This window comes from Semicossyphus pulcher, unplaced genomic scaffold (genome assembly GCF_022749685.1).
Source record: "Semicossyphus pulcher isolate SPU_LCO1_2020_fin unplaced genomic scaffold, fSemPul1.0.p SCAF_5, whole genome shotgun sequence".
Taxonomy (NCBI): Eukaryota; Metazoa; Chordata; class Actinopteri; order Labriformes; family Labridae; genus Semicossyphus; species Semicossyphus pulcher.
This window is the reverse complement of record NW_027211726.1, coordinates 4,014,755-4,066,166: the sequence shown is the minus strand read 5'-3', so window position 1 is coordinate 4,066,166 and position 51,412 is coordinate 4,014,755. Positions and strand designations below refer to the sequence as shown.

The 51,412-nt window shown below is 43.5% G+C and overlaps 2 protein-coding genes across 2 annotated transcripts in view; both read right to left on the bottom strand.

Moving 5' to 3' along the window:
* znf865 (zinc finger protein 865) overlaps window positions 1-12,246 on the bottom strand; it is a 12,674-nt gene extending 428 nt beyond the window's left edge. The window contains exons 1-3 of the mRNA XM_069681989.1: window positions 11,875-12,246; window positions 10,796-10,894; window positions 1-5,448 (exon numbers count right to left, since the gene is read on the bottom strand). The exon at window positions 1-5,448 is cut by the window's left edge and continues 428 nt beyond it. Coding sequence (XP_069538090.1) covers window positions 856-4,992 — 4,137 coding nt within the window. The 5' untranslated portion in view covers window positions 4,993-5,448; window positions 10,796-10,894; window positions 11,875-12,246 and the 3' untranslated portion in view covers window positions 1-855. The remainder of the gene's footprint in view (window positions 5,449-10,795; window positions 10,895-11,874) is intronic.
* Window positions 12,247-16,082: 3,836 nt separating this feature from the next.
* On the bottom strand, window positions 16,083-39,718 carry shisa7b (shisa family member 7). The gene is made up of 7 exons (XM_069681764.1): window positions 39,141-39,718; window positions 36,850-37,089; window positions 36,617-36,733; window positions 36,241-36,386; window positions 28,850-29,092; window positions 21,460-21,838; window positions 16,083-20,457 (listed from the first exon to the last, which is right to left on the bottom strand). Exons 1-7 carry the CDS (start codon window positions 39,545-39,547, stop codon window positions 20,028-20,030), a joined length of 1,962 nt encoding a protein of 653 aa, XP_069537865.1. The 5' UTR covers window positions 39,548-39,718; the 3' UTR covers window positions 16,083-20,027.
* Between the last annotated feature and the right edge of the window lie 11,694 nt (window positions 39,719-51,412).

Here is a 51,412-nt window from a genome sequence, read left to right as displayed (position 1 = left end):
TACGAATTGTACAGTACACTCCGGTTATTTCTGTTGTCCTTTTAAAATCCTGAACACATTAACAGTTTGAGTCGTGTTTTCTCTCCATTCACGCCTCCTTTAAAAAATGACAAAAGTAGTGTACATTAAAAACAAGGTCACCAACACTTTTCTATTTTGTCTCAACTCCTTTTCTCTTTTTCGGTCACCTAAGCACATCAATGAGTACTGCTTCGTTGTGACAGATATGACTTGCGCTTACTTTTGTAAGCGTCATCTTCGTGGGTTTTTAGACTGTCAGGTCAGGATTTAATTTACTTTGAGGGCAGATCTCAAGATAAAAAGTGAGAGATTCTCCACTGGGGTAACAAATAAACACATACAGAGCAAGAGACACGGACTATACGGTTTAACTGTGGATAATGTGAAACAAATTGAAAAAATAAACTGGTACTAAAAGGTACCTCACTTCTACTATAGGCATCAAATCCATATGTATGCGCAAACACTGCTAAAGGGAAAATTTAAAATAAAAAAATATGATGGAAAGGACACTGGATTAATGTTTCTTCAAACAGGTGCTACTAACACTCTCAGGTGGTCTAGATTCCCTTCGCTTAGGAGAGATAGATATCGAGGGTGGTTCTGATTTTAGGCCTTTTAAAGTCCACGCTAATTCATCGACCCCCTCTGCTGTATAAGGTTAGGATTGTATACAGATCCATCCAGGAGCAGTGTGGGGATATTACGGTAGTTACACTAAACCCTCCCCGTCTCCCGTCTTTTTCTGTTAAAAACTTGCTAGCTCTCGCTTGCTTCTTGGATTATTTAAAAAAAATAAACATAAAAACAATCTATTCTAGAAAAATGTTTTTTTTACTGACTGAACTCAGTCAGAACTGTTGATCGCTCAGGCTGGACCAGAACTGGAACCGTTAGCTGGATCGGTGAATGATCACTATCTGACTGAGACAACGGAGATTTCATCTTCAGCAGTTCCCAGTTCCCGCTGCTGGCCGTTAACCCCCGGCAGGAGAACCGGTGCCGGGCCAGCAGTCCGGGGTTCCAGAAACGGTGTCGGCATTTGTGGCACTGGAATGCAGCTTGTTTCAGATGCTGGCCTCTGTGTTTCAAGGCTTTGTGTAGTGAGCTTGTGCGCTTTCCACACACCTGGCACCGCAGACGGGCGTGGCGCCCAGAGTTTCTCGGTGGGTGCCTGATGGCGTAGTGGACCAGCAGAGAGCCCTGTTTGGCGTATGTGGCGCTCGGGCAGATAGGGCAAGGGAAGCGCTTGAGGGGAACGTCCATTGAGGTGAGTCCGGTGACTCTAACAGCACCGCCAGACCACGACTTCACCTTCATCACGCCGCCCTTCATCCTCAGCTGGGCCAAGAGTTTTTTTTTGTTGAGCTGCGCCTGCAGTTTGCCCCTCCTCTTCCTCAGAATCAACAGCTTCTTGCGGGTGTCTTTACTCAGAGGGACACCGACCAGCTTTCCGTCTCTCATGATGCTGTGGATCACGACTCGCCTTTTTTTCTTTCTGTGCTTTCTTGGTTGTCCCTGCTGCTTTTGGAAGTTTTTTGGGCGGTAGGGAAAAGGGTGCTGCAACTGCTGTTGTTGTTGTGGCTGTTGTTGTGGTGGTGGTGGTGGGGGTGGTGGTGGCTGCTGCCCGGGGGCTCCTTGCTGCATGTGAGTCGCCGCGGTGTAGTTTGAACCTGATCCAGAATCATAGAAGAGCGGTGAGTATCCGGAGGGTTGGGACTGGTTGACGCGCTGGCCGCTGCGGTCGATGCCGTGCTGAGATAGCTTGTGGCGCACTAAGCTGTTTGAGTAGGCGAAAGCTTTCCCACACACTTCACAACGAAAGGACTTCTCCAGCCCTACACCGCCACCGTGCACCGTCTGTTGATGTGCCGTCAGGTGGAAGTAGTGGCGGAAAGATTTCCAGCACACCGTGCAGGTATAAAGCCTCTGAGAGGGGGTGCCATGTGTTGGAGACTTCTCTCCTTGAGAGCACGAGGAGAAGTAGTCAGAGTTTGCAGAGTTGGGGACTTGACTGATGGCGGCAGCAGCGGCGGCGGCGGCAGCAGCAGCACCTTTAACTCTCCTCCCCTGGTTGTCGATCTCTCCTTTCCTGTGCAGCTTTCCGTGTCTCACGAGACTCTGTGCATAGGCGAACATCTTCCCGCACAGATTGCACTTGTAGTTCTTTTGACCAGAGTGCACGGTCAGATGCTTGGTGAGGTGGAAAGGCTCGCGGAACATTTTGCCACAGACGTCGCAGGCGTGAGGCTTCTCCCCCGTGTGGACGCGGTTGTGGCGCCGCAAGGTTTCAGCCCTTCTGAAGCGTTTACAACAAATCTGGCAGCTGTACGGCCTCTCTGAACCGTCGCCCGGCGGTGCAGGGCTCCTTCTCCTCCTCACAATGGTATTTGGGTCCCTTTTTTCTCTCGGCTTTCTCGGCCTCCTGGGTTTCGTGTGGGGCTGGCTGGGATGGGTCAAAGGCATGGTGGAACCGTTGAGGCTGGACGTGGATGACGGTCCACCCAGGTTACCAAACCCCAACCCCCCCAGCAGGCCTCCGATGATGTCCCTCCTCTCTCCTTCCCGGCTTTCTGTGTTTAAATCACAGGAGGCAGCGGCTGCAGCAGCGATGGCTGACATCGCACTGCTGGTGACCTCATCCTCCGAATCATCCAACAAGGAGGAGAGGGGGAGGTGTGGCTGCGGTTGTGGCTGCGGCTGAGGTTGGTGGTGGTGGTGCTGCTGCTGCTGCTGCTGCTGGCTCTGTGGGTGTGGATGAAGAGTTGGAGCTAAAGGGGCCTTCCGAAGAGTCTGGTTGGTCATTTCACTGGCGAGCGTGCTCTCTGAGGAGTACAAAGAAGAGGTTTGTGAGCGTCTGTAGTCGTCGACCCCGCTGCTGTAGGGCGACTGGTTCTGGTAGCGATTTCTGGAATAATCTGTTGCATATTTGTCATTTGCCATCGCTGCACCATCATTCGAAATTCCTACCCTGTCTCCACTGCTTCCCATTTTACTGCTGCTCGGATTGGATGAGCTGCTCCCTCCGGTGTTTGTCCGGTTTTTTGAACTGCGAGGAGGTTTCCCGCAGGCACCTGAAGCAGCATGGTTGAGGAGGGAGGTGCTCTCACGGAAGCAACGCCCGCAGGCCGGGCATCGGAAAGGCTTTTCGTCGTGAATCTTCTCATGTCTCGTAAGTGACTCTCGACGGTTGAAGGACTTTTGGCAGATGTTGCAGACAAAAGGCCGGTTTTCTGAGTGGGTGACGCTGTGTTGGATGAGGTGACCTCTCTTTTTGAATCTCTTCCCACACTCGCCACAGCAGAATATCCTCTCAGGGCTCGGAGAGTTACAGTCCGACTTCCTGCTTTGGCTTTCTGGTGTCAGGCCGTGGCTGCGTAGATGCCTTCTGAGGCTGGAGAGGTGAGTGAAAGTTTTACCACACTCACCACAGTGGTAAAGGGGTTCAGGTTCGGGCTGGCCAGATGAGCTATTACTGTGACTGTCTCGGGATTTAGACAACGGTTGATTACCATTGGCTACAAGCACAGAGGTGGAGTTAGAGGAAGGGGCAGACGAGGAGGAGGAGACGGTGGAGGATGACTGCTGGGAGGATGACGAGAGGAGGGAGGAATGCGGTGGCTCGCTTCCGATGCCACTTATCCCAACACCCCCGGATCCTCCTCCCACGAGGCCCGATGAGGAGCTCTGACTGTGCCCACTTGAGCTGCTGTTATGGCAGTTACTAACACTGCTGCTGCCGTGGCTGCTGTGACTGTGGCTGCTACTGTCCGCTTTCCTCTGGGGAAGGTATCCTGCCATTGCTTTTTTTCTCCTGCTGCCTCCAGCTGAAGACGACGTAGAGGAGCTGTCTCCCCCCTTAGCTGAGTCGTCTTTAGAGAGGGACAGGTGCAAGGGGAGGGGGAGGGGCAGGCCGGCCTCTTGCTGCATTAGCGATGCTATCTGGTTAGAGGATAGCACTGGAATGCCTTGGAAATCAAAGCCACCCAGTGGGGGCGGCTGGGGGGCCGGGTGGAGAGGGTGTGGGTGGTGAGTGTGGCTGTGTGGATGAGATAAGGCATGAGGGGTCAACTGTTGTTGCTGCTGCTGAGGCTGTGGAGCTGTGTGGCTGTGGCTGTGGGATGAGTGGAGGGCCGGGGGAGGGGCCAGGGCCGAGTTTGACTCAGTGGCCCCCTGCCCCAGACCCAAGCCCAGGTGATTGTGAGTGCCCTGCTGGACGAGGAACTGCTCCAGGCTGCTGTTGGTGGGGACGCCGGACAGGAAGTACTGGTTGGCAGCGAGCATGCAGCTGAACTGCTGGTGGAGGCTGCGGGGGTCAGACTGGCTGACTAAAGGGACTGCAGTGCTGCCAGAGGGGTTGTTGGAGGCCGACACAGACGTGGAGGGAGAGGGCGAGGAAGAGGTGGGGCCAGGGGAGGGCTGGGGGACAGAGAGACCTGGATGCAGGGGGGGAGGAGGTGCAGGTGTCACAACCCCTCCGATGACCCCTGCACCTCCTCCGCTGCTGCTCCCGCCAAAGTCAAATCGTCCCATCCCAGAGTGGAGCTGCTCCTGAGCGAGCGCAGCCTCTGCCGGGTGGAAAGGCCGCAGGAACTGTGGGTACCCCGACGACGAGGTCCCACTGCTGCTACTCATCTTGCTGGACTTCCTGGAGCTGTGAGACGACGAAGACGACTGGCTCTGGTGGGAGATGGAAGGGGGAGGGGCGCCCATTTTGGCGAACAACGAGGAGGAGTCGGCGAAGGCATTACTCCGTGAGCTCTGGAGGGATCCGAGTCCGAGGCCCGAGAGGAGGCTTCCAGATGTGTCAGCGGAGGGCTGGTGCTGCTGCTGGAGCTGCTGCTGATGCTGCAGCTGGACCTGCTGTTGGTGGCTCAGCTGTCGCTCTAGTCCAAGGCCTTTAAACTGGTGGGCTTGGTGACCACTTAGCATCTCTAGAATGTCCATGGGGTACTTGCTGAATTGGAACATCTCCCAATGCAGCTGGGACAAAGTGTCACGAAGCCACAACTGCCACGTGCACTAAGTCTGTAGATGCTGGAAAACAGCAGTGAGCACAAGGTGTGCAGAGGTAGTCCTTCTGGGATTTCTACCCCAAATACTTCCAACAAGCCGCTGTAATCCACCAAAAGCCGATGCTTGTTTCTCTTACATAAATGTATCACTGATACTTTTACTCTCCATTCAAGAGGGAAGCCTTCAAGTGCTTCTGTGGGATGTTATAAAAAAAGGATCATAAATAGGCAATAAACTAAACTATACTAAAAAACAGAGTCTGTAGTGTTTCTTTAAAGTGTTCCATAACCATGTGTTGACTTTTTAAATCAGGTCAGCGGTCCCATGAAGTGGAGTGCGTCCGTTATTTCAGTGGAGGAGGAACCATCGCTTCACCGCCCTTCTGTCCCTGCATGGAGTTCTTCGGACAGCCTGGAGAACGAGGGAGAGAAATAAACACATCGGTTAATGAGTCAAGAGACTGAACACAAAGCGGATAAGACTTGAAGACTTGAAATAGCTATATATTGTTATTACGTACGCAAGGTAGTATGTATGTTTCCCATTTGGACTCCTTTGCCAGACCATGAAATAGTTGCATTTACCCCTTCAGTCTGCACTCGTACGTTCACAGTCAAGCATCTCTGCCTTATAGAGGAAGTAAACTAAAGAGCGCTTCCTGTACAAATATTGTTTTCACTTCAGATATTGAATTAAAAAAGTACAGTATTGGGGCACAGGCTTAGCTCTGCGGTTAAATAGCGTGTCCCATGTAAAGAAGCCCCAGTCCTCAATGCGGCGGCCCCGGGCCCGACTCTCACCCTCGGCCTCTTGCCGCCTGTCATCCCCACTCTCTCCTCCCCTGTTTCCCCACACTGTCCACTGTCCTGCTTCTCTGAATGAAGGCATAAAAGACCAAAATTAGATATAAAATAATGTATTTTCCTCCCAAATATTTTTCACTCTTTTTAATAAATAAGTACAAAAACTGATTATGAAAAGTCAAATATAACTTGATAAAAATAACAAAACAAAAGCAGAAATTGTGGTTTCCTTACAGACAAGATATTTATTTTACTTTTCTCATAACTTTGCATGACTCACTTCATATTTGGTTATTGGATGTTGTGAAAATTCAAAGATATTTTCTTGTCATCGTATTTGTTCACAGATGTCTGGATGTGGTGCAGTTATTAGACACTTGATGGATTTATCTTAACAATTTCTGAATTCTTTGTTTCGGTCAACAAAATAAGGTCAATAGTCTGGAAACACAGCTAGTTTTCCATCGTCTTTTCTTTTTTACAAACGTATTCAGATCTGTAAATTACATTTTAATCAGGGATGCATGATATTATCGGCACGTTATCTGTATGGGCCGATATCGGCTTAAAAATGAACTATCAGACATATAATTAACCGATAAAATAATGGGCTGCTGCATACTTGATCAAATGCCCGACCTCGGCGCAATGTCCCCAGCGCGAAGAAGACCTGCGCGGCGCAGCGTGATGACGTCACGTGTGTCTACCTGCAGCATGAGAGAGTTAGAAGCCAAAATGTCCGTGGTGTGGAAGTTTTTCAAAGTGTCCGAAATAGATAGAAAACTGCTGTTTGCAATGACTGCTCAGCTTCGGTGATGCGAGGAGGAGCCAAGGCAAAGTCTTTCAACACTACAAACTTGATTAACCATCTCAAGACCCGTCACCCCGACCGTTGTAACAAATGTGATGAGAGTATCACCATTATACTGTACGCTAATTCCAATACAGAAGAGAGTTGATGATCTCTGCAATTAGGTGTGCAGGAAAAAAATATCGGTATCGGTAATCGGCTAAATGAGTTGTAAAATATCGGCATATCAGCAAAAAATCTAATATCGTGCATCCCTAATTTTAATAAACATCTTAGTGATAAAAGAACCTAAAATGTTGTAGTCTGGTTGAGACTCGGAGTTTGTGGGACGTGTTGTTTCTCTTGTTTTGAAGCGACTGTGTATTAAATTGTTAGAGTTTTATTCTAGAGGGGAGAGTTTTACGTATCTACCCTTCCAAACACATTCCCCCAAAGAAAAGTGTAACCGTGGCCAAAAATACATGACCAATGCCCGGCTGTAGTCGAGAGGAAACTGTGTCACCACCTTCCCTCTTCATACTGAATACACACTCACGGGTCCGAGCAGCTGTTGCACAATTATCTTGGTACAACTGTGGAAATCCTGGAAAGCCCTCAGCAGTTCATTGTTTGTTCAATACGGTAAAATAATATTCTCTGGCTGGATCTTTTAATAAGCCAGCTTGAACCCGATGAACCCAACAGCTGCAGGATACTTATCTTTAAATCTTTTGGCTGAGGAACCAGAGTTAGTTATTGTATTTTGGTGTATTTTGGTGGCAGGTTGAAAGAGAGAGGGCAGTTTTATTCACCAAAACCAACATGAAAGACAAAAGACGCAACTTTCATCCACTTGTTTACATTTATGAAACTTGAATTTTTAAGCAAAACAATGAATTATATCGTTATTTTGTCTTTTAATGAGCGTGAAGGTAAAAATACGAGTCTAAAAATACAGGTTAAAGGCACGAGCGACTGTGGGCAGCAGAGAGCCTAGAGAGAGGAGAGAGGGAGAGCGGCGGCTCAAAACGCCACACGACTCCTGCCCAGCTCCTGCTGGATAACATGGCTGCCCGTCGCCTCCTACACACACACACACACACACACACACACACACACACACACACACACACACACACACACACACACACACACACACACACACCTAAATGCCAGATTAAAAAAAAGGTGGTCTGGTGGATGTGCGAAAGAAAACAGGGTCTGCTGCTGACAATCAGCATTCGAGCTTAGTTATCCTGTTCTGTAAAAGACGTTTTCATTTAACTTCTCTGATAATGCTCCTGTTAATTTCTCAAACGCTCAGGTGTTTATAACCAGTAAGAGAGAAGATTTAGTCAAACAAACGTGGGTCACTACCTGGAGCTGTTGTGTCTGATTTCTGTCATGTAGCTTTAATTCTTAACACAATATCAATAATATTCAGATTTATTGACGTATTTGACCTTTTAGCTCAGGTTGTACAGATTGTAGGGATGTGAAGCAGTTAAACACGACATCACATTAGGAAAAATTTTACCATTACAAACCATTTCTATTGCAGAATTCTGAAAAGTATCCCATTAAGGAATCTGTTGCTTCACTACAGATAGAGATATTGATGTCAAAAACATGTTCGACTCCCTGACGAAGGCATGCTGCCGAAACGCGTCACAGTTTGTTTTTAGGTTTAACATGACCACGCCAATACAATAAAGGCGTTTTGGAGTTTTCTCTTGTTTTACAGATATTGTTGTGTTTATTAACTCGGTCCCTTGGCATTGGACACCTCGTGCATTTAATTCCAAATTAAAAAACATAAAAGCTGAATTTTCTCACCAGGCTTTTTGTCAAATATTTAATTTCTAATACACCAAGCAAGTTTTTATGGCCGCAATTTTGAGTCTGACAACATAAATCTTGCTTGAAATTAAAAATGACATTTTTAGACATTTTCAAACACCCAAAACGACAGCCCAGGCCCTTCTTTAAGCCTGTTTACATTCAGGAATCAAGTATGGTGTCACAAAACGTCTTTGTGGTCTTGAAGAGCAACAGGTCTCAGCCCAAAATCTTTTGATTAAGCAACGCTCCCGAATCTGAATACTGCTAATCTGTCAAAACTAAATAAGACTTCTGAAAACTGATTACAATGACACCTTCTTTACAACATGAAATGATGCTTTTCTCTTTACCTGTAAGTAACAAACAGCCTCTCATTCTCTCTTCCAAACAAAAACCACTTATGTAAGACTGAAATAAAGTTCTTGCTTGGGTGTAAAAAGTGGAGGTAAATTGTGACTGTCCTCTGGCTTTGCACGCAGACATGAACAGCTCTCCCCTGAGACACAAACCAGAGGAGCTAAACATCCTCATGTGTGCCGTCACATCTGCGTACAGTCTGAAGCTCAGCAGAGCGACACAGAGGACTCGCACAGCGTAGGCTGATCCTGTAATAAGGAGTCTTCAAAACGTCGCAGCCATAAAAATCACTAAACCAGAACTTAATGCTTATTTCCCTTTGAACACAATTGAAAGCTGCTGTGACTTAAAGCTCTGTATGCTTTTTGCATGAAGATAAAAACTCCAGCTTTATTATTATATACTAAGAGATTTATTCATTCATGTTTCAGTTAGCAGCAGAGTCTTAAGCCCCTTTTCCACTGGTCAAAAAACTCTGCGAACACTTTGCTTAGTGGGAAAGGTTACAATCAGCACTCAGACCCGGGTCAAATGACTCTGCAGTAGACGTAGGTAATTATCGCCTCGGCTCCGATCGGCAATGTTGTGAACACAAAACCCGGGTCGATGCACTAATCTCCCAACCCTTTCCGGCAGGATGCTATAACGGACATCAAGTTCCAATTGCTGTTGCATAAATACAGCAACATTGCCGAATTTGTTCTTTGTTTCGTGCAAAATGCAGCAACACTGACAAGACAGCGTAGTGAGAGAGCTTCCCTGTTGCCGGCGCGTTTGTGACGTCAGACGGTGATGCAGCAGAAAAGAGACCGAAAGGAGGATACTCCACTGGCATTGGGAAAAGAGACAAACGGCATTTATTTGCGGGTCTTCCTGAGTCTGAAAAACCAGGATCATCGCGCTAATTTTGGTGGGAAATGTGTATTTAACTGAGTTTCAGTCTAGCTCTCTACCAGGGAACTGGACTATAGGCTACCTGTTGGGGTGAAAGTACCTAGCTGTTGGCTTCAATCCAGCATGAGTCTGAAGTCACACAACACGGTTACTATTCATTATAATACGATAAATTAAGTCTAATTTGAGGAAAACAAGCCACTATATTCATAACATCTGAGTTAAAAAGGTTTTTATGCATAATAATACGGGATCTGCATTTTTATATATTCATCACTTTGTCCCTTTGACATCCAACATCATAGCACTACTTTTTGTGCAGTCTGAGCAAAGGAATTAATGAGGAAAAGTGTCGGCTAGACCTCACTGTTGTGAAAAATGTCTGACTTGTCAAGTATCATCACTGTGGCACAGCAGGGTTTCTCTTCTAGCTCTTGACTCCCGTTTTCAGCTCCCAGGAATCCTATCATTACAACATTCATGAGCTTTAATGAGAAATGAAGATGGACATATTGCTGTTTGGTATTCTTCATGAGCACAGAGGAACTTTTTTACTCTATTTCAACGGTGTTTTGAATTATTATCCCCCGAACCTGACGGCTTCAAGCAACACGACATAAACTGAAAGCTCTGTAGCATCTAGGTTTAAGTAAAGCACATATATGTTTCCATTTCCTGGCGTTCTTAAGTCTACTTGATCATCAAACACCAAGTTACACAGACTGTATTCATTTTAAACTTATTCTCTTACAAAAAGATGGGCGGAAAGGTTTTCAGATTTGACGTATGTTTTGTTTAGAACTAGTTTTGTTTACATACACACACAAACATGTATACAGTAGTGTCATTAGTTAGCCTGTTCTGCTAATTCTGCATCAGTTTTTGCAAACAGCATGCTAAGACTGCTCAGATTAGTGCAAAGTTTAAAACAACGTTCGCTTCAATTAATTAAATCCCACACCTTTACTGCTGGTAGTATCACACTGCTCTGGAGTGACAAACTGAAGCTAATTAAACTAACAGTTAGTTTGGCAGTTTGGAGGAGTGTGACTGCATGTCGTTTCCATCTTACCGGATGATCCACAGGTCTGTAGCTCCCAGCAGGACTGCAGCAGTGGAGGGGGAACTGTCCACTTTCTCCGCCGACACCCGGTGTCTTCTCGTGGACAGGCTGAAAAACATGAACCGGTGACCGGGCAGGTTAGACGGGTAAAAACAACTGTTACAACTTGTTCAACAGCATCTGCTAGCATCCCTCCATCTCTCAGCTAGCTAACGTTAACTAATGGATAATGTTCAAATAAAAGTCAGAGTTATAACAACAACAGCAATAATAAAAATATATACATAGGTGATAGAATACTGTCAGTTTGACTGCCACCATTCATTCCTACTTACTTTTGTAAATAACTATTTTAACTAATTGTTTTTAGCCACTGTCTCTTTTCCATTAACCAATACACTTCATATTTTCACTTATATTTCATCGGGCACTATAATTTCCTTCGGGATTAATAAAGTTCTATCTCATCTTATCTTATCTTAAAAACACACATTGCTGATAGCATTTTTATACGACAGAAAAATTTAACTGAGTAAAATTTCACAGAAAAAAGTAGTTGCACAGAATAATTACACTATATAGTTAATAAGAAATGAGAAATAAGACAATATATGGAAGGAAACTTATAAGTGTATTCAAAAATAAAGATTATATTTGCACAAAATGTACAAATATATTTAGAAACAAAATATTAAAATAGATGTGCAAATGATATAATAATAATAAAATATGAAATCTGTACAAATATGAGTAGATATGATATGTGACCTGGAAATTATTGCAAAGTAGCTGTCATGTAGTAAGTAGTTGCAATAACAGCATGCTTTGCGTCACGTATTAATCTCGCATACAGAGTGTTTTGTGCTAAGCTTAAAATATGTGTAACAGAATTATTATAATGACCAAAACGAAACTACCCAAACTAGCGTAAAGGAGGTATCCCGGCTGTGTAGCATCACGTTAGCATTGCTAGCAGCTTAGCCGAGCCGTTAGCTACTCTTAGCCGAGCCGTTAGCTCCGCTTAGCTTAGCAGCTAGCAAATTAGCCAACACACTCCTGCTGGGAACGGCTTTTGTTTTTGTTTTTACCTTGTAGCATCCGATGGCTGGCTGCAGAAAAGCTCAGAAACACGGGAGGGAAAGTGAGAAATCATCGAGCAGGTAGCGTGCCGTGAGAGCAGGGTCCCTACTGCCTGTCAGCGGGGCCTTTTTCTTCATCCATGGAAAAACACTGTGAGAGGCCTGGCTCTCCATCTGCGTTTCGCTCGCTAACAAAAACTATTTCCGCTGGCCTGCTCCGGTATGTCCATTGTCTGCCGCCTCAGTTCTGCTGCCCCGCCGGCTCTCTGCTCGTCTATACCAAAACTGCGCCTTTGTTTTGTTTCCGTCGTGTTTTTCCTTCTTTTCTGCACGGTTGGCTGTTTTCCGCCCTTGTCAGTTTTAGGTGTCCCCCTCAGTAGACGACGGATCCTCCGATGCTGCTAGCGTTGACGCTGCATTCAGGTGGTGTCCGAATAATCGGAAAAGTGAGCTTCCTACTGGTATAATTCACGTGAAAGCTCCATCGGGGGATAACAAATACTGGGAAGAACTGTAATAAAAAATAAAAATTTGAACCCAACCTGTTCACAGAATTGATGCCGCATTATCTTGGTATTAAGTTAATAATTCAGATCTGGTAACATCACAAGGAAGTTCAACAGCATTTAAAAAATCAGAGCTGTTGTAAACAAACCCCAAAGGTAAGCAAACTTAGCCTATTTGGAATGAAAAGTTAAGTCCAACAGTGACATTGCACCATGTAACTGATATAACTGTGCAGTGAGGCATTATTACTGTAGTTTCTTGATTTTGTAAATTACCTGTAAATAATGTGGTTTATAAAATCTTACAAGCCTCATTCAAAAAAAGCTGGGGCTCTGATTAAAACGTAAAACAATAATTTGCTGAGCCTTTGTGACTCGTTTTCAATTAAAACTTGGAAAAATACAACATATTTAATTTTCAAACTGATACTTTCTAGTTTCTGTAAATTAACTTTTTAGCTCATTTGTGAAATGTAATATGTTTTAAGGTTAAAACCGTTAGTTGCTGTCTATGTAGGGTTACCTTTAGTTTGGAACAATTGGATATAATACCTCTGATTATTGCGGCCATGTGCTTTCTATATTACGACATGAAGCTTGTGAACAAACTGGGGTCGGACCTAACGATTTCCCAACCTGGGAACTCCGAGCTACAGAGGAGCACTTGAATGCAGGCTTAAATGTTTCCTGTCTCCATAATGGTTCCGGGTAGAGCCAGGCACAGGTTGGTTCTGTCGGTCCACACCGATCACATCCACCTCTGTCCCTGCTTTGCAAAAGATGCTTTCTATCCCACATGCCGCTCATTAATGAATATATCGTGTATAGGCTGTGTGTGTGTGCGGACGTGCATGTGCCCGTGCGTGTGTTTGCACTCCATTAAAAAAAAGATATCACCATGCATTCTGACACTGTGTAATTAAGCACCCCGTGTCAGTGTGTGTGTGTGTGTGTGTTTGTCTGTGTGAGCGTTTTTGTCTGTGTGTTTTCACACTAAGTGTGTGAAATGTTAATGAGTCAATTAAAGATATCATTAGGCGCATGCTGCATTACATTACAGTGTGTGAGTGTGTGTGTAGCCAAGTGTTACAGACAAAAATAGAGGGAAATTGGCTGCGTGTGTTTATTGCACATGTATTCTACCTTTTTTTCCCTTGTAATGTAGTAGCATTCATGCTGTCAAACTCAATAGAATCAGAAATGTCAATAATAAAAATAGAAATGTATCTAAGCATGATAAAGAAAACATTAAACAATACATAAATCTAGTGAGAATAAAAAACACCAAATAAACAAATACTTACTTGCCCAGAAAGCCTCCATCTGTCAATCCAGTTTGCAAATGTCTGCTGTGCCTTTGCAGCCATTAAAGTATTGATTGGCTTACTTTTGTTTTATTGCCGGGACGCAGCATTGGCTAAAATATGTAAATCTGTGAAAAACAGCTCTTCATCCCTTCTTAAAATTAAGCTATTGTATTTAACGACTGTAATGAATTTGATAACTTGTGCTAAATTGTGTGGAAATGTGTTGTTCCCCCAGGACACAGGAAGGATCAGTCTTGATTTTATATCCTTATAACTTGAAAAGCATCAGGTATTACATAGCAAGTTTTCACTTTTTTGTCATGAACTGAAAATCATCAAATAAAATTTAGCACAGCCATGAAAGCCACTGTGAATAGGTCTGCAATTTTTTTTTTTAAAGAGCAGCATGTCTTATATTTCCCTGCTTGTGGATTGATCAGGAACTGAAAAGACCGTGGATGTTAAAAACCTGAAGGGTCACTGGTCATAATTTAAGTTAAAATACTATGTTTTATAACCTTTTTACTACCATTAAATAACAGCTAACGTTAGCATTTAGCCACTTCCTCACTAACATAACTGTTAGCTTGAATTTACACCTGTCCGTTTGTATCATGTAAGACTCAAATATGCTGTCTTAACCCATGACAACGTGAGTGAAAATTCTGAGGGAAATTGGGCTATATTTCAAGTTATTGATAACCTATTTGCTACCATTAGACAACAGTTAATGTGAGCCTTCAGCCAAATTCCTTGCTAACAGAACGGTTAGCTAGGATTTACACAGTTCCATTCGTATTGTGTATGGGTACTAAAGCATAATGTTAGCTAAGAAGTGGCTAAAGGCTCCAATATGCTGTCTTAACCTGAAAAGACTATGTAGTGAAAATTTTGAGGGACATCGGGCTATGATAGTACCGTTAGCTAGAATGTACACCTTTGTGTACGTACTGTGCAAGGATAGCTAATTGTAATGTTAGCTTAGAAGTGGCTGAAAGCTCAAATATACTGTCTTAACCTGAAAAGACAATGGAGAGGGAAAACACACAGGGACATTTTGCCACCTTTCAGGGTAAAAACAAAACACATTTGATTACGCATTAGCTTAAGCCTACTTAACTGCTAACCATAGCATTCGGTCTCCTTTAACTAACATTACCTCTCACTAGGTGTCATATTACACTATCAAACAAAATGCTAAAACAAAAAATGAAGGCTGTGTGAATTTGGAGAATACTTTATTTAACAAATCAATTATAGAAAAAGCTAGTGCTAGCCTCCTCTTGGCATTTTGCTCACAGGATTGTACATGATTTCATTAAATAAAGTGTTTTCTGAAGAAGGAAAAGAGGTTTCTAAACAAGCTAGCTTTTTGCTAACTGAAAGGTTTAGCAATCTTGTTAGCTTGGTCATAAAAGGGACAATACGTTCAAACCCTTTCTTTGAGAGAAAATGGTGGCTGTTTGAATTGGTGAATACTTTTATCTGTGAATGTGAGCACGTAAACTTAAAAACACAAGTAAGAGTTAAGTTTCATCACACCAGACACAAGGTTTAGTGGTATTTTTTTTATTGTTATTATCAATTAAACAGTATGGTTTCTACAAACGCAAGAATTGATCACCAATAACAAAAGAGTTGCACATCTGTGAGACCTTTGCTTGGATATTCTTGGAAATAGACATATAAGGGGATGTAATAAATAAATGTATCATACAATTTGAGGTATGCAGAGTAGCTTTGAGAATACAAATACGCCCATGCCCCCCCACCCCCAACCCTCTTCTAATGTTAAACACACTCATTTAGACACAAACAGCCGCGCATACACACAAACAGACATACAGGCACACAGTTTTATCAGGGGAGCGATTAACTGAACATGGATTACAACACCTGTATCAGACCTTTGAAGGTATGAGGAGAGTTGAGACAGTAAAAATACATTTGAATTTCCAGGTATCATTTACATTTTCTTCCCCCGTTTTTGCCTCTCTTTTAAAAGTGAATGAGATGTTTTAATTGTAAAAACCATGAAGCTTTTCCATTCCTGTCAAAACATTCTCCATTACAACCCATTTAAACACTTTCAATACAAGTTGTTTTCCCTTTCGCATGTATTACAACTCTAAAAATGCCGTTAACACTGCATAACTTTTGTGCCCTTAAAATGTTGTTAAAATGAGCATACATTGAAAACAAGTCGCCTTTGCAGACAAATTTACGTCAGAGGGCAGCAACACATCAACCTAGTGACATCATAAGATTTGCGACGTCTATTAAAATACCAAAATTGACACTATATAAGCCTTCAATAATTTACATTTTTAATTTTGTTGAAAAATCCTCGCTTTGGTGAACGTAGCTCGACAAGAAAAGCTGTGATTGATCAATATCCCTTTAAACAATGACAGGCCGTTTAAATTTAATCAAAAGTTGATATGAACACGTACCAACCACAATTGGGCCTTTAAAGTCCTCTTCATTGGCTGACGTGACCAAAAAGTTTGGTCAAAAGTGAGGTTCAGCATTCCCAAAAAAGAAGACACAGAGAAACACGTACAAGTACACAAATTAAAACAGATGCATGTACATTTACACACATACACGCTGTGACACCATGAGTCAGCAGTATGACATCACCAACACTGGCTTCTGACATCGTCATGCGGTTTCGTCTTTTCTCTTTGATTGCATCAGCTCTTTTTGTTCTCGAGAACACCATTTTTTTTTAATTCCACTATAAAGTTTGAATATTGAAATTCCAGGATTATACATTAAAATTCACAGATTTAAAAAAATAAATACATGTTTAAGTAAAAGACAAAAGAACAGGAGTTTTGATAAAAGCATTGAAAGTCTGATCAAAGGGGGAATCTTTACACATATGATCATAAACCATTAACATGAGCACATGTATCGTATTAAAAGACTTAAAAATGTCTGGCAGGAAGCTCCGCTCAGTAATCAATCATGTCTGTCTTTATCAAAATGCAACTCGGAGGGGAAGCTGAAAACCTCAAACAAGGCCTCATGAGTCCCTTAAACCCCATAAAGGGTAGATCCAGCCTTAAAGGCAAGAAGGTCCATCTCACAGCCAGAAAAACTTAACAAATTACAAAATATGACATCATCATGACCACCTGTTCTCCCGCAACAATTTGCCATATTCATATGGGGGTTTTTTTGGCCATTTTCCTCTGACATGCTCAGGTTGAGAAAATAAAATGCTGTTCCATTTAGTTCTGTTGTGTTCCAGGTTGCAACTCATTAGTGTTGAAATCTGACAAATCATCACAATATCACAGTTTCCCAATCAATCAATGACTAAAAATACACAAGATTGAATCCAGAGAGACATTGGGCCATATTTCAATTAAAAACATATTTTATGACCTGTTTGACATTGTTAGACACCAGCTAAGATACTGACCACATAAGCATTGAATGCTTAAACTGCTAGCTAACATTCCAAGCTAACATTACAGTTAGCAAGAAGATTTCTTAGCAAGGTAATTACAAGCTAACATTAACATAAGCTACGAATTACAGCCTTTGCTATCACATTTAGTATCAGATAAAATGTAATAGGGTCATATTTTTTATAATAAAACAACATATTTGATGATTTATACCGCATCTTAAACAGCTAATGTTAGCACACAACCACCTTAGCATTAAAGGCAAAAATTACCAACTAAAATTCCAAACTAGGATTAGCGTTAGTTATAAATTCCTAAACAAGGTTATTCCTAGCTTATTTAAGTTAGCTAGGAATATGAGCCTTTCCCATTGCATTGTATAACACTATCAGACGGCGTTAGCAAGGAATTGTGGCTAATTGGTAACATCAGCTATTGACCAAATGCTAACAGGTTATCAAATAGCATTCAAACACCTTAGCATTTAAGGCTAAAATTGCCAGCTAAATTCCAATCCAACACTACAGTTAGCTTCCTTAACAAACCGTTAAATTCCTTGGCAAAATAATTCTTTGCTAGCATTAACTTTAGCTAGTAATTTAAGCCTAAAAACCCATCACATTGTGAAACATTATGAAACGATAATGTTGGCAAGGACATAGCTAATTGGTAACATTAGCTGTTTTTACCCTGAAAAATGGCCCGATGTTGCTCCTGATTTTCACATTTTATTGTCTTTCAGTTGCTGATCAATTCAGAAGTCACGTAAAAATAACAATTTGTTATATTTCCTTCATGATTTGCAGCCTGGAACACAGCATCACAACATCCTAACCTGAGTCTAGCATCATAAGAAAATGGCCGCCATATGAATATGCTTAATGCTATTATTCAACAAAAGAGTAATCATGGTCGTGTTTATACATGTTGCACTACAGTTCCTTTTGCTTTGCAGAAATTCCTTGCATGTTTATATATTTTCTTTCTACACAAGAAGAAATAAAATCAGTGAACATATGCACAAGCATGCCTCCCAACACAGACATACAGACGAAATGAAAATGAGAAGCAGACACTGTACAGAGCACAGACACACAAAGATAAGTCGGTATAGCCCTTGGTGTGAAGTGTCCATTGTCCCCCGCCTCGAACCCGTCTGCCTCCCTTCCCTTCATACGAGGTGAGCAGCTGAACTTGCAGGTAACATGTGGCATCGTAGAAGCACAGGAGTGTTAGCTGAGAACCAGTCAAAACCCTCGACTCTTTACAAAACCCGCAATGACAAGTTTAAAACAGTGGTTGAGGGGTCAGTATTAAAATGTTTGACTCGCACAGAGTCTGCATGAGGTTGGTTCTTCTTTATGACTCGTCTAATTCAAAACATTTTCATTAGTTATTACGCAAAGTGTCACAGCACAATGTTTCATAGATGATATACACCCACTAGAGTTCACTGTACAAAGGTTTCAATTTGGCTAAAATCATACTGCAAAGTGGATTTCACTGTTAAGGCCCGGTCACTCCAGAGAGTGGCACAGTCAAATTGACCTGCACTTCTTTGCAAAATATGTTGCGCTAGAAGCTTGGCGACATAGAGAAGTACTGTAGCTAGTGAGCTAACACGCTAGCAAGCAGGGAAAATGCTAGTGCTGACCTCCTCCTGGGGCTTTGTTCCCAGGATTGTACATCATTTCAGTTAATAAAGTGTTTTATCCAAGAGAGGGGGAAATGGTTTCTGTATTAGCTAGCTTTTTGCTAAATGACTGAGGTTTAGGTTTAGCAACAGTGCTAGCTTTGTCGCGAACGTTTTTTTCTACCACTATCTCTGTAAACTGTTTTTCTTACATGAAGCAGTTCAGCTTTTGACAGAGAAGGGTAGATAGAAATAGGTTGGGGCAACTCCGTAACTAATAAGCTACGATAGCATCTTGGATTCTCCAGCTCTCAGTTTACTCAATGTAAGCACTGCAAAACAGCTTTCTAGTCGCTCTTGTCGCAGGTACGGAAGCAATTTCAATCAAAGGAATTGATTTTGCAAGTTAAAAACTGGTATGACTGGGCCTTCATAGCAGCACTTTGTTTTTTTTCCAAATTGTTGACTTAAATCGAGAGCAAATCTAGCCAAACACGCAATCAAATGACAGCTAAGTTTGCTTTGCTAGATTATTTTTGCAGTGAATGTTTTCATTAGATTCCAATCACACTGTGCAGGTCACATGTCCAGCCTTTAAAGTTACAAACCGGCTGGCTAAAGGATAAATACGTTTTAAACCAAGTATACACAAAGTCTTACAGGGCTCAGTTATGTTAATACTAATATTGGTATCAGGTTAGTTTCATACAAAAGCAACTCGTTTGGTTTTAAATACTTCTTATAAATACAAAGACAAGCAAACCCGTCTGCCTCGGCCTCAGCGCTCTCTACCATCCACAGTGGATTCAAAGACAGATGAATCTCTGTCAGAGCTCTCGAGGACTCCGAGGACAGTGCAATAAAACTCAAGGACGATTCAACAAATCTGACTCAGCAGATATTCTTCAATAAAAGTCACAGCGAATACCCGGCAGCCTTTAAACTGCACTCGTATGATATTTTTTGCTCTTTTTAAGTGGACATTTCTGTCTTCCCTTTTACAAAGAATGGCGGAATATTCTCTTTTTCAATACACAAAGTGATGAAGAGAAAATCAGTTGGCTATACTCGAGATTCATGTTGGCTTCCACCATTTTTGTTTGATGGAGGGGAGGGGAGGGGGGGCTGTTCGCTGCTCAGGACAGAGTGCAGTCCTGTGAGGCAGCCAACCTCTTCCTCTTCTCTTTCCTGCTCATCTTCTCCCTCTAAATGCCTCATCTGGCTCTTCAGCTTCTTTACAACTTCAGCCTCTCTACTCTCGCTCTTCCGCTCTCTTTTTTCCTCCCTCCTCTTCTCACACTGTCACCTCGTTCTTACTCCCAGTCCGCAGTCCCTGCACTCCTCCTCCTCCGGGGATGAAGTGCAGCTGTTCGATGGTGTTCTGCCTCTTGTTGGCGAAAGCCATCCGTCGGGCGTTGGGGTGGCCTCCGCCCGGCCCGCCCCCGTGGGGGTCCCAGCCGCCGTGCATGCCCATCCCCTGCATGACGGCGGAGCTGCGGTCACGGTCGTGGCTCGGCGTTGGGTGGGAGTTCATCTTGATCATGTGGTGGCGGTCCATGACCGGCGTGACGCAGATGTTCTGCTGCGACTGGGCCTTCTGGTGGTGGCTGAGGCGGCCCATGGTGGGCACCATGCCGCTTCTGTCGCCTCCTCCGATGATCAGACCCATCGCCATGAGCTGGTCCTCCAGACGGTCAGGTGACACCAGAAGCCTCTCGTGGGACCTGGAAGCAGAGGTTTGTTTTGTCATGTTTGAACAGAAGCTTTATACTGTATGTGACCTTTAAGCCTTTAAGCCTGGGCGATAATCCAATTTTATTGTTTATCAATTTACAGTGGAAGGGTAACATGATTATATGATCAAATGACATTAAGGATACTTAGAGGGAGGATACTGGATGGAAGAAACATCTCAAGAAATGTGTGTCAGTAACTATGATAAACTTTTTTACCAAATATGGATGAATTAAAAAGACCAGCACGCGGCCATTTCCCTACGCTACGGGTCAGAGAGTGGATGTCCTAAAAAGAAGAAAGAAATGAGCTGACTACTTTCTGTCTGTATTAAGTCACATCAGGGTTTTAGTCATGGGATGCTCGTCTCTTAAGTTATCTTACGTTGCCAAACGTGAGCTAATGTTAGCTGCAGCTTGGCTTGCAGCCCGTAAAAGAGTGTGGGACACTAGATTTGATTGTGTAACTGCTTTAAATGAACAGATAAGTTCGGTTTTGACAGGAGGAGCCCTTCGCAGGTAATTCGGCCCACGGCTATAACCTTGTGAACCTCGAACACTGGAGGAATCCTGACCGGTAAACTAACTGAGCTAATGTTAGCAGCTCAGCTAGCAGCCCCTCCTGACGTCCTGTCCCCGAGAAGTGTAGGAAAGAAACCAGTTTTCAACATGAAACTAGTTTAGTTTTGTGTCTCTATTCAGTTTTTTAGGTAAAATTCTCTCTCCAGATTCTTTTTATTTAATCTACGAGAGTAGCCTCGCCTCGTAACACACGTTAAAGGAATCATAGCGTGTTCCTTTGATAAACATAAAGAGGAGAATACGTTTCATTAAAAATGTAGTTTAGTTTTTCTTAATTGAAGTTGTCTCACCTCTGCTCCATCTCCTCATATCATCTGATATCACTATGATCATCTCTCTTCTTTTATCTCTCTCCCTCTGTAGCGTTTCATCTTCCTGTTTTATCACCTCATTGCTCGTCTCTTATCTTACCTGCGGAGCGTCTGCGAGTTGTTCCCCCTGCTGTTGCTCATCATGGCTTTGTAGTACTGGTGTTGCTGGTTCTTGGACAGGCGGGACAGCGAGTTGCCCTCCCCGAAAGCGAGCAGCTGGTCCTGGGAGCGGACGCGGCGCGGCGGCCTGTCGAAGCTGGAGCTGGTGTACTGCGACTGGCTGGGCAGCGGGTACGGGTTCGGGGTTGAGGGGACGTGAGTGCGAGGCCGGGTGCCGTTGAGGGGCAGCGTGCCTCTGGATCCCGGCGTGTACTCGCCCGCCCAGGGCAGGTAGTGCTGTGAGGAGTGGAAGGAGGGCGGAGCGTTGTTGGAGCGACGTTTGGAGTTGTAGTAGCTCGAGTACTCGTCCAGTTCTTTCTCTGGTTCAAGAAAAGAGAGAGAAGTGCGCAACATGTGAACGGGGCTGACAATAAAGATGATTAAACCTGTTAATTTAGTCTGTAATGTGATGGAAATGTTCTCAGGTGTTTGGCTCCCAGGTGTCGCAGGATGATGCAGCCTGTGACTTCATCTTCTAACTTTGACTTTGCAGAATCTTTGAGTAAGAATGTAAGTTTTATTATTTTCTTGTGTTTATCTAATAGCTTGCAGTTGATAAAAGTTTCTCCTTTTTAGTTTCTAATTGTATTTTTTCACCTTTAACTCTGTGGAGCATCTTAGATGAAAGCTCTCATGTTTCTTTTCTAAATAATTCAAACGAACATTAAAAAGCCTCTCAAGACGCAGGCTGTGAAAGGGTGATCAAATCATACTGAAATATTCATTTTAATTTTTCTATTTCAAGTGGGCACAATGCAATGTGCATTATTCATATGAGTAACACATGAGCTGCAGGTCATGAGAAGGTAATTTTCCCATTTAGGTCGAAAAAGAACGATTTACGCAGATTTAATTAATTTAATATAACAAATTAGTGAGAATGTAATGTGATTTTATGATTGTTTTCGCTTCTTCAACTCTTTGTAGCTCCTAACGTTAACGTTAATTTGTAAATAACTCATTCTAATGTTAGAAAAAGAAGAAGCCTCTCGAAGACAGGCTGTAAAATCTGTGAATAGACTTGCAGTTATACTGACATAATGTTAGTAGTATAACAATATATTATTTAAATCTCTTTCTAAATATAAAATATAAAATTTGAAGAAGCCAAAATTATGTTGCTTCAACAACTTAATTGATTGAATAGTTTTAATCTTCTCAGCTTTGTAATAATACTTTTTTTATCACTGGCCTGGAAATAAAAGTGAATTAAGGACTTTTAGCTGTTATAATGTTTATTTTTTAGAGCATTTAAGGAATTCTCGGCCATTAAAAATGAAATAATGGGAACGTTAAGGGCACTGTGTTGTTCAATTTCCTTTGTAATGTAAAAAAAAAATTAAACATTTTCATTAAAAAAAAGAAAAAGAAATAAAACCAGATAAATTTAAACATTTAAAACTCCAGTTCACCTGGATGAACTTAATCTGCTGAAGATCATGTGATACCATAGCGAGCTAAAAGAACCCGGTACAGATCATCTTTTATTTAAAGGGTCAAACTTCAGGCTTGACCTTTGACATTTGAGAAAACAAAGCAAAGACGGCAGAAAGTATAGGAAAAAATACTGAAACTAGGTAGACAGAAAAGAAAAAGGGAAATAAAACAAATTATGACAGATACAGAGCCAAAAGATGCAAAAGAGGAGAATAAAGTGAAAGAAAAACACATCATAAAAGAAAACGTCACGTCTGAGGCAGCAGAGGGAACAGAGAAGAAAGAAGTGTTCAAAAGACAAAGAAGGGGAGGAAGAGGCAGAAATATAGCAGGAAAGGTGAAGATGAGGGTAACTGAGTCAGAGGAGGAGAGAGAGTAAAGACGTAAAACAGATTCACCTTTTTTACACAAGGAATATTAAAAATAAAGGGAAGCCAAGGCCGGAGAAATTAAGAGCGCCGTGAATGAAATGAAATTAAAGAAAGTAAAGAGATGAAAAGAGAGGGAGACACAGACGAGTTTGGAGCGGTTAGCGAGCTTCATTAATAGTGAAATACAGCGTTTCTGCTCTGCAGCCTGAGACCGCTTTAATCTTCAAAGCATTTCCATGGAAGCAGCTCCCCAAGAGCCAATTTAAACCTGACCTTTCACCAGCCACCTCTCTACCTCTGCCTCCTTTCTCCTCCTGCCTCTTTTGTCTCTTCCTCTCCTTTCGTTTCTCTAATTTTCAATCCCCTCGCTTTCCACCTCTCTTCTTCTTCTTGCTGTCAAGGTTTTCTTTGTCTTCCTCTTCCCTCTCTGTTTGTCTCATGTCCTCTCCCTCTCTCTGTTTACTCCCCTCCTGTACGGCCAAATTAGCTCGAGGTTTCTCTCCGCAGACAAAGAAGTCTTTATCGGTGTCCTTTCTGCGGCAGCGTACGGGGGACCACATCAAAAGGAGCAGGTTTCATACAATGGCGGAGGCTGTGGTCTCTTTCCTCGTGTCACACTGACACAACATTTTAGTTTCCTTTTACTGTGAAATTCACTGTGTATTGTTTGGAAAAGCAGGATTTCAGTCAGGTTCCAGGTTAATGGAGGCTCTTCCACATCTGGTAGGGAAATGTGATTTTTATCTGGACTGTATATAAAGATGGACGGCGCGTCACCACCTTCTCTTGTTGTACAAAAAGGAAGCCAAAATCCCTCCGGAGCGGGCTCTGCCATGTTGTTTATTTGTACCCAGAGTCTGTGCAGTAGAGCTCAGCTGGTGGATAAATGTCCTGCCCCTTCCTCTACCCAAAACACACCTCTACCTTGTGTCCTTGCCGTGTTGGAGCCCTCAGGTGGGCTCAGTCTGCAGCAGCTTCTTGTGTCGGTCTGAAGCGGATATTCACGCTGATGGAAAGTTCAATGACTGTAGTGTTAGTGTTAGTTACGTCTCCTCTCACCGTTCCTCCTCTATTCTGCTACTCGGGAACAGAACGCTGCAGGAGCTCGAGAGCTGTCAATCATGAGGCCACACCCCCTTTTTACAGCATCAAATAACTACTTAAAAGTGTCAGAAAAATGAACACTTGGACATAAATCAGCATAATAAGAACTAACTATAATGACAGAAACCATGTTTGAGAAAAATGTATTTTGATTTTATAGTTTGACTCATGTCCCATCTGTTAACATGGAGGAGGCGGGCTTTATGAGCTATACTGCAGCCAGTCAGCAGGGGGCGACAGAGAGGGTTTAGGGAGCGGTCATGTCGTCCATCTTTTTATACAGTCTGTGGTTATAACAAAGAGAGATGCTCAGGTTAGCTAACCTGAGGAACATATGAAGAGAGTGTACAGGTAGAAGATTCATGTCCCCAAAATATACGAGGAAGAAAAAGGTTTAACAATAACAAAACTGGGTGGTCCTAAAGCTGCCAAGCTGACAGCTGATTTGCCGAATAACTCACGCAGAATTTAGTTCTGTTTGACAGAGATCCAATCTCAATGAGAGTCTTTTATTTTCTGGATGATTTGTCTGGATTGCATTTTAATACCTGGCTTAAACAGGGTGTTGTAGTAGATTTACCTGTAAATAAAATCTTATATAAAGTAAGTGATGTGTTCTTACTTTTTTAGTCTGTTTGGAATCAACAGAAAAAAGAAAAAACTAAGTACATAAGGTTGAATTCAGCTCACATCATACCACAGAAGTCTCCATACTTGGTTGTGCTTCATACACCAGTCACGCCCGCTGCAACACTCAGGTAGCATCCAATCGCGATTGACGTTTAACTATGCAGACATTTGATAGTTAAATTCTGCACCATTATTAGACACACTGGTTTGTTTAGTTTCATTTAATCTTTAGATGCTATGATGCGACAGAGGCACAGCAAGGTGTAAAATGTCCTGAGATGAACAAAGAGGGGAACAAAGGAAAGAGCTCTCACTTCCATCTGTGATTTTTTTTAACAGAACAAAAACATAAACCACGTCGAGGTCAGTTTTTATGATCTGAACCGTTTAAATCAACAGAACGGCTGCGATGAAAACGCTAAAAAAAATGCTCTTTCATAAACGAGAAGATGAGAGGAAGCGCGATGACCTTCGTGGGTCCGATGTGTAATGAACGCCGCTCAGAGTCGACGTGTTTTCCCCTTTCATTGAACCGACATAATGAAAGAGCCTCATCTGGACGTTTCACCTCATTATTGCTTCCACTTCAACGTATAGCAACACCGCTCACACACACACAATCCCCCATGTAGTAACCATCCATCACTCGGCCTGCAGAGGCGACTCCCCTCCCCCTGCAGTCTTCAGCGATCGCAGGGCGAGCGAGGTAGACAGACAGAGAGAGAGGGGGAGAGAGAGAGAGAGGGGAGGTTGCCAGCCGCTGCCTCTCAATCGCTTTTCTTCCCCGTCGAAGCAGCCGGGCCCCTGCAGATCAGCAGCCAACGCCCCTCCCCCTATCACCACATCTCTCCACATCCCTCTTCCCACTCCAATCCTCTCTTTCTCTCCTTCTTCCTCCTCTTTATTCCTTCCTTCTGCATCTCTATCTTTCAAGTATCTGTTTTTATCCTTCTTCCTGTATCAGCTGTTTCTCTGCCTCCTCCTGATCTTTCTCTTCTGGTCAATAAGCCTCTTTTCCTTCTTCCAATCACCCATTTCTCTCTGCCCCTCCCTTCTTTCTCTCACTCTCCTTACATTGATGTCTTTCTATACTCGGCGCCCCATGAAGTACGTTTAAAATAGGGATGGGGACGAATAATCGAGTACTCGTTGACGTCATTATTCGAGTAACGTTACACACATTGTTTTCGGCTAAAGTAGTTTAACTCAGTTATGAGCACCGTGTCAGCCATGAGCAGGAAAAGTGATGTTTGGAAGTACTTTGACAAAAAAAGACGACGATAACGTTCTGTGCAAGAAATGTGCTGTTAAACTTGTATATCATAGAAACACAACGCTTAAAGCGCAAAGAGAAGCCAGCGGAGACAGACCGTCTCGCATCACATCAGTTGCTAGCCCTGTTAGCACACGCCGTTGTAACGATACCAGAGCAGAGAAGATTAGCCAGCTGATAACGAACATGGTGACTGGACCATTAAGTGTTGTGGAAGGAGACTGCTTCCGTGAGCTGATGGCGTTTGTTGAGCCGGAGTACAAAGCCACCGTCACGCCGGGCAACAGCTACGAGAGCGGAAAACATGCGAGTTACGTGTCGAGCAGCACAGAACAGAAGTCCATACAGGCGGCTACCGCTGTGACGTTTGACAACAGAATGTTGATTAATTGAAGGGTCAAGGTTCTTTTGAAACATTGCTTTTGGCTGTTGGCAATTTATTTACATTAGTGTGAAAGTGTTGGATAGTAATGTTCTCTTACAGGCACACAGCCTCCGGGCCGGGAGGTTCGTGTCCGAAGTGTTTTTTTTAACAGTAAAAATATATAATTTGTGAGTACTCGATTACTCGGTCATGAGGTAATTAGATTACTGGAAATGCTGCGTTTTACCATTGAAGCACATTTAGTAATCAGACAGAGGCCCTAATCATGTGGCGGATGAACTTGGTGGACATATTTGTGTAACGTAAGTTAAATATTTAATACATTACAACATATTATCCCATATCAAGCAGATGCCAGCCTATCATTTGGTTGTGCTCAGATTCTTGCTGTGATGTCGTTAACGCCTGCTTTCTCTGTATTTTGAGACAATGTTAGCATCAACATTAGCCGTGGAGAAAGCCCATATCAGCCTCGCTCAGAGCTCAAAGCCCGGCTGTCGTGATTCTGTTAGTTGGGTCAACATCGTGCCAAGCGGTCAGGCTCACACTAACACTTTGCCTGCACTGATCAATAACACATACAACACCCACTTCACCGGATTCTGGTGTTGCACACCTCTCTGCCAACTGAAACATGAGCCAGTTATTCCCCAGTAAACCGGCCTCCTCCCACATGACTTTCTCTCCAGGTACTTCTCTCTCTCTCTGTGGCCTGGTTAGTTCGACTTTCACAGCCGAGTCTCAAGTGAACCTCCATTATGGCAGCAGGAGGATTGTGACTCAGCTGCGGAGCCAAATGATCGTCGAAATGTGTGAACTGTTTCTGCTAAGTAATAATAACAGCAAAATAAACAGTGTGAGGCAGAAGAGGGGGAAAGGAGAAGATGGAGAGGATTAGGTAGGAGACGGGAAAGGAAGGAGACACGAGGAAGAGAAGGAGGGAGATGGATGACAAGAAGGAGGGACATTTTTTTTTGGTATGATTAGGGCTCTGCATTTGTTCGTTGTTTTGGTCACTGCTCAACTCTGACTCTAATAAACTGCGGCTTTAAATCTGTATTAAGTGCTGCTGGCCTTTCTGGGGAGTGGGAAGAGTGAGGGGGCTCAGGTTTCCTCTTGACCGGTGACAAGAGAGAGATACGGCATGTTAGGGTTTCATCAAGCACGTCTGGCCAACCTGGATGCTATCAAGTTGCATTATGGGAATAGTAGGATCAAGTGTTTTTACAAGTCTGGAAAACTTATTTTGTGAGTTCCAAACCTTTCTGGAAGTGTGACAGTAAAGACGCCTTTAAAGGAATACTCCACAGAATCACCGCTTCACCGCAGTATGCCTCTGCCAGCCTTTAAAGTGGCAGATTACACCCATCAGAATGACAGTGTAACTAAAGCTGGGACATACAGGTGTACTGAAAATAAAACCATAAAACAAAACAACGGTATAAGTCGGCCTTTAACAGGAGAGGTCGCACGACAAGCGTTTACAGGACGGACGTGAAGCCAGAGAAAGTCTCCGTCTCTTTGTGTTCATCTGCAAATCGTGTGATTGTCAACAGACCCTTCTGGAAACAGAGGAATAAAACAATACACACATCCCAAAAGTCTGATCACCTCATCCTTGAGTCGGAGCGTAAACGTGCCAAATTTGACGATTTCCCACCAGGTGTTCCTGAGATATCGTTGGGATTAAAGGCCCAAATTATTTAAGGACATTTTGAGGTCACGGGGGAAAATGACCTTTGGTGTGTCCTTACTTCATGATTTGATCCTCATAGATATTTGTGTTAAGATGTTTTTATAATTACCGTATTAAGTCTTGAGTTATGGCCAACATGCGGTTTTTTAAGGTAAGCATAAGGGCCGGAGAATTAGTTGACATCGACAGAAACTTCACATTTCCTCATCTTTTGATACTCAAGTGTTTCCAGCAGAAAGATTATGTCTCAAATTTGATGAGTCAGGGGCAAAATAATCCAAATTAAATATGTAAATAATCCTTATGAACGTATTGAGTGAAATCGACATTTCCAACATGGCTGCTAGGTGGACGTGAAGCCAGACGTGGAGCCCACTTTCCTCCTCTCTTTCAAGTTTTCCGCTTCTCCTTTTCTCCCCCCTCCCCCCGACTCACCCAGCTTCTTCAGGGAGCTGTAGCGGCTGATCTCAGGTTTCATGGCCAGCTCGTAGGACGGCGGCAGCTGGGCCAGGTTGTGGAAGGAGTGCGAGAAGGAGGGGTGGCTGCTGTTGTGTCTCATGCCCCCTCCGAAGATGCTGCCGCCACCGACGCTGATGCCACCGGGGCCTTTGACGCTGCTGGAAATCAGCTTGGGCCCCGAGGAGAGCTGGGGGGTGTTGTTCATACGGGGGCCGCGCTCTGCAGAGAGAGAGAGGGATGGATGAGGAGAAAGGAGGAGAAAAAAGGGGGTGAAGGAAGGAGGAAAAATGGAGATGGAGGAGAAGGACAGCAAGAGGGGAAGAGAAGGGAGATTGGAAGGGGAAGAGTAGAGGTGAGGATGCAAGGAAAAAGGAAAGATAAGCGAGGGAACGAGATGGAAAGGCAGAAGAAAAAAGAGAAAGAAAAAGAAAATGCAACGAGAAAAGCAAAAAGAAGAGAAAGAAAAAAAGAGAGAGGGAAAATGGAAAGATAAAGCAAACAGAAAAAAAGAAATGCAATGACAAAACAGAAAAAAAGAAATGCAATGACAAAAAAGAAAAATAAGAGAAAAGCAATAAGAAAAGAAAAAGAAAAAAGAGATGCAAAGAGAAAGATAGAAGAGAAGGAAAAAAGAAAACAGAAGAGAAGAGGAAGAATGCAAAAATAAAAGCAAGAAAAAAGATACAAAAGAAAAGAAAAAGGGAAAAACAGAAGATGCAAAGAGAAACGAGTAAAGAAAAGAAAAAAGAGCACAAAGAAACAAAAAAGAGACGGAGGGAAGTGCAAAGACAAAAATATAAGAAAAGAGAAAGAAAGAGAAAAGAAAACAAAAGAGAAGAGAAGAGGAAAGATGCAAAGAGAAAAGCAATAAGAAGAAAGAAAATGGCAGAAGAAGAAGACGGAACAAGAGAAGAAGAGACACGCTGGTTAATAATCAGTAAAAACAGGAAGTGCCTCCTATCTCCATGGCCACCATCTATTAATACAGCTCTGTTCTGTTCATGTGAGCCTCGAACACAAACAGCAACATGTAAATACAGAGAAATACACTGATAGCATCAGGAGGAGGGGGGACGGGGGGTCTACAAACACACACAGTCACATTTATGCAAAGTGCAGAAGCAGCACATCGATCGATACACATAAAAATGATTTGTCTTATGTAAGCTCGTGGGGGAGGGGCAGGGGGGTGTCGGTTTTGCAACATGTATACTCATATCGGTTACATCATACAGTAAACGAGTGCATTCATCGTTTCCAAAACAGCAAACAGACGGCACTTTGAATGACCGACAACATGTGGGTGCACTCAGAGGAGACACGACATGTGGAGGTGCTGCACAGTGAGAGGACAGGTACGTCAAACACGTTTTAAAATCCAGATAGAAAGTAACTTAAAAAGGCAGGAATTCAAAAACGTAACGCAGCAATAAAAAGATTTTAAAGTTCGAGACACAATCGATGTCGAGTCCATTCAGGGTGCCAACGGTTATGGGCTGCGATCTTGTTAAGATAACCGGCGGACATATCTGCTCGTTGACCGCTGACAGTAATGGGCAATCACGGCCAATAATGTCTCTGTTTAGTGTCACCCCGGGAACACACACCACATCGACTCCTGTGCACACACACGGCGGAGAAAAGCAATGCTAGCTCTGAGGTCGCAGGAGGAAGCCTCTCCAAAATAAAAGCGTCAAATATGGAGCGAGAAGTGCTGTTTTTTTTGGTGCCATCATACGGAATTAGCCGAGTCATTTCCAGGACTGTAAGGGTCATTGATTTTTGCCGAACACCTACAGCGGCTGACAGAGAGGGGTGATAATGGTGTCATGGAGGAACGAACTCAGTGTGCTGAGTATCTGAGTCAGAGAGCTGAAGTGTTCTGTTCTTGTGTCCTGACAGGATGTTTTAACCTTACCTAACACGGGAAGAGAGAGCACAGAGCTAGAGGAGAAACACTGAATGTCTAAATCTGTCAAGAATTAATTCTGAGTGAAGAAGAGTAACCAATGACACTGACTGCTTCCAAGATGGCCGCCTTGGTAGTGCGCTCTCCGGCACTTTTTGTGTTTTTGTTAGTTTGTTCAGTCTTCTCTTGCACATAGTTAAGTGTTTGTCTTAACTTTGTTTTTTTTACCTGGCTCCCTTCCTCTACTCGAAACACACCTTTACCATGTGTCCTTGGCGTGTTGGAGCCCTCAGGTGGGCTCAGTCTGCAGCAGAACAGCTTCTTGTGTCGGTCTGAAGCAGATATTCACTCTTGTGGAAAGTTCAATGACTGTAGTGTTAGTGTTAGTTACGTCTCCTCTCACCGTTCCTCCTCTACTCTGCTACTCGGGAACAGAACGCTGCAGGAGCCCCATTTGTCAACAGAGCTGTCAATCATGAGGCCACACCCCCTTTTTATAGCATCAAATAACTAATTAAAAGTGTCAGAAAAATTAACACTTGGACATAAATCAGCATGATAAGAACTAACTATAATGTTTGAGAAAAATTTATTTGGTGCGTTTTTCTTTTATAGTTTGACTCATGTCCCATCTGTTAACATGGAGGAGGCGGGCTTTATGAGCTATACTGCAGCCAGTCAGCAGGGGGCGATAGAGAGGGTTTGGCTCCACTTTTAGGGAGCTGTCATGTAAAATAAAACTGATTATGATTCTGAGAGTGCAGAAAAACTTTCAAACCAAATGAAATGTTTGTGTTTATAAATCAAAGAAAGGTTTGGTTCAGCTTTTTTAGAAAGTAGTCGGGCACTTTCAAGGTACCAGACCAAAAGTGTCTGTACCTTTGAAGCCTTGTGCATCACAATTTGGTTTTCCTGAAGGATTGTGAACATAAAACAGCTGATTATAAGATAAGATAAGAATAGTACTTTATTGATCCCCAGAGGGGAAATTAGGTTGTTGCAACAGCAAGTAGCAAGAAGGCAGATACAAATTTAAACAGAAATGTTGATATAAATTATGTTGATAATTTAGAATATTTCAGGTGGTACTTTGCGAAGCGTTGTGTTTTCAAGGTTCGGAAAGACTTAATTTAGCATCACAAAGGACTTCAAATTTCACCGAACCATTTGAAAACACTGCGGTTCATTAAGAGCTTGTTAAAATACAATTTTATCAAAAGTTTATTTAGTGTTTTAAATTAACTCAGCACAGAAACAAAGTGGTGCTTTTAAAGTGTTCAACAGTTAAAGATAAATATGGAAGCAATAACATCTGAAAATAACACTTACTTTTTGCATGTTTATGTGTGATTGCTGGTTAATATTAGCAACAATCTGTTTACTGCTCACATAATTCAGACTAAACCACTAAATTAATCTGTGCTCAACTTGGTTTTATTCTTCTCCGTTTCCTTCTTGTATAATTCATTTCCCGAGGGACGCATGTGGGAGTAACGGCTTGGAATAACTGGCTCTGAAACAACTCACAAAGTTCAGTAAGAATCATGCTTCTCTTCTTCATCTTCATCTTACTTCTACAGCAACCTCGTCCAGCGTTCTGTGGCGGTCACGTTCGCTGCATGAAGCGAGCTTTTACGACGTGGTTAGCTCCCGTGTGCTAGCATTGCTTTTTGTTTTCTTGGTTTGAAGCCTGGGAAAACAGACTCAGGTGGGTGCAGTGACCGCGCTTAAGCCGAGACCTCTGGTAGTCTTTAGTGACAGCTGTAAGCACAGTCGCATCATTGCGTCACAGAGAGGAGAAAAAGGAGGAAGGAGGAGCACATTTGGAAGCAGGCTTGTGGTGGTGGGGGGTTGTTGGTGGGGGGCACACAGGCTTGCATTAAGCAAAGGGCAGGCCAGACAACTCATAGCTCACACTCTTACTAGAGATGTGTCGCTTTCAACCCGACCTTGTGATGTTTAACTAGAGTTGTTCCGATATGGGAAATACTCCTGATACAGCGTAAACAGCAGGATCAGGCATCAGCAAGTACTCGAGTCTGTGCACTGATCCGATACCCAAATTTAATCGGCCTGAAAAACACAACCGGAAACGCAGGAAATCAGTTCTACTCTGCCGCTCCAAAACTGTAGCACACGCAGCAAATATAGCTGCTGCTACAAGAGGCAGGTCAGATCTTTACTGCCACCTGTAGCTACAATTAAAGAGCAGAGAAGAAGAGCAGATTACAGGTAATTATGTTATGATCTAATGTTAGTCAGAGCTTCAAAGAATAAAACATCTTCATGTTAAAAATCTATGTTTACCTAAGAGAGTTGAGCTGCAGCTAACGTTAGCTTAGCTGGTTTCTTGTAGATTGTTTTAAGTACCGATTCCCTCAGTGTTCATCGTTCACAGGGCTTTTAACACGAGACAAATTATCCGCAAGTCTCCGATTTTCCAAAGCAAACAGTAAAAACTCTCAATTAAGCACTTTTATGTTAAAAATCTGTTTCTCGGATGCTTAAGTGGACCCCAAAAGCTGCTGCTTTCTTTAGCTTAGCTTGCTTTAACGGTAAGATTCCTTCATTGGGAATCATTCATGAGGTTTTTCCCCTCCTTTGATTAAAACAGTGAAAACACTGAATTAAGCACTTTGACGTTATTACTTCCACAATGCCTGGGTTGACTCCTATGCCTGGAGGGGCTGCAAGCTGACCTAAGGCTAGCAGGTTAGGTTAGCTTAGCTTGTTTCCTTATTTGGAAATCATTTGAGGGTTGTTTTTTTTTTGGAGCTGAATTTTCCACAGAGGTCCCCTCCTCTCAAAAAATAAAACTTTCCTTTAAATAAAACCAGGAAAACACTGAGTTAAGCACTGTCACATTAAATATCGCTGTTTGCACAATGCTAGGGTGGACCCCTACGTCCGGAGGGGCTGCAAGCTGAGCTGAGGCTACCGTTAGCTTAGCTTGTTTTAAGGCTAAGATTTCGGTAAATCCTTCATGAGGTTTTTTTCTTTGGAGCAGAGTTGTTCACAGAGGGTCTCTCCTCTTCAAACAATAAAACAATCCTTTGATTAAAACCAGTAAATAGTAGTTATTTTGTAGCGGCAGATATTCAGATATCGGGAAGGACAAAACGGTATCGGAACATCTCCAGTTATAAACATACAAATATGATTTTAATAAATATGTGGCCACACATTTGTGCTGACAACGACACAACAGCTGTAAGAGTGCAGGACGACAGGCCGTCATACGGACAGCGACACAGACAGACAGCGTGGTAGCAGCGAGGCCGTGGATCCTGAGCTGACTGTGCTGCTGACCCCTCAGGCTTACCGATGGTAGCAGAGTGTTTGGGGCTGGAAGCAGACCCCTGCTGGTTAAAATGGTGGTGCAAGTTCCCAGCTGCAAAGAGAGCAGAGCCGACAAACTGATGGACAACCACTCCAGAGACACAGAGCCGCTTGTCGAGTAAGCATTTGTGTCAGTACAGAGAGGGAGAGAGAGGGACAGAGAGAGAGAGAGAGAGAGAGAGAGAGAGACAGGGAGGGGGAGAGTCCCTCCAGGAAATGTGATTATTCGACTTTATTGAGGCTCTAAATTCAATCAAACTGTATTTTACATTATTAAACTATTCAGATTTAACTTATCTGTCATTTGCACACCATAAAAAACAAACAGGAAACTTACCCAGCTTCAAAATCAAGTTTTATGTGCAGAAAAACGTTTCACACAGTTTTTAATAAGCTTAGGTTAAAGCCAATCTAAATGATGGACTTTGTTTTAGCTTAGTTTAAATAAAATAGAGTCCAGCTAGTTTGGAGATAAGACTTTAATACAAGAGAATACTCTTTTGGATATCTTGATTTGTAATGAAGAATTTCACAAACCCTGAAAATTATGCAAATGAAACTCAGCAGATCCTGGAGAGACGGAAACAAGAGAGCTTGTTTAGAAGGAGGTGAGAGACAGCTGCAGAGCGACAGATGAGCAGAGAGAGCGACAGATGAGCAGAGAGAGCGACAGGACAGGAGAAAGAGAAATGTGTGTTTGTGTGTGTGAACGTTAACAAACTGAAACACATTCGGCACTGAGTGGGACACATTTGCAAAATGTCTGCTGAACTTTTTTCATCTGCAAGCAGAACAATCTGAATTTATGTTTTAACTTTGGTCTGTTGAGGACGAGAACATTTCTGTCTCATCAGAAACGACACAAAGCTGTCAGGAGGTGCAAAACAAAATGATTAAACACAGTTTGCAGCCACGTTCAAAGCTACGGTCACCTCAAGTAGAAGTCGCTGGATTCAGATACATTTCTCTACTTGAAATAGTCAAACAAATATTGTCAAATTAAAGAAGCAAATGTACAAAAAAGAAAAGGTGTTGAGATGACTTGTGATGCATTTGAGCGTATACATTCTAACTGGTAGTTTGATTTGTCGCAGATCTGCCGTCCCTCAGAGCCGACTTATTCTATTCTGACCAAAACAAAACTTAAAGAAACACTTTCAAGTTAAAGCTCAAGCAGACGTCTGTGAAGCCCAAAGGCCAGTTCAATCATTCTAGTTACATTAGGGCTGCGACGGTACTGACTGTTTCTAACCGTGGTGAAACATTAACGCACTCTAGCGGTTCGGCGGTTAACTGCCGCCTCAGCCCGCTGCCATATGTTTTGTTTATTTCACGACAGTGCGCCCCCAGACAGTAAAAACACAACACACAGCATGAGCGCTGGAAACGCGGAGTTAACCACTAAGTTCATATACTTAATTGTTGAAATGAAACATGTGCTGACGGGCTGGTTGTTGTTGTAGCGGCTAAACTAGCATTTCGCGAGGCTGCACACGGGCGCGTCCGCACCGATTAGATGCGCAAAGGGTTGAAACAGCGGTGCTCTGACAGCCAGGTTTCCTTTGCTGATTACTGTGACTTTTAAAAAGACTTGTTGTTCATAATGTATCGTTCTGTTTGGAAAGATGACGCATGGATACTGAGTTTACTGCATTCTTTAAAACTTTAATGCACCAGAGACGCTGGACGTGTGGAAACATCACTGGGTCTATATTTAAAAATAAAAAAGCTGATGACGGTCACTCGGTCCACCCCGCAGTTGGCGCCACATAACGGCGGTCATACGGTTACCATCACAGCCCTAAATTACCTGTATTTAAATTAAGTAACATTATGTATTTGAAGAAAGTCACGTATGCAACTTATGACTTAACTTAAGTAACAAATATGTTCAGGGTTGTTCTGATAGTGAAACCACAATCGGTAATATCGTATGATAACTAAAGGTTGAAACACCCAGAGACAAAAACCCAGATTATCTTTTATCCTTTAACTTATGGATGAAAAATGTTGCTCTCTAACTTGTATATCTCACCTGATATCAACTGTTCTGCACCTGTATATGACAAGGTTTAACCGTCTGTGTGTCGTTCATATGATGTGGTTTCCCATCACTTACTGCGGTTATCTTTGCTCTGCAGGATGGGGGTGTAGTGGTTCTTGGACGTCCGTCCGTCCGAGGTGGTGCTGCTCAGCACGGTGGTGTTGTTCCTCTCTCCCTGCTGCACCGGGCTCGACTGGTGACGCAAGATATCCACCAGCGATCTGACACAGCAGAGGGAGGACGGAGAGGCGAGAGCGGGAGGAAGAAGAGAGCGTGTTCTTATTCTCGGGTCTCAAATGTTAAAACCTGTAATGTTCCAGGAGAGCTTGGTAATGTGGAACTATCCACCAAGCATCGACTGAGGGTCACTTCCTGTGATATTCTACAGTATGATGTTTGTGCACTTATTGATTCTTCTGTATCTAGATCACTGACAGTCCTGTGGTCTCACCTGGGCATGTTGATGTCCCTGTTTCGGGGTCGGCGAGCCACCTTGCTGAAGGCAATCCTGACACCCACAGCCACCACCAGCGTGAAGGAGATCACTCCTCCAATCACATAGGCCGTACTGTATTTACAGGGAAGATAGGCACAGGCATGTATGTTATTACTAATAATAAGAACGTACCATAATTTCCCTTTAAATCGCACTTATCACGGCATCAAACGAGTCCAGTCTCTGACCTGCTGTTCTGCTGCTGCAGCGTCTCAAAGTCCGGGTCGGGCTTGGTCGCCGGCACGGTGACCGTGACCTGCGGGTCGGCCCAGACGGGGGAGATGTAGTTGTTGCACGATTCCTGGTCCAGCCGGCTCCTCTGGTGCTCGCAGCAGAACCGGTAGTGGCAGGTGCCGCAGCAGTAGATGTAGCTGCCCTTGGAGCAGTTGAACGTGCTGTCAAAGTGCCCCATGACGTCAAAGTAACCCCTGCAGAGTGATAACAAAGAGATCTGTCACATGACGCAGTGTTTCATGTCTCCGCCACTCGTCCCATTTAAGATTATTCTGGGCCCTTAAAACTGGGTTAGTGGGGACCTCCCATCATGACCAACAGAGTCTGTCTCCCTTTAAGATCTGACCTCGATGGATTCTGCAGTAAGTAGCTCAGACATGGAGACGTAAGACGTCCAGAGAATTCACTGTCAGTGTGTTTGGCCTAAGTGGGAACAGACTCCAGTGAATGACAAGCTGATGATTCCAGACGTAGACAGAAGTCTCACATTGAGGCCAATTTCTCTGACACCACACAGGAAACTTCCCATGAAACGGCTTCCAAAGGGTTAATTAGTTCTGCATATTTACATCCCTATTGGACAAACATGGCCCAATTTGTAGGGACAGGTATCAACTACCTGTACTGAGTATTGATAAACTCAGGGACAAACTGATTGAATCAAACTGAGCCGAACATTACTACACAATTCACACTCCATCCATCCCTCCATTTTCTTCTGCTTATCCAGGGTCGGGTCGCGGTGGCAGCAGGTTAAGCAAGTTCACCCAGACGTCTCTCTCGCCATCAACATTTTCTAGCTCTTCCTTTGGTATTCCGAGGCGTTACCAGGATACATAATCCCTCCAACGAGCTCTGAGTCTACCCCAGGGTCTACCCCCAGTTGCCCAGTAAACCTCCACAGGGAGGCGCCCAGGGGGCTTCCTGATCAGATGCCCGACCCAACTCAACCGGCTCCTTTTGATGCGAAGGAGTAGCGACTCTACTCTGAACTCCCTCCGGATGTCTGAGCTCCTTACCCTCTCTCTAAGGCAGAGCCCAGACAGCCTGAGGAGGAAACTAATTTCGGCCGCTTGAATCCGTAACCTCATTCCTCGGTCACTACCCAAAGCTCACGACCACAGGTGAGGGTTGGAACGTAGATCAACTGGTGAATCAGAAGCTTTGCCTTCAGGCTCAGCTCCTTCTTCACTACGACGGTCTATGACAACGTCTGCATTACTGCTGAAGCTGCTCCAACCCACGCCAGATGGGATACACAATCCCTCCAGCAAGCTCTGAGTCTACCCCAGGGTCTCCTCCCATATGACCGAACCACCTCAACTGGCTCCTTTCGATGCGAAGGAGTCGGGCCGAGCTACTACTCCGAGCTCCATCCAGATGCCTGAAATCCTTACCCTATCTCTAAGGATGAGCCCAGACACCCTGCAGAGGAAACTCATTTTTCATATTCCCTACGTTTAGGACTTAAACCTGGAGCACAGCCGAGTGATGTCAGAGGAAAATGGCCACCATGTGAATATGGTGAAGGGGAAGCTTTTTTGCTAGCAGCTTAAAAGCTCTGGGCAGCTTATGTTTCATTTGGTCAACGTTTCTTTTTTCACCATGACTTTTTCTCTGAGAGCAGCTAAACAATCAACCTCAAAAACAGACAAAAATGCGAATACATCTTGTTAGTAAGCAGCTAGGGCAATGATGTAATCTCAGAGACATGAATGACAACGATATTAAAAGATGTTTATGTAAGATTGCCTCTTGTTATGTACTGTTGGTGCAGCTTTGGACTGCCTGGACGGAGCTGCTGTCGGTGGTGTTGGTGTGTGCAGCTCGCCAGCACACAACTGATTTAGAGCTGATTACATGTTGCCTAGAAACACCGAGACGCCTCTCAGTGCAGAATATAATCTGCAGTGAGATGGAGATCAGAGCTGCAGGAGGAGAATCATGATGCGTTTGCTTTTATGGTGCTTCTGTGATCAACATGACTTACTGATGGACATAACACAGTGCTATAAAGGAGACGCAGCCCACCTGAGGCTCATATTTGTGTTTTATACAGATTTTTTTACCCACCAGGAGCAGATCAGTTTTGAACCATCTTTCACTTTGATGTAAGCTCCGTTTGCAGCCAACATTGTTGTTATGTCTAACGTCAGAGGACACTGATCCTCTAAAGTTGCACTGTAAGACATTTACACACGGTTTCTGCTTTCTGGGTTTCTTTTTACTTCACTTCTGGCCTTACCTGCACACGTCCACATCCACCAGCTGTCTTGGGGGCGGAGCCACCTGGGCCGCACCGAGCGGGGGCTTCAAGGCGTCGGCCGTCATGTTCCTTGGCAGCATGGTCTGAGGGAGGGGCTTTGGAGGGAGCTCGGCCATCACGGGTTGATCGTCTCCGTCCTCCACCTCGGCTGCTTTCGGGGCCACTTTGGGCCCGGCGGGCAGCGGCGGCAGTGGAGGCTTGTAGCCGGTAAGGAGGAACAAGGTGGTGCTCTTTTTGCCGGCTGCAGCTGAGCTGCCAGTCAGAGTCCTCGCATCGCCGTCAACGGCACGCCGCTCCGTGGTGAGGGTGGAAGCAGCGAGGCAGGAGGAGAAAAGCAGGAGGACGAGGGACGAGCAGAACATCCCTCTTGAAAGTGTAGGTCTCATTGTTTTATCACAAAGTTCTCGAGCTGAAGAAAATCACATTAACAGCTTCTGACAAGCTTGAAATGATCGGCGTCCTCTTCCAAGATGGCCGCTTCTCGACTTATAAAAACCTTCTGTAGGAAAAGTTTTCACTCCAGTCTGACGAAGTAATCCTGCACAGGTGCAAAAGGTTCCTCTTTGAGTTGTTCAAGCGACGTGTCGTGAAGGTGTTTGGCATTTCACTCTCTCATCTGAGTGTAAACATGTCGTCTGAATACAAACCCCTCCTTCAGCAGCTTCTGTAAACATTGAGGTCTTGCAGAGTCTTTAGGCCCTGTGCGGACTGCCTGTGAGATGGCTATAGTTCTGAAATATTACCTATAATTATAATTGAACTGATTATAAATATAGAATAAGGTGGTTTTATGGCAGCAGGTGTCTGATACTTAATTTTGGTCTGTCGGCGTTTTACAGTCCTCTGGCCAAAATGTTAAATCTTCTAAATAGGCAGTAATTTTACGTTTTCTGTAAACAACATGAGTGTGAGAAAACTGTAAACTCTTTTTATACAGAGACCCCTCCAAAATAAAAGTCTTTATGACCGACTGAAGAGTTTTATGGCACGAAAGTTACGATTCACGTACGAAAAACTGCGATGAAAATGGAGTCTGTAAACATTTAGCGCTGTATGTAAACTTTACTTCTGATGAGCTGCGACAGATGTCGGGTGTGTGGTTTGAGTTTGGCACTTCAGTTGTCCTGTTGTGTGAAATAAAACATGAGAAATCAAATAGTTTAGCTCTGTTTGTCTCGTCACGTCTGTAAACAACAGCGCTGGCAGCGTCAGAGAGCTCAGCTTCGTTTAGCGAACAAGCTGAGAGGAAGTCGGTCTGAATTTGGCACAAGCTGTGACTGTATTCTTCTACGTCATGCTCACAAATTGCCAATGAACGAGCTCTTTCTTTTACACAGTTTAGAGGAAGAGAGTCAGTAAAGGTCAGTATGCTTGAAATTTTGGCTTTGAATTTAAAATCAGAGGTTGTGGACGCTGACAATAAAGGTTTCAAGCAGCATCAGATCTGTAAGAAAAAGTCCTTCAGCAGCTTCTCGAGGACGGAGATGAGCACGTCAAGGCATTCACAAAAGAGTGATCAAAAGCAAGAAAGTGGGGACAAATTTAGAGAAAGAAAAGGTTAAAAACAAAGAGGATCTATGTGCGGTCGATACCCTTGTGCGAGTGTCTTTGCTCTGAATTTAGCTTGGCCCAACAGAAGAGAACGAAGGAGGGCTTGGGCCCGGTTCTAGCAGGGCAGCGAGGTTCTGCCCACAGCACAGACATGAAAATGTCCGGATTCATCCGTCAACACAGAGGAACACAGGACGACTGACGGGGGACTCGGTGCGGGCTCGTTTACTGCCACACTTGAAAACACTCGACGTCTATTCAGAGTTCAGATCTAGAAAGACGCAGTTCGAAAACTAACAAATCTTTTCGTCCGAATGTTGGAAATTTAGGGTTCTCCTTCTCAGCCGTCCTTTCATCGACTCTCTGAATGGATCACTTCTTTAACATCGTGAGATTAGATGTGAAAGGTTTGTATGGCTGGTGTTCAGTATGGCTTTTTTAATTACACAAACTTGATCTCCTTCCACGACAAACGTTAATACAGTGAAAGGTTTTAAATTGCATGTTTTTAGTAGAATAAAAGGAAGAGTGCGAGAGGTCACTGGGATCAGATAAAGGGGGCTTTTCAGTGTGGAAGAAACAGAGGACGACGAAGAGCGAGAGGCCTCTCTCGTAGAAGCAACTGGAAGAAGGAGATAGGCAAAGTGTCAACAGTGTTTCACAGCGCAGACCGAGACGACGGTATATCTCAGAGCCTTTGAGATAGCAGCAGCAGCAGCAGCAGCAGCAGCGGCGGTGGTGGTGGTGGTGCCTATAATTAACAGGTTAGACGTTGCGTATGTTGTCAGTCAAACGCCGTCCTGCAGAAGCTTCTAATGTTCAGACGGCGAGTTATCACTGCTTACCACGCGCACGACTATAAGCAAACCATCAGCTGGAGGTTTATAAAGCACTTTGAACCAATAATGCACTGATCATCGTCCTCGTATGAAAACTATCTCAGTTTCAGCACTAAGAGCAGCAGCTATGCAAACACTGACCGAAGACGACGGATATTAAGTTTTACGGTTGTTCTGTTTTCTAAAATATCTCTGTGATGATTAAAAATGATTTTAATGGGACGTTTCAAAGTGTTTGTGGGGCGAGCAGGAAGGAAATGAAGCTGTTTTTCAAAGTCACGACTAAATAAACTCTTCTTGTGATGATGGATGTTTCCAAATGTTTTTTGCTTCTTCTCTTGACACAGTCAGTTTGGCACCTGGTTTTGGTCTTGCGTAGAACAAAAGGGGCGAGGTCTGTAACCTCGATCAGTAAAAATAGTGGGAAAAGGACAAAGAACGACTAGTGAGGAGCTTTGAAAGCAGCTGAGAAAATCCCCCAGAAGACCTCCATGTGATGCAGGGACGTCCTGTTGAGATCCAGAGTTCAGTAGTTTTCACACTGCAAGAGAAGAACACAACACGCAGAGTGTGTGTAATTTAATTTTTAAACATGACTGAATCAGACAAAAAAAAGAGTCCATCATGACATTTTCACACAGACCAGATCAATGGTAAACGGCCTGTACATACATATATCACCTTTCTCGTCTTCTGACCACTCAGTGCTTTCACCGTACATGTCAAGATTCACCCTTTCACACACATTCACAAACTGATGGCAGAGGCTGCTGTGCAAAGTGCCAACCTCGTCGACATCTAGACTGCAGCAGCCGGAGATTGAACCGTCAACCTTTCAATTCAAAGACGACCGACTCTACCACTGAGCCACAGCCGCCCTATTCAAGTTTTTGTTTTTACTTTCTATCCTTAAAGTAATAATCTTATAGATTTTCATGTTGATAAATGTCTGTTAAGTCTCCTTCTATCGCCGAATGAGGTAACACAATGGTGATAGAGCCGATGGCCCACTGATGAAAGCCTTTGCATTTGCAGTATTACAGACTGGGTGACTGTGACATTCGTGGAAAAAAATCCCAAGCGGCGCCCAGTTAGTGACGCGTTTTCCATCAGCCAGCAGTGGTTGGTCTGCCAGAGAGGGTAGGCAGAGCTAAGCGGCTGCTTTTCCGCTCTCTGCAGGTGCTGCGAGTAAACAGTAATCTACTATGGCTGAACAAACAAAGAAAAGATGGATGACTACAGATACAACTTCAACAAGAAGTGAAAATCCAAAGAAAAAGAAACAAACTCGACGCTCAGATGAAGCAAACAGTCTAAAAAGGAAAGCGACCGTCAGCGAAAATCAAGAGTTACAACCAGAGCCAACTGTGGACGTCGGGTTATTTGGGAAGTGTGCTCCTGTGATTACCGTTAATCACCTTTAGGTGCCACCAGAGAGAACGAAACTGAAATCTTCGAGATTGACTCTTTAAGGCGTGCTTCGAGTTAATATAACCTATTGGTTTCATTTGGCTTCCTTTCATAAATATATAGATATAGGGTATCATCTGAAGAGGAATGAAAATGCAATGTTTGCTGATGATATTATCAAGAAGAAGCATTAAACAAAAAAGTGAATATAAACGGTCCAAGCACTGAACCCTGTGGAACTCCGTGACTAACAGTAGCATAGGTCTGATTATTACCAGTCAATGGCAACAAATCATACAATTATATATTTGTAAATTAATATTTACTAACAAAACCTTAATTTTTCACCTCAAATAAAAGCTGCTAGACTTTTGGGACACTGCAAAATAGTGCTATTTTTTTCTGCTTTGCATCGTCCAGAAGAAACATGCGTCTCTGCATCGGCTTTAAATCATTTCATGCCAAATACTTAGCGTCGCTTTTGGGTGAAACGCAGCGTAAGGACGAACTTCTGAACCTCAAAAAGGCAGCAAGAGACTACGTTTGAAAATGTTTAACTGCAAGGCTAAGAAATACAAGCTAATACGGACGAATAGCTCAGTCACTTCCTGTAACGAGCATGCAGGACATTTGCACAGGAAGTCCGTAATTGGGAATGTTGTGTTGTAGCCTGGGAGGTCGGGGGTCATTTCATAGACTCTTGCCTTGAGCTGTTTACAGTACAGCTTTTCTAATGCCTGATTACACCTGAAATTCTGCTTTACTGACGGATGTATAGCATATATACTAGCTCCCAACACACACATACACACACGCCACAGAGTCATACTGTATATATATAAAACATCAGCTGACAGAGGAGATGGGAGCAGCCGGGATCTGACTTTGATAAAAAGAGAGCAGGCAACATGACAGCTGCCATATGGACTCATCTGACAGAAGGACAGAGGGAAGGGAGACCACAGATGTGTGTTTGTGTGTGCGTGTGCGTGTGCGTGCGTGTGTGTGCGTGTGTGTGCGTGTGTGTGTGTGCGTTCTGTTTACAGAATGAGGCCTGCAGCGACAGGAATGAGAGCATCACACTTCTGTCAGGCTAAAATCTCATAACCCCAATACTGATGTTTATCACTCTTATTTTATAGATTATTTCACCATGAACTATTTGTACTGAGGGACTTCATGACCTTTGACCCCTTTAAAACAAAACCAAGTTTACTGTACTATTGTTTTAAATATATGTAGGTGCTGACGGGCTGAGCGATCTTCTCTTTATTGATCAGATATATTAAAATCAGTGTCTTGTTTGATGCTTGTAGCTTCCCCAGCATATCCAGCAGCTGCTTACATTTAAAAGTTAGCATATATAACATTCTCTCGTCTAAATCGCTCAAAGAATATAGTCTGAAAAATAACTTAGGCCTTATTTAAATCAGAAACTCTGAGCATGGCCTCCTTCAGAGCAGGTTAGCTGCCCCTCTTATCTCGCTTCACAGTACATCCCTAAGGACAGTAAATGTAGGCGACGCTGGTAGAGAAAACTGACAAAGGTAGTCGTAGTTGGCATTCCCTATTATTATTTTATTTCACCTTCTTTTTGTTGTTCGCAAAAAAAGTACAATGCTAATGCTATGTAGCTCCCACACACAAGGAGAAAACGCTGAGAATCCGAAGACAATAAGGGCTCGTACTTTTGCCTTCTTTGCGTTTTCGGTGGTCTGTTTGCTAATTTTTTCTTTTCCGTTAAAAAACGTGATGTCCATCTGCAGTCTCCTGGGTGCCAAATGCATGTGAATGAAGCTAGCTTCAACTACAAAAGACATCACTTTCATTTTGGGAACTTTATGTCCTTTAAGTTATTAAAGAAAGCCAGCTGAAGATTGCGTGTCCTGGTAGAAGCATATATAATGTGAATACAATGGGTCCCAGAACCGAACCTTGAGGAACTCCGTGAGCAACATATTTTTGCCTTCTTGCCGTCTCGTCAGACTGTTTGCTTGTTTTTTTCTCTGCTGTTTAAAATGTGACGTCCACCTGCAGTTTTCCTTACAAAAGACACAATTTTCATTTTGAGAACTCGTGGGCAAAATTGACTTCATTACACGTACAAGTATAAAGCTCGACAAAAGAAGAATTCAGCAGCTCTGAAAACTGGTGTTATATCTTAACAATGAACGTTCTGTGACTCAGGTTTTAGAAAACATTATCGTGGAGCTATGACATGTTCATGTCATCCATCATTATTTTCATCATCTGTGACCAAAATGGCTGGTTGTGACTTGGTTCCTGACAGAGCGACACATCTCTCACAATGACCTGCAGTGATAAGAAATGATCCCCGATGACCCTTCTGGTTTCTTATCTGCCCTCTTCAAATAAAACACTTTTATACTTCAACCCTTTGTCTTGCTGGTTCTTTTCAAAGCAAACAAAAACGGGCTCAGTCCCTGCAGCAGCAACAGTACCTGCTCATGACAGAAGCATCAGAGCTGCAAAGATAAAACATGAAAGACATCAGAGGCCGATTGTAAAAGAAAAAGAAACCCTGCAAGATAAAGAGTAATCATCAAGCTGTAAACAACAGAGGGGGCGTTCTTCCCTCCAAAGCAGGAGGAGTGTAAGAGGAGGAGGAGGATATACGAGAACAGGATGTTCTGATTCCAGGGTTGAGGAGTCGCCTGGAAATATTTCCTGAATCACGGTAACCTAAATAGCCCGGTCCTTTCTGCTTCTGGGCGTTCTGCAGCCCTGACAGCCCGGCTTCGCATCAGCGTATCTCCACCCTCGGGGGGCCTTTCCGACCCGCTTCCTCAGATGTCGTAATTAAGAAACCCCCGCTGAGAAGCAGCTGAACCTTCGCTGGCTTTCCAGGCAATGAGTGCATTAATTCAATAAAAATAAAAACCACATGAATAAGGACGATGCAAATGTGTGCACACAAATACAGCTGTACTGACATGATTTCATGGGTTTCAGAAAATACAAATCGGAGCCAAAAAGTCCCACAGCTAATACAAATACGGCATATCAAGAGGGGACGGAAACACAGACTTAAAGTGAAGAATTCATTCGAATATTTTGAGCTGCAGGAAAACAAAAGTGCATTTTTCTCCCTTAATCTGACGCCGTTAAAACAGGATGTGAGGGGGAGCGTTGGGACTGTCCAAACATCTCTGTGACACTTTTATTGGCTGCTCCTCTTGTTGTTTATAAGCTGGTACACAGTGAGGTAACACTGAAGATAACACTGATCTGCAGGAAGTCCAAGCGATGGGATTTTCATTTCATTACAGCCGTGTTTATTAAAAGGATGTTGCTGCTTGTTGTTCTTAATTAAGAGTTTGTGCAAGTGGGTCAGACTTACTGTGAGAAAGTGCAGAGATGTGTTTAAGGATATTACACAACACCAGCAAATAACAGTCAAACTGCTGCCAGCCCTGCTGACGCCTCCTAAAGAAACCTTTCTTATATGACATTTGCTGATAGTTTACATAAACCATAGATATAGATAGAAAGAGCACTAAAGCACTAAAGCCCACATGCAAAAGAATTAGGACCTTTATTGTGTCCTGTCTTCCTCTGTAAGCCTGCAGTGTCCGTGCTGTAAGGCCTCAGTGCGTGCATGTGAATAAACCCTCGCAGGTGTCGCTGTGTCTTCCCGCTGAGCTCGGCACACACGTATGGATTTGTCCCGCTGCCCGGGTGCCTGCTGCTCGGCCTCCCTGCCAACACGATCTGCCAGAACACTATAGTGTACTATAGACGTGCCCCATATCCATAGTGTACAGCATCGATTCCAAACCCCCTTTTTCAGATGTAGAAGCAAAGTCTCTGTAAGCAGCCTGTTGCACCAGCTTCTCCATTAACAAAAACCCTGCGTCCTCCGATGGGGACACTGAATTTGGGGTTAACTAAAACCTTACACTTGGTTATGCTGAATCTAAAATCATTGTCCTTATTTGTTGACACTATTTTGTGCAATCTCGTGTTAACAAACGTAGTCATGTTTCCTCACCTAATACCTAGCCTTGAGTTTTGGCCGACACCAGCAGGGTTTAAAATATAAATAATGGGTGGAATAACTCTCATTGCTGATAGTTTGCTAGCTTTGCTACCATTACAATCTCCATTAGCACTGCACTGTTGTTGTTTGTTACCTGAAACCTGTCAGGATTCTTGCACCATTTTTGAAAACAAATTCAACGCTTTTAAAACCTCTTTAAGACAAATACAATCTAAGGCACAGCCCCACTCCCACTGGCTGCTGCTGTGTACCACTGGTGCTTCTGAGATCTTACGCTGGATCCAACAGCTTTCACTCCTATGATCGTTTCTTGTTCTTCTTCCAACCACGGCTGAAACCTCTCTTGAAATCTGCATCTCAGCTCAGCTGTTTCGAACCACAAATCACAACTGACAACAACAAAACGATGTCGCGCAGTCAGACGTTGTAGCTGGCGAACATAATGTGAACACGTAAAGCTTGAAACACTACGGTCAAACAACTTTTCCCCATCAGCACCATCCGCATATTAAATACCTTCAGCACATTAACGGTAAATTTAAGACGATTTATCACCTCAACTTCCCTGATTTTAATTTAAGATATTTTAAGACTTTTAAAAGGAGCCAGGGGAACTTTGCCTGTAGACTTATGGGGGAATAATACATTCTGGTTGTGGATTGGTGCGAGACCAGCATGCTCGCACCTACCGCATTTTCAGCTGTATCGGCCCAAGCCAAAGTACAATACACTTAAAATTGAACAAGGTACAAAACCTCAAATGTTATGGTTGAAATGTATTAATTTATGCAAAGAAACATCTGTAGTTTATTTAGGGGCACACGTTTGAAGAAATAGCAACAGGAATGAGCGACGGTGCTGCTAATTAGGAGTTCACGGGCAGAGGAACTTTATTGTTCCCAGAAAGTAAAATGTAAAAGGAAACACAGCTTGGGAAGGTTTTTTTGCCTTCATTGATAGAGGACAGTGGACAGAGTTGGAAACAGGGGAAGAGAGAACGGGGGATGACGAGCGGCGTAGGGCCGAGGGCAGGAGCCGAGGGCAGGAGCCGAACCCGGGCCGCTGCATCGAGGACAGTAGCCTCTGCACACGGGCCGCCGATTTTATCACTGAGCAAAACTGGCGCCTTTAAACTCAGGAAGTTACAAGAGAATAAAGAGCTCAGATTAGTCTACATTGATGTTATGTTTTATTCTTATTTGATATAACTTAAGGGCGCATTTCTCTGTCAACTGTAGAAACACTGCTGAATGCGAACGACTCAATTCTTATTTAAGGGGAAACACAAATCACAAGTCTATAACACGTAGACAGCTACGGTGCATAATATACTTTATGCAGTTGGTCTACTTTGAACAACAGGAAATAATCACAAGCTTTATGCCAATGGACATGAGTCAAACTGTGGGATGACGCTTATAATGAGGATTGGTCACTCAGTCAAGAAAATACTAGAAAACGTGAAAGATGTTCACGACAATAATCCAGAGAGAAGTTCACATCTCCAAATATCTTCTGTTAAATAAGCTCAAAGAAAATTCATGTGGCTCCAACAAACAGGCAGAAATGTACATCAAAGGTGTTCGCCTGAACATGACTTCATGTATATAAATAGCTGCAGATTAACTTTCTTCAGATTGACTAATATTTTAAACACTTACGTCAATAAAAATCTTCCAATATTAAATTCATCACCGCCCACAGCATGTTGAGATCTTGAGCAGCTGTGAGGAGCTCTTTAGTTTCCTCTGTGCAGTGATTCATGAGACACTGAAGCACGTTAGCCTCTGCACCTGTTCTGATCTACACTTAATTTATACAAACCTGCAGGAATCCCAAAGAAAGTCGACTTCAAAACGCAGTTATTTTAAGCACCAGTGTGTTACAAAACCTACATGCATGAGTAATGCTTCCTGGAGTGATTCAAACGTTCAGAGATGCGGTGTCAGTCTGTCGACTCGCTCGAATAATCTTTATGTACACGAAAGTGAAAACCTGAAGCTCAGAGCACATACATGAGAGATGACCCGGGGGAAGTTAAGTAAAGGTGTTTCAGTTACATGAAAACACAAACTGTTGTTGTTTAAAGTAAATAGTTAACAAATGTAGCAAATTCAGGGAATTTGATTTCAGGTGTTTTTTAACCTCACACTAACAGAGAAACAAAACTACAACCTTTCCAACGCCTTCACAGTTTTGTCTTTGGATTTCGATCGACTTCGGAAGTCTTCGATCTTTTCTTTGTTTGTACCATAGACTGTATAAAAAGATGGACGACATGACAGCTCTCTGAAAGTGAAGCCAAACCCTCTCTATCGCCCCCTGCTGACCGGCTGCAGTATAGGTCATAAAGCCCACCTCCTCCATGTTAACAGATGGGACATGAGTCAAACTATAAAATCAAATTAATTTTTCTCAAACATGGTTTCTGTCATTATAGTTAGTTCTTATCATGCTGATTTACGTCCATTTTTCTCACGTTTACATTTAATTAGTTATTTGATGCTGTAAAAAGGGGGTGTGGCCTCATGATTGACAGCTCTGTTGACAAATGGGGCTCCTGCAGCGTTCTGTTCCCGAGCAGCAGAGTAGAGGAGGAACGGCGAGAGGAGACGTAACTAACACTAACACTACAGTCATTGAACTTTCCATAAGCGTGAATATCTGCTTCAGACCGACACAAGAAGCTGTTCTCCTGTTAAACACGCCGACGTGAGAGATCTTTATGTTTAATTTCGTTAAGTTAAATGTGTGTTTTGGTTAGCAGAAGGGGCGGGACTAGGGGACGCTCCAAAAAGCATCACCAGTGCAAGATGGCAGCGCCCATCTCGGGGGGGTTTTGGCTTTACTTTGTCCACCTTTGCAGTCATTGGTTTGGTCAGGTCAGAACAGAAAAGTGCAGTTTCAACTGTTCCCTGATATTTTACAGGCCAAACAGTAACTCAGTTACTAATATGAGTGACTGACAGGCCAATCAATGATGAAAACAATCGTTAGTTGCAGCCCTGAAAAATGTTTTCATGTAGTGATAATGGGAAAACATTATCAATACATGAACATTGATTTTAAATATACAGCTTTGCCCTTCTATACGTGCATGTGCCCACAGTACTCGCGGTTGGTCGACTTTCCCTTGCAGGAAAACACCAGCTTTAAAAGACACAGAATCTGACAGGTGGCGAGTTAGTGCAGAAGACCCCTGATAACGCACACACACATTTACACACACTTTCTCCTCCTCTCTCCATCCCTCCATCCATTCACTCCCTCCCTCTCTGGGTGCGCGTGGGCTCGAGCGTCTCTCTCAGAATAGCACTGCAGCATTGAAAAGAGAGAAAACACAAAATAAAACAAGAGGAGGGAAATAAAAGATGTTTGTTCCCGCACTTGTTGGACCTTTTCATTCGTGTGTGTCCCGAGTGTTTTTCTGTACCGTAACACAAAGGCAGCGTCAGTCAATCGTGCTGGCTGGCGTCCATATCGACGCCGTTTATGGCTGTCATCTCAGCGTGGTGTGATTTTATATGAATCTACTCGATATCCTCTCTCATTCACGACCCTCCTCCTCAGTCACCACCTTACTTCCTCTCCTCTTCCTCTCTTTTTCTCCCTGACCTCGTCCTCTTCTCCCCTCTTTAACCTCCTCCTCCCTCTCTGAAGCATGCTGGGAAATGTGCCCGTGCATAAGGGGCAGCAGCGCTAACAGTATGGCTGTGTACTGTAACATGGACTGGGGCGAAGCTGGCAGTGAACTCTGTCCATAGAGGTCAGCGCACTGCCCTTGGTCCTGACACACTGATGGGATAAAACTGGTGTAAGAATAAAAATCCATTAATGCAGCCCAGTTTTCAGATCATAGCGCAGAAGCAGGAGTAATACAGAGCGCCATGCGTCCATTAACAGTCATCAGAGTGACGCCACATCATGTCATAAGCATTGATTTCAGACAGAGTTGAGTAATCTGGTGTTTGGTGGGCCGCCACGACACAGTTTAAAACCGGTTAGACCTCAAATTAAAGGAGTCGATGACCTCTGGTTGAACTGTTGTTGCTGCAGCAGATACTAAAACTAAAAATATAATCAGGTTAAAATGAAACACATTTGAGAAACTAGTGAATCTTTGACGTCTTTGCTTGATTAATGACTTAAACACGGGGCCGGACTTTCATTCCTCCCGTTAAAGCTCCAGCTGAGGCGGATTTTTACAGTTTGGTGGTTAAAGTATTCATGAGACCATATTTAGTCTCATCCTTTTTCCATCTGTCAGAAGCAGAAGTTCATACATTTTTTAACCTATATTCGGGTCAAAATTGAATATCAACAAATTGACTATTTTGGTGTGTGTTTGGGAGTTGGGTGGGTACAGTGTCGGGCTGTACAGCGTCTCTGTTCTGGATGTCTGACTTGATGCTGGACGAGGACGGGGAGCA

Bases quoted from the DNA above. Each gene is read 5' to 3' on its own strand.
- shisa7b (XM_069681764.1), bottom strand. From the start codon at position 39,547: ATGAGACCTACACTTTCAAGAGGGATGTTCTGCTCGTCCCTCGTCCTC. The intron at 37,090-39,140 runs GTAAGGCCAGAA...ATCACTCTGCAG, and splicing joins GTGGATGTGGACGTGTGCAG to GGGTTACTTTGACGTCATGG. The intron at 20,458-21,459 runs GTAAGATAAGAG...CTCTGCTTCCAG, and splicing joins AACTCGCAGACGCTCCGCAG to GTCCCACGAGAGGCTTCTGG.